The sequence below is a fragment of the Narcine bancroftii genome, chromosome 3 (assembly GCF_036971445.1).
Source record: "Narcine bancroftii isolate sNarBan1 chromosome 3, sNarBan1.hap1, whole genome shotgun sequence".
NCBI classification, from domain to species: domain Eukaryota; kingdom Metazoa; phylum Chordata; class Chondrichthyes; order Torpediniformes; family Narcinidae; genus Narcine; species Narcine bancroftii.
Window position 1 is genome coordinate 213,903,667 of NC_091471.1, and position 72,089 is coordinate 213,975,755.

Consider the following 72,089-nt stretch of genomic DNA (forward strand, 5'->3'; position numbering starts at 1 on the left):
CTCTCCACATTCTCAATCTCTCTGACTCCATCTCAGGATACAAGCCATCGACAGTCATTTTCTATAGACTCTACAACTCCCACAATTATCTCAACTACTCTTCATGCCCTGTTCCCTGTAAGGATTCCATTCCATTCTCTCAATTCCTCCATCTCTGTCGCATCTACACCCAAGACAAGGTCTTCTATGTAAGATCATCTGAGGTGTCCTCCTTCAAAAAATGTGGCTTCCCCTCTACCACCATCAACTTGGCTCTTACCCAGACCTCCTCTATTACCTGCACATCTGCCCGGGCCCCCTCGGCCCTTGTGCACAACAAGGACTGGATTCCCCTCGTCCTCACCATGAAACTCTGCATCCAACACATCCTCCATTGCCATTTCCACCACCTACTATGTGATCCCACCATTAGATACATATTCCCCTCTCCGCCTTCTGCAGGGATCGCTCCCACAGCGACTCTCTCATCCAGTCCTCCCTTGGTAACTATCCCTGTAACCGTAGGAGATGCTCCACTTGCACCCAAACCTCCTTCCTCACCACCGTTTGGGACCCTAAACAGTCCTTTCAAATGAAGCTACACTTCATTTGTGAATCTGCAGGGGTCATCTACTGCATCTGGTGATTCCGTTGTGGTCTCCTCTACATCAGAGAGACTGGTCACAGACTGGGAGATGGCTTTGTTCAGGACTTTAGCTCTGTCTGCTGCAATAGAAGGGATCTCCCAGAGGCTACAGATTTCAATTCCCCATCCCGTTCCCTTGCCAACATGTCTATCCATGGTCTCAGATTTCAGATTTATTGTCAGAGAACACATGTGACATCACATACAGCCTTGAGATTCCTTTTTCCAGCCTAAACTTACTACCCTCTCCACCTCTGATTCCCCCAATGATCACTGGTTTGTATTCACTGGCTTTCCTTTCCTGAAGTCAACAATCAGCTCCTTAGTTTTGGTGACATTGAATGCAAAGTTGTTGTTGGTGCACTATTCAGCCAAGTTTTCAATCTCCATCCTGTATGCTGAAACATCCCCTTCCTTTATACAACCCACTACCATGGTATCGTCAGCAAATTTGTAGATGGTGTTATTGTCATACCGAGCTACATGGTCATAGGTGTAAAGTGAGTAGAGCAGGTGGCTAAGAACACAGCCCTATGGTGTACCGGTATTGATGGAGATTGTCGAGATGATGTTCTTACCAATCCTCACTGATTATGGTGTGGAGGTGAGGAAATCCATGATCCAATTATACAGTGGGGTGTTAATTCTCAGGACTTGGAGTTTGCTGATCAGTTTTGAGGGGATGATGGTGTTAAATGCTGAACTGTAGTTGATAAAGAGCATCCTGATGTATGCATCTTTGGTTTCCAGGTGTTCCAGGGCTTTGTGTAGAGCTATTGCGATGGCATCCATTGTTGATTTGTTTCTTTGATAGGTGAACTGGAATGGATCCATCTCACCGCTCAGACAGGACCTGATCTGCTTCATCACCAGCCTTTCAAAACAGTTCATCACTGTTGATGCAAGTGCTACTGGTCAATAGTCGTTAAGGCAGGTTACTGCACTCTTCTTAGGCACTGGTATGATTGATATCTGTTTGAAACAGGTGGGCACCATGCCTTGCTAGAGTGAGATATTGAAGGTATTGGTGAATACCCTGATAAGTTGACCAGCACAGATCTTTAACAATTGGCCAGATACTCCATCCGGGCCAGATGCTTTCTTTGGATTTACTCTTCTGAAGGCAGAATGCATGTTGTCCTCTGATATGGACAGGATGGGATCATCAGGGGATGTGGGGGTGGTTCTTGACTGTTACTGTCATCAAATTGGGCATAGAGAGTTGAGTTCCTCTGGGAGAGAAACTTTTCTGTCAGCTACTTTACCAGATTTGGTTTTGTAACAGGCTAAGGCATTTAGGCCCTGCTACAGCTGTTAGGTGACCTTTGTTGTTTCCATTTTCATCCGGCATCTCCACTTTGCCTGGGAGATAGCTTTCCACAGGTCATACCTGCTCCTTCGGTGCTATCTGGATCTCCAGACGTAAATGACTGTGATCTGGCTCTCAGCAGGTTCCAGATTTCATTATTCATCCAGGGCTTCTGGTTGGGGAAAACCCTTAATGATTTGGTGGGGATGCACTCATCCACAGCTGTTTTGATAAAGTCTGTGACAGCCTCGGTGTACTCGTTCAGATTCTCAGCAAAATTCTTGAACACCGCTTAATCCGCTGACTCCTGTAACCATTCTTCAGCTTCCTGCCACCATTTTCTAACTGTCCTGACCTCCAGAATCTCTGGCACAGTCTCATGCACTGCTAGACTGTCCTCCACAAATTGGAGGAACAAATACCTCTTATTCCTTCTGGCCACTCTCCAACCAGATGGCATTAACATCGACTTCTCCAGTTTCTGTTAGCGACCTCCCCACCCTGCTCCTCTCTCCCCTTCCCCATCTCTATTTCTCCTTTCCTCCAGCTCTCTCTCTCTCTCCCTCTCTCTCTTTCCCATTTCCCTCTGTCTCCTTTCCTCCAGCTCTCAATTCACAGAGTGCTGCCCTTATTCAATCAATTCTCACCTTTCCTCTCCAGCTCTCCTATCCATATCCAAACATTACCTTTTGGCTCTTGGCCTGTGCTTCTCCCCTGCCCTTTCTTCCCTTCTTCCCTGCCTTTTTTGTCAAACCTTGAAGAAGAGCTCAGGCCTGAAACTTTGGTTATATATCTTTACCTCTTCTGGATGCTGTGAGACCTGCTGTGTTCCTCCAGCATTTTTGTGTTTTTACTGCAATCTGCAGACTTTGATATTTCACAACCCCAGATTTGAGGTCTGGAACTCTTGGTTCTCGACTCCCTCATCCACGGATGGCAGGACTGGAATGGTAGGACTGATGTATGAATAAAGACTGGATAGACTAAGGTTAAACATTGGAACTGAGAAGAATGAAGAGACATTTGACATTCTGGCAGAACTGAATAGGCTAGATGCAAGAAGTCTAGAACACAGCCTAAGGATAAGACTGTGAATATGGGTTGTGAACATGTGAGACGAGTTGAGACCAGTTCATTAGATATATTTAATGGAGCATTGAATGAGGCCCAATTGTTTGAGGGGATTGAGGGATGTGGTGATATGTAATTACATCACTAGGTCACCAGGGGTCATCCTGGTGACCTTGTCTATAAAGCAGTCCAGAGCTACAGTCTAGCCTTCCAGGTTCATCTTGCAGAGACAAGACCTCTTAGTGTACATACTAGTTTATTAAAGCTGTCTTATACTCACACTGCTGGTGTGGTTATTGTCAGTACAAGGGGAATGGAGAAAATGTAGGAATAGGGAACCAAAGTCACATGATCAGCCATGGTGGAACAAGCTCGAAGGCTGAATGCACCCGTTTTCTATGTCTATGATTCTCTGTTCTATTTGAGGTCCTTGAAGTTGATGTTGGAGGTTTTGAAGTCATTGTATTCCACTAGTTTAAGGAATTGTTCACCACAAAATTTCACAGGTGATCTTCCTCTGGGATATGCTAATAGATAAGGCCCTAATTTGGCTATTCATGAGCATGGGCTGAAGCACAACCACCACTCAGCTGAGTGTCGAACCCAACATCTGCATCACCTGTGGATGTCAGATAGAGTCCAATCATACAACTCCAGCTTATGGTGGAAAATTGCCCACTGCGTCTGTCCCAGAATAACCTGGTGCTAGATACAGAGGTCCTATGAATGTGAATATAACCATATAACCATATAACCGTTTAGGGCGTGGAAACAAGCCATGTCAGCCCTTCGAGTCCACACCGGTTCACTTGAACAACTCCACTAGCTCAACCCTCCTGCTCTTCTCCCATAACCCTCCAACCCCCTCACCTCCATGTACACATGCAACCTTCTCTTAAATAACAGAAGGGACCCTGCCGCAACTATCTCTTTTGGAAGATTATTCCATTCTGCCACCACTCGCTGAGTGAAAAAGCATCCTCTAATATATTTCTCCTAAAGTTTTGCCCCCTTATCCTTAACTCATGCCCTCTTGTTCCAACCTCCCCTGCCCTCAGGGGAGACTATTTATTCCTTTCACAATTTTAAATACCTCTATCAAGTCCCCTCTCAGTTGTCCACGTTCCAATGAATAAAGTCCCAGTCTCCTTAATCTCTCGCTGTAATCCAGATGCTGTAAGCCAGGCAACATCCTTGAAAACCTTCTCTGCACCCTATCTATATCCTTTCTATAATTTGGAGACCAGAACTGAGCACAGTACTCCAAACAAGGCCTCACCAATGCCTTAAACAGCTGCAGGATCACTTCCCAGCTCCTATATTCTATACTATGATTTATGAAGGCCAGCATACCATATGCCAGGGGTGTCAAACTCAAATTCACGGAGGGCCAAAATTAAAAACTTGGACTAAGTCAAGGGCCGAACTAAATATTTATTGAAAATTTTCAACAACATCTGCAAGTTTTCTCTTCTTTCAACATATGTAATGTTAAACTTTTTCTTATTAAAATAAATGTTTAATAATAGTTTTGGATAAACTCTTTCCAGAAGCATTAACAAATGAGAAATAAAATATTCAATAAATAATATTTCTCTATAGAGGATTTGTCAAATGTTGCTAGTGTGCTGTCGAATAGCAAAATCTGAGGGCTATTGAGAATGTGGGAGAATAATATGATTCCTGAAACAATCAAATGGATGACTGATTGTGGGCATGAACTCTAGCAGGGTTATTTGCCATGCCCTTTTTCCATTGGTACAGATATCCTTTGATTTACACACTTTTCAAGTTTTATGCCTAATGAGCTTGTATCCAGGTGCAGGACCATTTTTAACCAGGAATATATTTATCACTGTGACATGAAACTATTGGAAGATCGTTTTATCCTGAGATTAAAGTTCATAATACTTACTCAGGCCTGTGTGCGGGAGGGCGGGGTTTGCGGGCGATCGGGTTGGACAACGACAGTGCGGGGGCATCGGCTCTCGCTGCAGGGCGGCATCTTGGGGGATCAGCGGCCCCGTCACCGTGAGTCGTGGGTTGGCCTGCGGCAGGGAGGGGGAGTGGGCAACGGTCCTGGCGAGGTCAGGCCCGAGGCCTCCAGTTCCGGGTGCTGGAAGCGGTCTTGGCTTCCCCTGACACTGGCCAGGCCGCGCTGTGGTGGGGGGGGGTGGACGGGGGGACACGACAGTGTGGGGGCATCGGCTCTCGCTGCAGGGCGGCATCTCGGGGGATCAGCGGCCCTGTCACCGTGAGTTGCGGGTCGGCCTGCGGCAGGGAGGGGGAGTGGGCAACGGTCCTGGCGAGGTCAAGCCCGAGGCCTCCGGTTCCAGGCGCTGGGAAGCGGCCTTGGCTTCCCCTGACACTGGCCAGGCCCCAAAACCAGAGTCCACGGTGAGACTCTGCAAAGTAAACAGAGGAGGTGGGGGCGATTAGCGGGCTGACGCCAATGCATTCTGGGATTTGTTGTATTACTGTGCATGCGCTATACTGGCGTGGCGGCCAGCGGGCCACCTCTAATACATTTTTGAAATGATCTTGCGGGCCATATATAATTATATCGGCCCGCGGGCCAGAGTTTGACATGTGTGCCATATGCCTTCTTAACCACCCTGTCTACATGGGAATCCACCTTCAGTGAACTCTGTACCCTCACCCCCATGTCCCTCTGCTCCTTTGCATGCCTCAGTGCCCTTCCTTAACTGCACATGTCCTTTTCTGGTTATTTTTACCAAAATGCAGCACCTCACCCAGCTACGGACTCTCGCCTAGACCCTTGACACCTGCTCTCCTGTGCATCTGATCTCCGAAAGCTCCAAACTTGGACTTACCACCATGTTCCGGCCAGTTCCGATGCCTCCGATGTGGACTTACCACCCGTTCCCAGCCGTCCACCCACCCTTCCACGCTCCTGATGCCCCAAACAACGCAGGTACTAATGCGATCAAATGGAATATGTGTGTATTAGTCGAAATCCCATACTTTACCCTAAAAATTGGTCCACAAAATTTGACTATTACGTGTGTATATATGGCAGAAATCACTTTAAAAATTATGCATTTTGGTAATTGGTTCCAGCTGTATTGTAAATGGATAGAATAAACAGCACTCAAAAGGAGACGAACAAGCTGCCTCTGATGTGGAAAAACACAGACAAATTGTCCTTAGTGTTTTTCAGATAATTGTTTGCTGTTTGATATTTTTTCAATTTGTTCAACGTACACACGGATTTTCCATTTTCAAAAAGACATAATGAACTGTATTTCCTCACCCCTGTTTCAGACTTTGTGGTGCACATCCCAGTGGGGGCTTTCTCAGGCAGAACTCTTGTTCATATTCATCTGAATACTTTTTTCCCAGAAACTCTTGCACCATTTTAAGAAGTTATATAAAAGTTTTAAAAAATGTGTAAGAAGGGAACATGCTGAATAAAAATTTTGGTTTCCCATCAAAGAGTTTATTTCAAGAAAAAAATATTGCAAATGTTTGCTGTTCGCTGCTCCCGAAGAAAATATTTTTCACACACAGGAATTTTTGGGAGGTATCAATTTGCAAAAATCTATCCAAAAACCTGGCAATGCTGGGCTGGTTATAATTATTCAATTAAAGAAAAGGAAACCACAAACGTTTTATATTATTCAAACTGTATCACGCTGATTTCATTCTAACATAAGTCACAGATTTACAAACCCACAGGGGATTACAATTTCATAGTTTTATTTCAGAATTGCAATTACATTTGATTGTATGTATTTCTAAAGGGAAACCAAAAATGGAATGAGAGTCACTGCATCTAGTCATGGAGCAAGATGGATTTTGATAATAATTTCTATTAGTTTAAGTGAAAAATCCAAATTCAGTGTATATATGAGGCGTATTCTTTGTCAGAAATCTCAAGATTTCCATTAATGATTTAAAAATGCCTAAGAATAAATGTCAAATTGATTAAAAAGCAGAAAGATGAATAATATAATTGACAAGAAAGGAGAATCACTTCCAGATATGACTTTATCTCATACATTATCTTGAAGGGTCAAATATTATTTTAGTTCAACTAAATTTTGTCATTTCTCAAACCATTAGTTAAAAACAGGTATGGAGGAATTAAAGAATTAAAAAAAAAAATTTCTTTGATTAACAGGAATGAAGCTACAATCGAATTGCTCCCTTTCCCTCTCTGTTATCTGTGATTTTAATAATGTATGTCTTGAAAGCCACAGAACCAGAAACATCCTCCTTAATAAATGCAAGGTGTGGTTCCATTACTGGTAATTATCTATCAGATGGGATTTTAATCCACGACTGAGCTGCCGACCAAGTCCCTCTATTTGAATGTCGCCATGGACTGGTGAGCAAATTTTAAGAGTGGCAGATGCTTGAGTAGCAGAGCTCACTAAAGTCTGGGCTGGTGACCCCCTGTCCAATGCAGTCATTGAACATCGAACAATGCAGCATAGTACAGGCCCTTCAGCCCTCGATGTTGTGCCAACCCATATATTCCTTCCTAAAACACACAGTACCCTCCCTACCCCATAACACTCTATTTTTCTTTCATCCATGTGTCTGAGGAATCTCAGTAATTGCCCTCCATATTTCAGCCTCCATGAGTCTGGGCTGGTAACCTCCTGTCCATTGCAATCATGAATCTGGCCTGGTGGCCCCCTGTCCATTGCAGTCATGAGTCTGGGTTGGCAACCCCCTATCCATGGCAGTTATTAGTCTGTGCTGGTGACCCCTGTTTATGGCAGTCATTAGTCTGTGCTGGTGATCCCTGTTTATGGCAGTCATTAGTCTGTGCTGGTGACACCCTGTCCATTGCAGTCATGAGTCTGGGTTGGCGACTCCCTGTCCATTGGCAGTTATTAGTCCATGCTGGTGACCCTCTGTTCATTGCAGTCATGAGTCTGGTCTGGTGACTCCCTGGCCATTGTAGTCATGAGTCTGGTCTGGTGAACCCTGTCCATTGCAGTCATTAGTCTGTGCTTGTGACACCCTGTCCGTTGCAATCATGAGTCTGGGTTGGCGACCCCCTGTCCATTGGCAGTTATTAGTCTATGGTGGTAACCCCTGTCCATGGCAGTCATTAGTCTGTGCTGGTGACACCCTGTCCGTTGCAATCATGAGTCTGGGTTGGCGACCCCCTGTCCATTGGCAGTTATTAGTCTATGCTGGTGACCCCCTGTTCATTGCAGTCATGAGTCTGGTCTGGTGACTCCCTGGCCATTGTAGTCATGATTCTGGTCTGGTGACCCCTGTCCATGGCAGTCATTAGTCTGTGCTGGTGACCCTCTATCTAATACAGTCATAAATCTGGTCTGGTGACTCCCTAGCCATTGCAGTCATGAATCTGGGCTGGTGATCCCCCTGGCTATTTCAGTCAATCTTTTGCTGATTCAAGAGGGTGACCTGCTGTCACCTTGGTTTCATCCTTCCCCATTGTCCAGTCAATGCTTTTCACCAGAAATGGCCAAGTAGGTGACTGAGTTAATTGAGATCAGGCCTACTGTTACACACTCTCACCATGGAGTGTCAACTGCTCCCTCATCCGCAACATAACACTCATCCTGGAAACATTCAGAGCCAGAGAAAAATAAATTGTTTCTGGATTTTATTTATTTCCTGAACATATTGTAATTATGTCATTTGCGGTTGAACTGAAATTTTATCCAACTGTTAATATGAGGACTGTTTGCTCCTCAATATGAACCAAATACGAACAAAAATATTGTTTTAACCATCCCTGAGAAGAAAGGGATATCCTGGATTTCAGCTGAAATGTAACTAGACATTCTTTAAAAAATGAATGCACACTTGCAGCTTTAAAGATACATTATTTAACAAGCTTTTCTGCACCGTTTTAATGTGTTTGGTGAGCTGTGCTGAGGGAGTTCCAGCCCTTTCCCTCGTCAGCTTTCATTCATTTTCTATTGTTGGTATTACAAAGGATCTGGACAGGCAAAAATGCCCACTTCGATTATACATTCATTTGTAATTGAGCAATCACAAGTCACAACATCAGCTCCATTTTAAAGTGTAACGTGCCATCATGGCACTTGCTAAACATTCTCCCCATTTTTATAAATTAAAATACTTAAAGTAAATGCTAAGCCCAAACAGGTTTTTTGAAGCGCAGCTTTGTGTTGCAGATACTACAGGGTCTTTCTTCTGCATCACTGATAATTATATTACTTTCCTCTCCATCCTCATTCTCCCAAGGGACCCATGCCCCACCATTAAGTGTTGGGTTGCTCCTGGGATCTTTCGGCGGGTACTTTACGGGAACTGCAGTTTTGTTGTACTGAGCAAGTCTCAAGAGTAGCCTCTTGACAACTTGAGGGTACTGTTGAGAAAGGTCAACTCGTTCATACGGATCAGCAGTGATGTTAAAGAGCCACACAGATTTTCCTTTAGGCCATAGAACTCTTTCCAGATTCCACCACTTCCCACCAAAATTTGGGAAAGTTTGGGGTGGGATCCAGTCACTGAAACCTGGATTCCCTGTCAATAATTTCCAATCTTTAACTCGGATTGCTGCTTGGATTGCTGTGTCCCAAATTCCAAATCCATCATGAAGTGATCTGGTTTTAACACGAGTGTAAAGGGGATCTATGTTATGCAGGATGTCAGTCCGTGGAGAAGGTTTGCCTTCACTGATTGTCTCCCAAACATCATATCCGTCGAGATTCAAATTCTCCTCTAATTCTCCTTCTGCCAGTGTCACGAGGGTCGGGTACCAGTCTGTGATGTGCATCAGTCCCCGACTCACGCTCCCTTTGTTTTTAATCAGTGGACTATGCACAAAGCCAATGCCACGAATACCTCCTTCCCAGTAAGTTCCTTTCCGCCCTCGAAGCGGCCAGTTGCTTCCCCCTGCTAATGGTTGCCCTCCATTGTCTGAGGAGTAAATAATGATACTATTGTCATAGTAACCATATTTTTTTAATGCCCTTGTAAGATTATTTACTGCTTCGTCCAAACACGTTACCATAGCAGCATATCTCCGCCGACCTATATTGTCAATTGACATATACTGACCCAGGTACTTCTTTGGTACTTGCAGAGGTGTGTGAACGGCTTGGAAAGCCATGAAGAGAAAGAGTGGTTTCTGCGGGTTGTGGGACGCTAAAATGTCCACTGCTTTTTGAGTGTACAGGAAAGTAGAATAAGAGTGAGCTCTGTACTCCCAAGCCACGTTTTCATCCTTATGCAAGTCATAGCCACAGGTTTTTGGTCCATCGCAGATTTCATGGGTGTAATAATCACCACTGCCTGTAAGCGACCCAAAAAATGTATCAAATCCTTTACGTGTGGGCAGGCATTCTTTTTTATAGAATCCTAGATGCCATTTTCCAATCATATGTGTTGAATAGCCAGCTTCTTGAAGTTTCTGAGGTAGTGTTACATTGGTTAAGGGTATACAGTTAGGTTGGCCAGCTCTTATGATAGAATGCTGAAGGCCTGTGTGTATCTGATACCTAAAAAAAAAATCAAAATTCAGTATCAACCACTTGCACAATTTGGTAACTTCAGTTTGCCTGCAGACTTTATACTCTTATAAAGAATGAATCACTCTGCAAGGTGCTGTCACTTGACCACTTGGGACAGTCTGAAAAGGACAAGCAATTGTTTACCGTAACCATATAACCATATAACAATTACATTAAGGAAACAGGCAATCTTGGCCCCTCTCGTCAGTACCAATTTAAGTGATCTCCTCTAGTCCCACTTACCTGCACCCTGACCATAACCCTGCAATCCCCTCACATCCATGCACTTACAAACTTTTTCTTAAATGACAAAATTGACATGTATAATTAATCAGTCTGAAGAATTTGAACCAGCAGGAGCCATTGTGAAAGTGGTATAGAATTACTAGAGCACTCCACGGTTAGTGTAGTGGTTACAGCACCAGTGACCCTGATTCAAATCAGGTACAAAGGCATTAAAAAAATATGGTTACTATGACAATAGTATCATTATTTACTCCTCAGACAATGGAGGGCAACCATTAGCAGGGGGAAGCAACTGGCCGCTTCGTGGGCGGAAAGGAACTTACTGGGAAGGAGGTATTCGTGGCATTGGCTGTCTGTAAGGAGTTTGTAAGGTCTCCCTGTGACCTGCGTGGATTTTACCCAGGTGCTCCGGTTTCCTCCCACCCTTCAAAATGTACAGGGGTTCCAGGTTAATTGGTGTATTTTGGGGTCATGGGGTCATGGACCTGTTACCGTGCTGTATGTCTAAGTATAAATGTCAAGAGAGGAAATGCTTTTAAAATCTCCAACAATAAATGGTGGAAGCCTGAGAGTGCACATTTGAATAAATTCATTTTTAGTGCCAGAGAAGTTCCTTAACTTCTGTTTAAGTGGCACTGGAAATGGAATAAACAAGCTATAACCTATAACTTATTGTGGATCTGTACATAAAAGTAGGAACTAAGATAACAAAGGTTGGAGAACAATAATTGTCTTAGTCAGCATGCACAAGTTGACCCAAAGGGCCTGATTCTGTTCTGTTAAACTCTAGGACTCTATCATGAGGTAAGATAAGGACTGGTTTATCTCTGATAAATCTGACAAAATAACAAGGTCAAGTCATATTAAGGCAAATCTTGCCATGCTACAGAGATCCGAATAGGTGACAGAGATCTATAGAATAAGACAAAATAAGTACAATGGAAGAGCAATAGCACCTTAGAGTTGGACTGTTTTGCTGAGAATCACTATTGTGATATATTAATACAGTGGAACCCTGATTAAATACAACCGATTTAATGCGAACCTGGATGTAACATAATCAGCCAATGGACCCTTTTTTACCCTCTTTCCGTAATTGAAATTGTTTTCAAATCAAATTGGAACCCACTGTTAGAAGGCAAAAATCTTTTTCAGCGAAAGTTAAGCTTCACGCACTTGACGTGATCAAGAATAACAGCATACCTGAATCAACACTTGGTGGCTGGAAATCTCAGGAAGATAAGTTACGCACGTCACTTGGGAAAGTTGAGGAGAGTTGAGACTAAAGGCCAAATGCATGAAGAGAGCCAAAGATGTCAGCCTCGATGACTCCCTGTACGAATGGTTCATTGAAGAGTGCTCAGAAGGCCTTCCAATTTCTGGCCCTATTCTCAAAGCTCAAGCCAAGAAATTTGACCAGTTGATCAGCGGAGAAACCTCACAGTTCAAAGCTAGCAAAGGATGGCTAGACCGGTTTAAATGCCGTCACGGGATTTCTCAAGTGTTAGTGTCTGGAGAAATTAGCTCAGCTGACGGTACTGCGAATACCCAGCAGAACTAAAAACTCTTTTAGAAGAAGGTGGCTACATCGAAGAACAAGTGTACAACTGTGATAAAACAGGCCTATGTGACAAGATGATCCCAGACTGCATGCTGTCTAGCAAAGATGACATCCATCGACGTGAGGGGTTCAAACAACTCAAAGCCCACATGACATTGTTGTTTTGTGTTAACAAGACTGGAACACGTAAGTTAAAATGACTCCTGATTTGCAAATTTTTCTCGCCCCACTGTTTCCACTATGTCAACATGAAGTCAATACCATTCAAGTACACATATAGCAGCAATGCTTGGATGACCAGCGTCATCTTTGAGGATTGGATTTACATAACTTTTGTCCCTGTTGTCCACGCTTATTTTCGTAACCAAAAGCTAGAACCCAAAGTTCTTCTTTTGATTAACAACTGTCCCGCCCTCCCGCCAGCTGCCAACCTATTAAGCCATGACGGAAAGATCCAAGTTTCTTACCTCCCAAAGGACACTACATCTAAGATCCAGGGGATCATCCCCGTGTTCAAGCAGAATTACATTTGAATTAATTTGTAGAATTGTAGATGAATCAACAACACTGGAAGACTATCTGAAAAGCATAAACATTAAAGAAGTTTTCCACTTAGGAGGGGAGGGCTGGGCAGCAGTCAGCTCATCGTGTTTGGAAAAATGCTGGGAGAAAGGTCTGGGTCCAGCCCTTTCATCACAAAAATCCACCAAAGAAGATGAAGATGATGATGAGCAAGAATCCTACAGCTTCACAGGTGAAGAGATGTGTGAGGCACAGAGGCTGTTTCAAATAGGCAAAGAGGATTTTCACCAGTGGTTCTCTGCCGGTGACGAATGCCCGACATAGGAGCATCATCCGTAACGTTACTGTAGCACTGGTTCCCGAACCATAGGAGGATGACAATGAGGAGCCTCTACCCCTACTCTGAAAGTGCCTGAAGCCATTGATACCTCGAGGCTAGTCTACGTTAGCTGGAGACAACATAAAAATCCTCTAGCTCAGAAGCATTTTGGATTTTGCTTGTTGCCAGCGACACGCTGCGTTCAAGCAACGCACACTTGATTTCTTTTTTAAGAAATAAAATGATGATTGTAAGAAATAAAATTGATGATTTGAAATACAGGTATTGTACATGCGTTCTTTATTTTATTTTAAATACTCTTTTTGTGACCCTGATTTAGCATGACCTCACTTTTTTCAGGATCTGATTCTTAATAACCCAGTGGTAAATTCTGCACATTCGTAACATGCAAGTATTACGAGCTCCTGTTTTAGGAAAATGGGATTATCACTGCAAGGGATAGTATAGACAGGAGGGACTGAATGGTCACAGTTAACATTTTACACAAGAACAATGCAAGTCACAGCCCAGCAACAATTCCATTCAATGAAAGAACTGAGGGAAGGCTTGTTCCCTCAGAATTCTGGAAGTCTGTTCCAGAATTCGATACATTTGCAAAGACACTGTGATTTTGCAAGGGAGAACCATTATGGCTGCTGGAGAAAAAACCGCTTTTGAAAGCACCTCTTGTGGTCAGCTATTTTTGTGAAATTCAGAGCAAACCATGCTCTGTGAATGACTGGGCCTTCTCAGTGGATTGACCTGTGCCAGAAGGATCTTTTGGGAAGCAAAGTGCTTAATTTTGATTGTAAATAAACAGTGGCGGTCACTTGGAGAGACTCCTTCATTTTAAGTGTGACGAGCAGTGAAGTTACTTGAAGAGACCGGTGCCAGGTGGAAGTTTCGTGGAGGCCGCCCAATTCGAGTCTTGCCTGCAAAAGAACCAGGAGTGTGATGACCTCAGCTCGTGGGATGGATGCTTCTTCAAAGGCAACGCAAGAAGAATTCATGAGCAGCTACAACTCCAGTTTTCCCATCAGTTCATCATTTATTCTGGACATCAAATTTCAAAGGCCTACACTTCATCATTGAATTTGAAAGGCTGAACTTTGAAGTAACTTGATTTTGGCCTGGATTATTACAGCGCCAACCACATGGGTTAGAATCCGGCTCTGTCTGAAAGGAGTTTGTACATTCTCCCCGTGTCTGTGTGGGGTTTCCCGCAGATTCCGGTTTCCTCCCACCCTTCAAAACGTACTGGGGGTGTAGGTTAATTGGATGTAAATTGGGCAGCATGGACTTGTGAGCTGGACTGGCTGTGTCTCTAAAAATGACTCAAAAGTAATTTGGGAAAAACAGAACGTTAAAGTCAATTAAATTTCTGCCCCACCTCATTTTCTAATCACATTTTACTACAGGCTCTTAATCCATTTGTATAGGCACAACGTCCCCGGAAAAGGAATAGGGTAGGGGTTCATAGCCTCACCTGCTGTTTTTATTTGCATTGCCTGTATGATCATACTAATAATAAGCAATATTTTATTGTCATATTTATAACAGTCATATTACATGAAATTGCTTTTGCCTTTTCTAGAAGGCAAACAAATCCACCATTGGCAGAAATTACCTGAAGCGCCTCTTACAGTCAGAGAAAGAGAAGCAAAAGAGAGTCGTCGTCCCCCGCACCCCCCCCCCCCCCCCAATACATTTGCCTCCAGCTCTTCTGCAGAGCTCCAGATCTGAACCTCTGACACGTCAGGAACCCCTCAGCGCCTTAGGCACCCCTTTGGATCGCAGTTTCGTTACCCGCTACTCCTTCCTCCAGTTTCCAGCCAGTCTCCAGCAGCCTGGCGCACGTCTCCCGACAGCAGTCTCCAGCAGCCGACAGCCTTCGTGGGTTCCTCACCTCCAGTCGCCAGCCCGCCGCATGCGTGGGTCTTTCAGCCGCAGAGCCCCCTCGCTGTGATCACTCTCCCATCGGTCGTCTCCTCTGCTTCTCCTTCTCGGGCAGTGGCGGGAATCTCCCCGTTTTCTGGTGCCCTGCGCCAGTCCTCCGCTCCCCTGGAGTCTGCAGCCCCTCGGAGCTGTGGCGCCGTCATCTTGGGCGCAGATCCCGCTGTCGGCTCCTTTAACGGGCCGATCAAAGCCCTGGGCGGTTGGACCCCGCGGAAGCACCGTGTCCCCGCTCCCCGCGGGTCCATAACTTTTGACTCCTTGACCAAGCTTAACAAGGTTAACGATAAGACCGCTGAAAGCAGCGGTGCTTCCCATAAGAGCACGCAGAATCATTCGGCTTGTGGACAGTGAATCATACAATGATGAAGTAGCTCAGAAGGTGAAACAGTGGCCTTTCTCTTGCAAAGGGAGAGATGCCCACATAACTGACGTTTCGGGCTTGTTTCAAGATGAAGGAGCTCAAGCCCAAAAGGCCGGTTATGCCTCTTGATCTTTGCGATATAACGGAGACTGTTTGACCCGCTGACTTTCTCCTTCGACCAGAGTTCCCTGTTGAACAGGTTGGTGCCTGCTCTCTTCTGGGCTGTGGGTGAAGAGAAACGTCTTCACGACTTACCGGCCCGTGATGAGTTGGCTCCTGGACGGGGAACAGATGGGCTGGATGTAGTAGTTCTCCAGTTTCACCCCATGAGCAGCGAGTCGGTCCATGGTCGGGGTGCGGATCTCGGAGCCGTGATAACCCACATCGTGGAAGCCCTGATCGTCGGCGAGGATGAAGATCATGTGAGGTTTAGCCGGGGTTGAGTGGCCTCTCAGCGGATCGACTGCGCCTGGGTTTTCGGCACCAGGCTCCAGCCCGTCCCAGGATAAGTAACCAAACGTCAGTAAACTCGCCACTGAAAAGCCGGCCAAAGCACCAAACATGACGAGGCGGCCACTTGTCCTTCGCTTTGAAACGTTAAAGGGCCAGTTTCCCAGGGCTGCAGACGGCGCGGTGGCTGAAGCGTGACTTTCTTTCCCAAAGAGGGCAGTCACAGTCAGATCGGACCGTGCGGGCTGGCGGAGCTGTCGCCACCATCCTGGGCTCTATCAGCGTCTGGGGGGGGCGGGTGTCAGGTGTCCTCTTGTCCGCCGCTCTCCAGCGGCTCAGCGGGGACCTCGGTCCGCGGCGAGTCTGGCGCGCAGGCTCGCCTCCACGGCAGCTCCGCACCGCCTCCAGCACATCAGCGGACGGAGAGGGCCAACCCTGCTGCAGGACGACAGCCAGGCGTGGGAACGTGCTCATCTCTCGATCAAACTAACACGAGCACACAGCCCGCTGAATGAGGGACAGGGCGAAGGTTTGCACACGTCGAAGGTGTGGGAACCCTCGACCAAGGTCTTCTGATAGAAGCGGGCTGGAAGAGTCAGGGACAGATCGTCAGCGACTTCTAGCACTCAGGAGCAGAACCACATCTTCCTTGCGTCAATGGTAGAGAGGATTCTGAAAGGACCCAGAGTCTTCTCAGGCTCAGTGAGGGGCAGGTCGTGGAAATTGGCTGATGGGGTGGACCTGAATTTTGGTAAGGCGTTTGACAAAGTTCCCCACGATAGTCTCATTCAGAAAGTCATGAGGCATGCGATCCAAGGAGCCTTGGCTGCTTTGATGCGGAACTGGCTTGCCTGCAGGGTGAGACAAAACACATTCTGCCCCCAGGTCAGTGGCTAGTGGAGTTCTGCAGGGATCGGCTCTGCGACCCCTGCGCTTCGTGACCTGGGCGAAGAAGTAGAGGGATGGGTCAGTAAGTTTGCAGACGACACGAAGGTTGGAGGTGTTGTGAATGGCGTAGAACAGGGTTTACAGCTCCCCAATGTTATGAATTGCTATAAAGCAACCCAGTTGTGATTTATTAGTGATTTTGATAAAATTCCAGCCTGGATGAATATGGAACTTAGTAAAATAGGAAAAGCAAAGCCACAAGCCTTTGTTTATAAATAGAATTCAAGATTGTTAATAACGAATGGATAAACTCCAAAACTGAAACATTTAATTGAACTTTGGAATAAGGTTGATAAAGAGTTTGGAGGAGGAGGCTTAATGTCTAGAAAAACACCCTTATTTCAAAATAGATTTATTTCATTTTCTATGGGGAATCAATTTTAAAAGATGTGGAAACATCAAGGGATGAAGAGGATTGAAGATTGTTTTGAATATGGAATTTTATTACTTTAGGTAGAATAAAAGGAAAGTATCTGAAAATACAAGGTTTTGTTATCAAGTTATGAACTTTTTGAATGAAAATTTTGGTCAAAATCATTAATGCTAGAGAAAGAGGTGGAGTTATTGCATAACAGAGATACAAAGAAATTTATTTCATGAATGTATAAGTTGTTACAAAAGAAATAGGGGTACATAAATCAAGACAAAGATGGGAAGAAGATTTGAATAAAAATAAATGAACATGATTGGATGGAATTATGTAGAGAAAGTATGAAAAGCACCATAAATGTGAGTTACATGTTAGTACAATATAATTTTATTTTTCACTTATATTTGACACCATAGACAGTAAATAACTAGACTTTTTCGGATTTATGTTTTTAGATGTGGACACGAAGTTGCTACCTTTTTGCATTCTACTTGGCAGTGTCCTAAGGTTAAATCTTTTGGTTGGAAATTGGTAATTTATTAGAAAAAATAATTGGAGTTAAAGTCCCCCAGGATCCAGTGTTGTTTTTAATGGGTAATATTATTGGGTAATATAATAATATTGGGTAATAATCTGTTTCAGTTTTGTAACACTCTGGTTAGATTATTGCATTCAGTTCTGGTTGCCTCATGTGCAAGGGTGTTGGAAGCTTTGGAGAAGGTGCAGAGAAATTTATCAGGACGTTGCCTGGATTGAAGAACATGGTTGACAGATCTAAGGCTTTTCTCTTTGGAACGATGAAGGAAGAGAACTGGCTGAATAGAGATACAGTAAAACCCCAGAATCCAGCACCTATGGAGATTAGAAGATGCTGGATAAGTGACTTTGCCGGTTGCTAGAGATTGTGCATTATGTGGATTGGTGAACTGACCACTAGGGACATCAATTTTAAACATTTGTATTTTTTACCTATTTATTTTATTCAATTTTTTTTTACTGGGTGCTTGAGGCTGCCGGTTGCTTGAATTCTGGAAAACGGGGATTTTACTGTATATAAGGTTATTAGTGCCTCCAAAACTTAGGATAACTGTGGTGCACTGTTAGCCAGAATCAGACACCCACAAAGATAAAGACTGTACAACAGGCTTTAATCCACAAAGACTTCCACAGAGCCAGGCTGGCTGTGGCTGCAGCAACTCTGAGTGAGGCCTCGGGAGGCCGGCGCAGGCTTATATCCCGGAGGGTGATTGACACCCGACTGGGTGGGGCTTGATCCCTTCAGGCCGACTGATTGACAGCCAGCCAGGTTTAGTCCTGTCCCCTTACACTCATGCAGGTACAGAGGTTGCCCTCTGCAGTAGGCCGGTGGTGTACCACCGGGTGTAAAGAAGGGTGTACCCTTCTTTAAAATTGTCCCGGGGGGGGCAGTAACAAGGAATCGCACCCACTATGTGCATACAATATTTACAGGTGGAGACGATCCAGTGGCCGCTGGGGTCTCTGTGACCATCATAGGACTGGCTCCTGGTCACTGGCCTGAGGGGAAGTGGGTGGGGGGGGGGGCTGGCGGCAGGGTTGTGTGTAGCTGGTGTGGTGCTGCGCGGAGGGGTGGCTGGCGGGGGGGGGGGGGCCAGGGTCGACGTATGCGGGTCGTATTGGATGGGTGGGGGGGGTGGGTTCATCTCCTAAGGCTGAAGAAGGTCCCTGGTGGTCAAGGAGGCCCTGCATGCCCCATAGCTGCCTGGGGACGGGGATGAATGCCCGGTTAGCGTCGTCCTGGGTTGGAGGGTGGCGTGGTGTGGTGGGTGCTCCTGCTGGTGCCAGGTCCCTGGTTGAGACGGTGTCCTCCCTGCCACTGCCGAACCTAATATAAGCGTAGTTATGGTTTGCATGAAGGAGGTAAACCTGCTCTACCCGGGCTTTGGCCTTGTGTGTCCGTACATGCTTATGCAGAAGTACCAGTCCCGAGGACGTGAGCCATGCTGGGAGTGACATTCCTGTCGACGACCTCCTGGGGAAAGAGAACAGACGTTCGTGAGGGGTCTCGTTGGTAGCCGTGCACAGCAGTGACCGAATGGCATGGAGCGCCTCGAGCAGGGCGTCCTGCCAGTACTCAACGGTCCACCCTTTTGACTTGAGAGCCAGGAGGACTGACTTCCAGACCACCCCATTCTCACGTTCCACTTGCCCGTTGCCTCTTGGGTTATAGCTTGTCATGTGACTGGTCGCGATGCCCCTCGTCGTAAAAGACCCCCCGCGGTCGCTGTGGATGAAGGCGGGGTAGCCAAACATGGTGAAAATCTGGCCCAAGGCCCTGATGACAGTGGCCATGGAAGTGTCCGGACAAGGGATGGCGAAAGGGAAGCATGAAATACTCATCCACTACCGTGAGGAAGTAGACGTTTCAGTTCGTGGAAGACAGGGCCCTTTGAAGTCCATGCTGAGACGCTCGAAAGGCCGAGTAGCCTTTACAATGTGGGCCTGTGGGGGGGACAGAAGAAGCGAGTTTTACACTCTGAACAAACCCGACAGGCCTCGGTCATGTCCCTGACATTCCTGATGTGTACGGCAGATTTCAGGACTTAGCAAAATGGTACAACTGGGTGACGCCCGGATGGCAGAGGGACTCATGCAATGCTTGCAACCTGTCGTCATGCATAGACCCGCAGGTGCGAGAGAGGGCATCGGGGGAGTCATTAAACTTCCTGGGGCGGTACTGGATGTTGTAGCTGTAGGTTGCCAGCTCGACTCTCCAGCGCAATCTTGTCATTCTTGATCTAGCTCTTGTGGGTAGTGTTAAACATGAACACCACAGCCTGTTGGTCTGTGAAGAGTGTGAATCTCCTGCCAGCCAGGTAGTGGTGCCAGTGGCGGACCGCTTCCACAATTGCCTGGGCCTCCTTTCCAATGGTAGAGTGCCCTAGCTCAGAGCTGTGGAGGGTCCTGGAGAAGAATGCGATGGGGCGCCCCCCCCCTTTGTTGAGGGTAGCAGCGAGGGCCACCTCGGAGGCATTGCATTCCACCTGGAAGGGGGAGTCCTCATCCACAGCCTGCATCATGGTGTCTGCGATGTCTTGCTTGATGCAGGTGAAGGCTGCCTGCACCTTAGGTGGGAGGGAAAAAGTTGTGGCCAGTGGGTGAACTTTGTCCGAGAAGCAGGGGACCAACTGCGAGTAATAAGAGAACAGGCCCAGGCACCTGCAGAGGGCTTTTAAAGTGGGGTGGGAGGTGTAACTCCATCAATAGGCGCATCCTTTCCGGATCTGGGCTGATGACTCCATGGGCCATGATGTACCACAGGATGGCGAGGTGGGTGGTGCTGAACACACACTTGTCCTTGTTGTAAGTGAGGTTCAGCTCTGCGGCCGTCTGGAGAAATTTTTTCAGGTTAGCATCGTGGTCCTGCTGGTCACGGCCGCAGATAGTGACGTTATCCAGATATGGGAACGTCGCCTTCAGCTTGTGCCAGTCTACCATGGGATCCATCACCCGCTGGAAGATGGAGACCCTGTTCGTGACCCCAAAAGGAACCCGGCGGAACTGGTACAGGTCCCCGTCTTCCTCAAAGGCGGTGTAGGGCTTGTCCTTCGGGTGGATAGGGATTTGGTAATATGCCAACTTCAGGTCAGTCGTGGAGGAAACCCCGTAGCGGGCTATCTCATTGACCATGTCAGTGATCCTTGGCAAGGGGTTGGCATCCAGCTGGGTGTACCAATTAATGGTCTGGCTGTAATCCGTGACCATCCTCAGCTTACTTCCCCCTTTGACCACCAGGACTTGGGCTCTCCAAGGGCTGTTACTGGGCCCTATAACGCCTTCCGCCAGGAGTCACCGCACCTCCACATTGATGAAGTCCCTGTCTGTGGTACAATAGCGCCTACTTCTGGCAGTGATTGGCTTGGAGCCTAGCGCAAAATGTGGAAAGAGCACTGGTGGGGTGATGCGCAGTGTGGAGAGGCTGCAGGTTGGTCGGGGCTGGTAGGTTGCCGTGATGTGCAATGTGAGTGGAGGTTGGGGCCCCCCGAAGGCAAAGGTGACCCTCTGCAAGTGGCACTGGAAATCCAGGCCCAGGAGGAGTGATGCGCAGAGTTTGGGCATGACCAGGAGCGTGGATCCTGTGTGTCTCCCTTCCCACCATTATATCGACTGAGCGGCGCCCGAGGTTACCAACAGTCTTATCCTTGGCGACGAGGGCGATCAAGCAAGTGATGGGGTGGACCTTTAAACTTAGGGAGTGGGCCACGCTTGTGTGAATGAAGCTCTCAGTGCTGCCACTGTCGAACAGGTACTTTGTTACCTCCCTGTTGACTCGCACGTCCATCATCGAGCGCCCGAGGTCGTGTGGGATATCCCTGGTCAGCATGGTGGCAGACAGGACCGTCTCGGAATCGGAGTCGTCACTATCCAGAGGGATGGGGAGCGTCGATAGAGTGGCCTAGTCATCATCCGTGTTGCCCACATTACCATCGGTCTTGAGGTGGAGTGTGCGGTTGCCGATGGCACCCGGAGGCATGGGGAGTGTCAGTAGGGCGGCCTGGTCATCCCCCATGTTGACCACGCCGTCTCAACATCGTCAGGGGCCCACCGTCTCAGGCACTGCCTGGCCCAAGATGGCGATGGCATGTGGGGAGCCGCTGCGTGGCTGGCCTCCTTCCCCAGCCGTCTCCGCTGCACTGGGTGAAGTCACGTTATCACGGCTGGTGGCAGTGACGCCGTTACATCAGCCAGAGATGATGTCATGGCGTGAGCTGGAAGTGACGTCGCTGTAGTTCTCAGTGAATGGTGCCAGCGAGGGCGGGGGCTGATGTAGATGCTCGGGGCAAACACTGTGACGGTTGATAGTGGGTCCGGATGTTGCGCGGTCGAAGTTGGAGAAAGGGGAAGTAATCGCGGGGACAATGACGCCACTCAGCATGTGCATGTGGGGGGGTCTGTGGGGGAGGTCATAGAGGGCCACTGAGCTGTCGGCAGGTTTAGAGAGGCACACTTTTGCAAAGTTGCCTTTTTTGCAGCATCGGGAACAATACTGGTTCTTAGCTGGTCAGTTTTGGCGCGATCGTCAATCTGACCCACACCAGGACCCACAGTACTTACAGGGGTGCCGGGCAACTGCCGCAGCGACGTTCTCACCCCCAGCTCAGCCTGGGGCTGCATCTGCAGTGTGAGAGGGCCATGAGGGAGCCAGGGGGAACCTGAAATTGAAGGCTTCGACATGCAGGGCTGCTGCTTCCAGGGTTTGGACCACTTCCACAGTCCTGGTTAGGGCATAGATGTTGTCTTCCAGCAGCTTCTGCTGGATGGCCCTCGAACATAGTCCTCGGACGAAGGCATCCCGGATCAGCCTCTCGACCTCCTCTGCACCTACCCTTGGTTCAAGCCAGACATGGTCGGGCCAACTCTCGCAAGTGTCCCAGGTAAGACTCAGTCGTCTCCCCGGGTTGCTGGGCTCAGGTGTTGAGGAGGTACCTTGCACAGACTGCATTCATGGGGGGCTTGTACAAGTTCTCGAGAGTGTCCAATGTGCTCTTGTACGTGGAGCAGACTTTGGTTACCTGGAAGGCGTGGGGACCCAGCTTTGACCGAAGTAGGACCAATCTCTTCTGATCGGAGTCCAGGATGTCGCCCTCGTGTCCCTTGATGATTGCCTCGACTGCGTGTTGCCAGATCTCAAAGGCTTCCGGGTGGTCTGGGTCGACCTTGAGGCTCCCTGGGCACAGGAGTTTTTCTATAGCCGCCGTTGGAAAATTTTGTGGATTAAATTGTGGTGCGCTGTTAGCCAGAATCAGACACACACAAAGATAAAGACTGTACAACAGGCTTTAATCCACAAAGACTTCCACAGGGCCAGGCTGGGTGTGGCTGCAGCAACTCTGAGTAAGGCCTCGGGAGGCCAGCGCATTCTTATATGCAGGAGGGTGATTGAGACCCGACCGGGTGGGTCTTGATCCATTCAGGCCAACTGATTGACAGCTGGCCAGGTGTTGTCCTGTCCCCTTAAACTCCTGCAGGTGCAGTGGTTGCCCCCTGCAATAGGCCGGTGGTGTTTCTCTTTTTCTTCTTCTCTTTGGCTTGGCTTCGCGGACGAAGATTTATGGAGGGGGTAAAAAGTCCACGTCAGCTGCAGGCTCGTTTGTGGCTGACCAGTCCGATGCGGGACAGGCAGACACGATTGCAGCGGTTGCAAGGGAAAATTGGTTGGTTGGGGTTGGGTGTTGGGTTTTTCCTCCTTTGCCTTTTGTCAGTGAGGTGGGCTCTGCGGTCTTCTTCAAAGGAGGCTGCTGCCCGCCAAACTGTGAGGCGCCAAGATGCACGGTTTGAGGCGTTATCAGCCCACTGGCGGTGGTCAATGTGGCAGGCACCAAGAGATTTCTTTAGGCAGTCCTTGTACCTTTTCTTTGGTGCACCTCTGTCACGGTGGCCAGTGGAGAGCTCGCCATATAATACGATCTTGGGAAGGCGATGGTCCTCCATTCTGGAGACGTGACCCATCCAGCGCAGCTGGATCTTCAGCAGCGTGGACTCGATGCTGTCGACCTCTGCCATCTCGAGTACCTCGACGTTAGGGGTGTGAGCGCTCCAATGGATGTTGAGGATGGAGCGGAGACAACGCTGGTGGAAGCGTTCTAGGAGCCGTAGGTGGTGCCGGTAGAGGACCCATGATTCGGAGCTGAACAGGAGTGTGGGTATGACAACGGCTCTGTATACGCTTATCTTTGTGAGGTTTTTCAGTTGGTTGTTTTTCCAGACTCTTTTGTGTAGTCTTCCAAAGGCGCTATTTGCCTTGGCGAGTCTGTTGTCTATCTCATTGTCGATCCTTGCATCTGATGAAATGGTGCAGCCGAGATAGGTAAACTGGTTGACCGTTTTGAGTTTTGTGTGCCCGATGGAGATGTGGGGGGGCTGGTAGTCATGGTGGGGAGCTGGCTGATGGAGGACCTCAGTTTTCTTCAGGCTGACTTCCAGGCCAAACATTTTGGCAGTTTCCGCAAAGCAGGACGTCAAGCGCTGAAGAGCTGGCTCTGAATGGGCAACTAAAGCGGCATCATCTGCAAAGAGTAGTTCACGGACAAGTTTCTCTTGTGTCTTGGTGTGAGCTTGCAGGCGCCTCAGATTGAAGAGACTGCCATCCGTGCGGTACCGGATGTAAACAGCGTCTTCATTGTTGGGGTCTTTCATGGCTTGGTTCAGCATCATGCTGAAGAAGATTGAAAAGAGGGTTGGTGCCAGAACACAGCCTTGCTTCACGCCATTGTTAATGGAGAAGGGTTCAGAGAGCTCATTGCTGTATCTGACCCGACCTTGTTGGTTTTCGTGCAGTTGGATAATCATGTTGAGGAACTTTGGGGGACATCCGATGCGCTCTAGTATTTGCCAAAGCCCTTTCCTGCTCACGGTGTCGAAGGCTTTGGTGAGGTCAACAAAGGTGATGTAGAGTCCTTTGTTTTGTTCTCTGCACTTTTCTTGGAGCTGTCTGAGGGCAAAGACCATGTCAGTGGTTCCTCTGTTTGCGCGAAAGCCGCACTGTGATTCTGGGAGAATATTCTCAGCGACACTAGGTATTATTCTATTTAGTAGAATCCTAGCGAAGATTTTGCCTGCAATGGAGAGCAACGTGATTCCCCTGTAGTTTGAGCAGTCTGATTTCTCGCCTTTGTTTTTGTACAGGGTGATGATGGTGGCATCACGAAGATCCTGAGGCAGTTTACCTTGGTCCCAACAAAGCTTGAAAAACTCATGCAGTTTGGCATGCAGAGTTTTGCCGCCAGCCTTCCAGACTTCTGGGGGGATTCCATCCATACCTGCTGCTTTGCCACTTTTCAGTTGTTCGATTGCCTTATATGTCTCATCCAGGGTGGGAACCTCATCCAGCTCTAGCCTTAGGGGCTGTTGAGGGAGCTGGAGCAGGGCGGAATCTTGGACTGAGCGGTTGGTACTGAAAAGAGATTGGAAGTGTTCTGACCATCGGTTGAGGATGGAGATCTTGTCGCTGAGGAGGACTTTGCCGTCTGAGCTGCGCAGCGGGCTTTGGACTTGGGGTGAGGGGCCGTACACAGCCTTTAGAGCCTCGTAGAAACCCCACAATAACTAGCAGCGTTTCCCTGGGTCAGAATAGCAAATACCTGAGGAAAATGGTTTAAGGTGAGTGGAGGAAAATTTAAGGGAGATGTCAGAGGTAAGACCTTTACTCAGAAAGTAGTGGGATAGAGCATAGTACAGGCCTTTCGCCCCTTGATGTTGTGCCAACCCATATATTCCTTCCTAAAAACGGAACTATACCCACCCTATCCATAACTCTTTATTTTTTTTCATCTAAAAGTTTCTTAAATTTCCCTAATGTTTCAGCCTCAACCACCATCCCCAGCAAGGCATGCCAGACACCCACAACTCTCTGTGTGAAAAATCTTTCCCCTGATGTCTCCCCTAAACTTACATCCCTTAACTTTGCACATATATTCTCTGGTGTTTGCTGATCCTGCCCTGGGAAACAGGTGCTGAGGGTCCACCCTATCTATTCCTTTCATAATCTTGTAAACTTTTATCAAGTCTCCTCTCATCCTTCTACAATTCAAAGTGAAAAATCCCAGCTCTCCTAACCTTGCCTCATAAGTCTTGTTTCCCCTTCCCCTTCCCCTCTTCATAGCTTCCACATCCTTCCTATAATGAGGTGACCAGAACTGAACACAATTCTCTAAGTATGGTCTTACCAAAGGTTTGTAGAGTTGCAACATGACCTCTCTACTCCTGAATTCAATCTCCCATTGATGAATTCCAGCATCCCATAGGCCTTCTTAACTATCCTGTCAACCTGTGAGATGACCTTGAGGGATGTATGGATTTGCACCCTAAGGTCCCTCTGTTCATCCATACTCTTAAGTAACCAACTGTTAATTCTGTACTCAGCCTTCTGGTTTGTCCTTCCAAAATGCATCACCTTGCACTTATCCAGATTGAAATCCATCTGTCACTTTTCTGCCCAGCTCTGCACCCTGTCTCTATCTTCTTGTAACCTCCAACAACCTTAAGCTCCATCCACAACTCCTTCAACCTTCGTGTCATCCACAAACTTACTGATCCATCCTTCTGCCTCTTCATCCAGGTCACTTATTGATATGCCATAGACATGGACCAGACAAGTGTTATACTAATAACAGACTCTTAGCCACCACTATACTGGCCAGTGGGAAAGCATCTCCATCTGTTATACCAGTAGGTATACCTGTACCTGTAGCATCTCTACAGCCATAGCCAATAACAAGCAACTCCATTCATGAGAAGCAGTCAGTATAATACACCCCCCCATTACATCATCACATTCACCCCCCACAAAAATTGACCAATTTTAATAAAATGTAGCAAAGCAAAAGCTGGAAAGCAAGCAAATTAAAAATTTCGGAGGTAAAGGGATACAGCAGGATAATACAAAATCAGAAATAATTGGAACACATATCAGAAAACAGGCTACAGAGATAACAGTAAGTAGCCTTGGTAATTATGCCTACAACTAAAAATGGTCATAACACAGTCTCTGGGGAGGTTTAGAAATACAAGCAGATCTGCGCAAAGGCACTGGTGGGAATGGAGCTTTATCTCCTAATGAAGGACTTTTCACACCAGCTGTGAAGGGAGTGGAGAGCGGGAGGCAACTATTGTTCCTTGGGCAATGGATCAAGTAACTGATTTTATCGTGGTGGGGAGGGCAGTGAGGGTGTCAGAATAGTGGAAGGGCTAGCAGACTGCAGACCAGATGAATCGAGGTCTCTAAGGGACCTCTCTCCCATCAGGAAAGCAACATGAGCATTATGTGGGTTAGCATGAAGCAGTTGAACATGGTCTACAAGCCGGTCAGATTTTCTGAGTCTAACATGTTTTCTTAATAAGACTTATAACCAAGCCAAGTTGGCAAGGTCAATCCAATATTCTATTTTCTAGGGAAAGTAAAAATACATTGGTGAGGACTTTCATTGGTAACTGTACAAAGCAGTATACAAATAGAGTGTAATGCCCCTGGCAGCACGTCTTGCCAGTGGCTGGTGGGGAAACCTTTTGACTTCAATGCAAGAGTGTTAGCTTTGCAGATTGTACCATTATCACACTCCACCTGATCATTACCTCAAGGGTTATAGCTTGTTCTATGACTAGTAGCGATTCCCCTATCAAAAAGGTATTGCCTAAGTTCTGTACTCATGAAAGCTGACCCTCTGTCACTATGAATGAAGTTAGGATAACGGAAAAAACTGAAAATCATATTGAGACATTTAATAACAGTACAAGCAGAAACATCAGCACATGGTATAGCGAAGGGAAAATGAGAGAATTCATCAATGGTATTAAGGAAGAAGAGATTCTTATTGTTTGAGGGTAGCAGTCCTTTAAAATCCACTCTGAGGCGTTGGAAGGGTCCAGACACCTTAATCAGTGTAGAAATGGGAGGTTTGTAATAGCATGGTTTACACTCTGCACAGATTGGACACTCACTAGTCAATTTTTTGATGTCTTCTAGTGAGTACGGCAAATTGAGGGACTTAGCATAATGAAAAAATCTAGTGACCCCTGGGTGACATAATTCATCATGAAGGCCTTTCAAATGGTTCAGCATAGGTCATGTGGGAAAGAGCGTCTGTGGAGTTATTGAACTTTCCCAGGCGAAAAAATATTTTGTAATAATAAGTAGAAAGCGCAATTCACCACCGCATGATCTTATCATTTTTAATTTTGCTCTTCAGTTTAGTGTTGAAGTGTTTAGTGTTTAGTGTTGACAGATTTTTGATCAGTCAGTAATGTGAATTTCTTTCTGGCAAAGAAGTGTCTCCAATAGCGAATGGATTCTACAATGGCTCATGGTTCCTTTTCAATAGAGGATTGCCTGACCTCCGGCCCATGTAATGTCCAAGGGAAAAAGATGACAGATCTACCAGCTTGATTTAGTGTCGCTGCTAAATCCCAATTGGACACATCAGATTCCATTTGGAATGGTAAATCCTCATCAATAGCTGACATTGAGCCTTGGCTATATCCTGTTTGATGTGTTCAAAAGCACAGAGGGCTTTTCAGACAGGGGAAAACTAGTTGTTTTAAACAGTGGCTGTGCCTTATTTGCGTAATTCAGCACCCAATAAGCGTAATAGGAGAAAAAACCCAGGCAGCGCTTGAGGGACTTTTGTGTTGCAGGTGGGGGAAGCTCCATGAGTGGTCTCATTCTCTCTTGGCCAAGGCTACTTACAACGTAGCCTAGTATAGCCAGGCGTTTAGTGCGGTATACACATTTGTCATTGTGAAGGGTCAAGTTCGGATCCTTGATCACCTGGAGGAACTTCTCTAAGTTACGATCATGACTATTTAAGTCCTAGGCTAGGTGGCTTCCAAGTTGTGAGCGTCTACGAGCTTATCCATTTCTCTTTGGAAAACCGAAACAGCGTTGGTAACTCCAAAAGGGATCCTTTTAAATTGAAATAGTCTGCCTCAAAAGCAGAAAGCTGCCTTTCATCCTTGTGATGGGCACCCGATGGGAGGCTGATTTCAAATCAGTTATGGAGTATATTTTGTATTGTTCAATATGGTTTATCATGTCTGAGATACGAGGCAGGGGATAAGCATCCAGTTGCATAAACCTGTTTATAGGTTTGGCTGTAGTCCACGACCATTCTAGGTTTCATGCCATTTTTGACGATACTACTTGTGTGCGGCAAGGACTTGTACTGGGTTCGATGATATTTTCTCTTAATGAATGACTAACTTTATTCTTAATAAAGAGTTTGACCTCTTTGCTACAGCGCCTACTCTTGGTAGCTATAGGCTTACAATCTGGGGTTAGATTGGTAAAAAGATGTGGAGATTTAATCTTAAGGGTTGACAACCCACAAACAGCCTCTTGGGGTACTGTGATTGATGGAGTGGGCCTTTAAATGCCAGTACAATACTTTTCATTTGGCACTGGAAATCTAGCCCTAATATCATTGGAGCTCACAGACTGGGTAGCAGGTGTAATTTGAAATCTTCGTATTCATTTCCCTGCAGTTTCAGGATTATTCGGCACCAATTTGTAACGTCCTGTTTTAGTCCAGGACAAGCCATAGCAGATGGATACAGGTTAAGGTTCAGGGAGCTTGTGGTCGCAGGCTGTCGGTAGCTCACCTCATCACTGGCAGTTCCATTCACGATTTTGGAAGAAGAGGTGTTAGATGAATCGTTGGCTCTCCAAGTCAACACAGCGGTCTCACGGCAGCGCCCCTGCTTATTAGCAGTGCTTGTGCACTTCCTCTTCCCTCTCTTCAACTCATGGCGTGAGCTAAATGAGGACTCTCACGCCAGGCAGTCTCTGGCCCAGTGCCCACTATCCACAGTTGGCACAATCAGCTCATCGCGTGAGGCACTGTGAGTGTATATGTAGCACCAATCTGCAGAAGTAGTAACTTCTGTAGCGGCCTCTTTGCAGCGGCATAGTGGCGCTCAGCAGTGGATCATCGATGTGGGTGGGCTTCAGGGGTGCAGCTTCAGCACCTCTTTCCTTCTCAAGGGCTTTAGCGCTTTGTAGTGCAGCCCTAAGGGACTTTGATTGTTGTAGAGCGGCATTAAAGGTTAGGCCCGGGGTGGTCTCCAATAAGCATTGTCTGCTGAATGAGTCCAACATTAAGGATTCTCAGTGGGCTTCAGCCGTGACAGCAACGCAGGCACAGGCTCTGGATAGCCCTTTTAGTGCAAGCGCGAAAGCATCTTCGCTCTGACTGGCTTATTGCCTTCGAGTTTGAAGTTGATGTCTTGCAAACAAAGTATTTTGTGCTTATCATAATAGGTTCTGAGGAGATTCAGTGCATTCTGGTACATGACTGTCTCCCTAACCACGGAGCAGGTATTTCTCCGAGGAGAGCCACAAGATGGTCCGTCTTCACAGCATCTTGCACAACATTGTTCACTTGCATATATGCTTCAAAACACTGGAGTCAGTGGTGAAAAATTTCTTCAGCTTTGGTGGCATCTTGATCTATCTCGAGTCTTCCAGGATTCAGGGAAGTATCCATGATTGAGAGTCTGTTAATAAAATTGATATGCCATAGACTTAGACATGGACCAGACAAGTTATACTAATACAGGGCTTTTATTAACATACTCTTAGCCACCACTATACTGGCCATCTCCATCTGTTAAACCAATAGGATGGAGCATCTCTACAGCCATAGCCAATAGCAAACAACTCCATACATAAGAAGAAGTCAGTATAATACACCCCCCATTACATCATCACATTTATAAAAATTACATAGAGCAGGGATCCCAAAACAGATCCTTGCAGAACTCCACTAGTCACTGACCTCCAGGCTGAATACTTTTCTTCTACGACTACTCTTTCTACAAGCCAATTATTTTATCCACACAGCCATTGATCCTATGACTCATGACTTTCTGGATGAGTCTCTCATGGGAGCCCTTGTCAAATGCCTTGCTAAAATCCATGTAGACCTGCTTAGCAGGTGGTAAAGGCTGGCACAATAGGGGCATTTAAAAGATTTGGGCACATGGATGTAAGAAAAATAGAGGGTTATTGATGTGAGGTGGGGAAAAATGAGATTATTGTGGAATAGATTTACATAGGTCAGCATAATATTGTGGGCTGAAGGGCCTGTACTCTGCTGAATAGATTTACATAGGTCAGCATAATATTGTGGGCTGAAGGGCCTGTACTCTGCTGAATAGATTTACATAGGTCAGCATAATATTGTGGGCTGAAGGGCCTGTACTCTGCTGAATAGATTTACATAGGTCAGCATAATATTGTGGGCTGAAGGGCCTGCACTCTGCTGAATAGATTTATATAGGTCAGCATAATATTGTGGGCTGAAGGGCCTGCACTCTGCTGAATAGATTTAGATAGGTCAGCATAATATTGTGGGCTGAAGGGCCTGCACTCTGCTGAATAGATTTAGATAGGTCAGCATAATATTGTGGGCTGAAGGGCCTGTACTTTGCTGAAATGTTCTTTGTTCATGTTTAGAAAAATAGTCATAAGCCAGTTAAAAAGGCACATTTGAAAATCACGTTTTCAAGTCCTTTATCAATGCTTTAAAATCTGGAAGTCATTAATTTCAGTGGAGACTGTGGTCAAGAGGATTTTATAAATCGTTATTTTTGATATGTTTTCAATATGTTAATTTTTTTAAATTATCTTCTATGTTGTCATGTTTTGATTAAATAAAAATTGTGGAGCATTGCTGATAATGTAATTTTTAAAGTTTATTTAACTTTTGATCAGTTTTGGTAGAACCTGGCTTCTTTGACAGCTGATGAAGCTGGGACACAGCTTGCTCTCCTGTCAGGGTTTCCTTCGCGGCTTCACGGGCATTGCTTGCTCTGGACCGTATTATGATGTGCGAGGCCCTAGAAACATGTGGTGACTCATACAATAACTATGAACCCTCTCAACCAGCAAATTCATCCTCCTGTTCACAGTTACATTCCCATGATTCTCTTAGATAAATGCTGGATAACTTTGGGTCATTCTGCAACAACAAAAAAACTGCAGGAGGAACTGAGAGGTTGAGCAACATCTGCAGGAGAGAAAGATGTTTTGGGTCAAGACCCTGCTTCAGAATTATTGCGGATCAGTTCTCTACGGTGTCTCCTTCAGTGCTGTCTGTTTGTAGGTTCTCCCCGTGCAAGGATTTTCTCCCAGTGCTCCAGTTTCCTCCCACATACCAAAGGCTGCAGGCTGCTCAGTTAACAGGCCACAGTAAATTGCCATCAATGTCTAAGTGAATGGTGGAAGCCAGGGGGAGGGGATGGAGGGGAGGGGGAAGAAATTGATGAAAATGAAGGGAGCATAACAAAGGAATTCTTGTAGGATTAATGTAAATGACTGCTTGATTCTGTGAGCTGAAGGGCCCCTTTGTCTGTTGTATCCTCCTGTCACTCCTGATAATGGCAATTGCCATGAAGAACCTCACTTAGCAAAGTTCATGAATTTAGGTTTTCAATTTTATATCAGGGCGATAATGCTTCCCAACTCTGATTACATTTTTGGAGGGTAACGGAAAATTGATGAAGGCAGATTGATAAACAAGGCTTTCAACAAGGTCGCACAAGGTAGGCTGCTCAGGCAGTTTGCATTCATGGAACATTAGAGCACTGTATGGCCCATTGGCCCACAATGTTGTGCTGACCTATGTAAACCTATGCAAAAAACCAAACCTTCCCTTCCTCATAACCCTCTATTTTTCTTTCATCTCTGTGTCTGTCTAAGAATCTTTTAAATCCCCCTATTATACTAGCCTCCACCACCAGCCCCAACAGTGCATTCCCGGCACTCACTACTCTCTATGTTAAAAAAAATTACCCCTGAAGTCTCTCCTAAACTTTCTTCCCCTCACTTTGTACCGATGTCCTCTGGTGTTTGCTCCTCTCTCCCCAGAAAAAGGCACTGCTGGTCACCCTATCTACAGTATGTCTTTCATAATCTTGTAGACTTCTAATAAGTCACCTCTTATCCTCCTTCATTCCAAAGAGAAAAGCTCTAGCTCTGCTAATCTTGCCTCACAAGTCATATTTTCCAATTCAGGCAACATCCCGGTAAATCTCTGTAGTGTTCAAGAATAGATTCTTGAACACAATATAGATTTGATCCCACGACTCGACACATAATCCCCTCTCCTCTCCTCTTCACCTCCTGCAGGAACTACTCCTTCTGTGACTCCCTTGTCCACACCTTCCTCCTCCCTCCTGACCACAGAAGATACTCCATTCACGCCCACACCTCCTCCCTCAGTACCACTTGGAGCCCCAAACGGTCCTTCCAACTAAACAACATTTCACTTGTGAATCTGCAGGGTTCATCTACTGCATCCGGTGTTACCGCTCTGGTCTCCTCTACATCAGAGAGACTGGATGCAGACTGGGAGATTGCTTTGTTGAGCACCTCGGCTCTGTCCGCCGCGATAGCGTGAATCTCCCAGTGGCCACCTATTTCAATTCTGCATCCCATTCCCTTGCTGACATGTCTGTCCATGGTCTCATGTACTGCCAGACTGAGACCACCCATAAATTGGAGGAACAACACTTCATCTTCTGACTGAGCACCTTCCAACTGGATGGCATTTTGTTAGACCCCCCCCCCTTTCCCTTGTCATCTGTCCTTTCCCTGTCTCTTTGAGCAGAGACATGATAAATTTTACCTAGACCCTTATCACATCCAATGAACACCTTTTGTTGGTTTGGATTCCTCCCCCATTGTTTGAATTCTGAGTCTTTCTGATATATCCTCTTCTCCTTTATCTGATTTTTTTCTTGAAGAAGCGCTCAGGACTGAAATGTCGCCAATCTATCTTTGTTTTCTTTAGATGCTGAAAAGACCAGCTGAGTTCCTTCAGTATTTCAATGTGTTTACTACAATCACAATGCCTGCAGCCTATCATGTTTCACTTAAGAATAGGTTCAATGAGTTCAAAGACCATCAGGGCTAGACATGTGTTATCAACAAACAGTGGTCTTTATTTATGCACAGGGGAATTCACAAAAGGGCACACATTAACACAGACCAACCCGGAATAATACACATATCCGATCCACTACTAAACATTCTCAACACCAGATTGGGAATGCAAGGGTTAAACACACAATGTCCATCCACACACAGGCACAGCACGCCAATGAATAGTAAGTTAATTACAACTAACAAGAACATCAAATGAACCTGGTTTCCAACATCAACTGCGGTACAGGGCCCAATAATGTGACCTGCTTGGACCAATGGCGCATCAGCCTCACATGTGGGCAGATCTAAAAATTGATTGACACCTATAGGACCAATCACACGTCAGCTTCACAGATGGGCAGATCAAACCCTTGATAGGCAGGTGAGGCCACTTGCTGGAGATCCACAATCCACACTAAAATCTCCTCTGGACCCTCTCCATAGCTTCCAAATCCTTCCTGTTATGAGGAGACCAGAAGTGAACACAACATTCCAAGTGTAGTCTAACCAGCATTAATAGAGCTGCAACATTACCTCATGATTCTTGAACTCAAACCCCTGACAAATGAAGATCAGCATACTATAAGCCTTCTTAACTACCTGATCAACCTGTGCGGCAACCTTGAGAGATCTATGGATTTTGACCCCAAGGTCCATCTGTTCTTTCACACTGTTAAGAATCCGCCATTAACCATTTACTCTGCCTTGAAGTTTGATCTTCCAAAGTGCATCATTTCACATTTATCTAGATTGAACTCCATCTGTCACTTTTCTGCCCAACTCTGCGTCCTGTCTATATCCTGTTGTAACCTCCAACAATCTTCTGCATTATCCACAACACCTCAAACCTTGGTGTCATCTGCAAATTTACTGACCCATCCCTCCACTTCTTTTCCAGTTTAGGCACAAGGTTCTGAAGAGTGTAGGGAAAACTGGATCTGAAATTGACTTGGTGATCGGAGGCATAGGATAATGGTGGGCAGGTGTGTTTATCTGTCTGAAGTCTGTAGCCAGTGGTCTATGGAAACAAATCCGTAGCTCCATGAAAGTGCTGACACAGATGTATGAAGTAGTGAAAAAGGCATTTGGTACGTTTGTTTTCAATTGGCTGAAGAATTAAGTGTTAAGTGTTGCAACTCTATGAATCATTGGATAGACCACACTAGAAGTATTGTATACATTTCTGGTCACCACACTGCAATAGGAAGAGCACAGAAGTTATTTACTAGGAAGTTTCCCAGAATGTAAGGCTATACTTACAAGCTCAGATGGAGTGCTTGATTTATCCTCCTTCATGTGTACGCTATTAATGGGTGATCTCCTGGAGGTTTCTAGGGTGGCACAGTTAGCATGATGACCAGGTTTCAAATCCGGTGCTGTTTGTAAGGAGTTTGTACATTCTCCCTGTGTCTGCATGGGTTTTTCCTGGCAGCTTTTGGTTTCCTCCCACCCTAGAAAACATATAGGGTTGTAGGTTAATTGAGTGCAATTGGGCAGCATGGGTTTCAATGGCCTGAATCTTGTAAATATTAATTAAAACTTTAGAATATTATAAGGGGTACAGACAGAATTGATCGTCTGAATTTTTTTAACCACAGACAGTGTGACCATGACAAGTTTAAGGTGAGAGGGAGAAAGGAGTTTTGAGGCGTAAGTTTTTACACAGAGGGTGGCGGTTATCTGGAATGAGCTGTCAGTGGAGGTGGTAGAGGCAGAAACAATCACATCATTTAAAAAGCAGTTAAACAAGCATCGGGTAAGGAAAGAGTTATGAGCCTTTGCAGGCAAATGGGATTGGAGGCGATCAGCATTCTCAACCTCGTGTAGACTATGGTCCCCTTGGGACTCTGCTCAAAGTTTATGGGCCCCCTTCCGATGAAGCAATCAAGTTTAGTTTGTTTCTTCTGTGCTTCTACTGACTACATAAAAAAAAGCCATTAAAATATTTAATGATTCCAGTCCACAGAACCCCCCACCACCACCACACTTAAATGTGCTGTGCCACGGGTGGGGGGGGGGGGGCACCTGTATGCCCGTATTGAGAATGGCTGGTGTCAACTGGTATTAGAGACGGAATGGAAGCTGAAAGGACACCGTTCTGTGTTGTACAATTCTATGACTTTATGATTCTGTGATTAAATGCACAAGAAATAAAATCAAATATGTTTCAATGTGGGCAAGTGTTTGTCCATCTTAGACTAAAACATGGTACTTTCTCAATGGCGAACAGCTAAAAGTATTGCAAATCCAAAGAAACTTGAAACTCCGGAGACATAGTCCTTTAAAATACATGGGCAGCCTCAAAAAAATAATCAAAAAGGTAACTGGAATGTTGGTGTTTATATTTAGAGGATGAAATGGCATTGAAGTATGCCACAGTTGACAAAGCTGGTGTTATGTGAGCAGTTCTGGGCACCACATCACAGGTTTGGAGGGAGTCCAGTGTAGATTTATAAGAGTGTTACCTGCACTTGGTGTGTTATGTTACAAGGAGTGATTATACCAATTACAGTGGTATACTCAGGGAATTAGAAGGGCGAACTATTTAAACTGATTAATGTTTATGAAATGTGAGATGCTTGAAGAAAAGATTTTTTCACTGGAGTGTCAAGAATCAAGTTCAAATTCAAGTTTATCATCACCAAGTACAAACCGACTAAACAGTGTTTTCCAGCCTTTGATGCCACGCGTTGCAAGCACACAAGAAGACCATACAATATATATGCACTGCACTTATATACAAAGACATGTATTAAAATAAATCAATGAAACGCTGAAGTGGTTGGAGGATCGCACTAAAGGGTCATCAACTGATTTGATTTCCCCCCACCACTATCTCCGTTTCCCATTATGTAATGTGAGATCTTTTGTTTTTCTGATGTTCATTTTATTCAGCATTATAAATGTTGTAATGGGCTTGGGAATTGGGATAGAGGGTGAGAGTAGTGGGTTGCTCTGCAATTGGAATCCTGAAACAAGCGATGTTGAAACCATCATACATACTGATTGTTTGAAGATAATTATGAACATTGGTGATGATAGTGCAGAGGACAGGCTTAGATTAAAGAACAATATTGATCCGCAGCCCAATGGCCGATGCAACTTAAATGTATTTCGAGAGGTTGAAATAGGATAGGAAATCTACCATAGATGGTAGAGTTCTGGGAAGTATTGAGGGACAGGTCCATGATCTGGGCATTCATAGTGAAGGAATGCCAGCTCATAATGGTAAGCATGAAAAGGTGCACAAATGCCTTTGTTTTCTAAGAAGTCGGAGGAAATTATTCTCTCAAACTTCTATGGGTGTACTGATTGCATCCCCGCTTAATTTGGAAACTCAAGTACACAGGAGTACAGAAGGCTACAGATAGAGGCGACATCATAAAATAACCCTATCATCCCGGTCATAATCTGTTCTTGCTGCTACCTTCAGGCAGAGGTTCAGCATCTTTAGGTTCAAGAATTCTTTTTCCTAATCGTTATCAGATTCTTGAACCTCCTTGAATTACCCTAATCATAATCTACCCTAGGACTGCCCTATTGAAACACCACTTCTTTTACAGTAACTGCAACTGTGATTATTTATTTATCTCTCTCCTTTTATATTCCTTTTTCTCCTTTTCTGGCTAATGGTGCAATATGGTAATTTAATTTATATTAATTTTTAAAAATTTAGACATTCAGCACGGTAACAAGCCAATTTGGCCCTGTGAGTCCGTGCCAACCATTTTACACCCCATTAACCTACACCCAGGGACGGTTTTGAAGGGTGGGAGGAAACCGAAGCCCCAGAAGAAAACCCACCCAGGCACGGGGAGAACATACAGCCTCCTTATTGACAGCGCGGGATTTGAACCCCAGGTCCGATCCTGATTGCTGGAGCTGTGAAGGTATTGCACTAACCTCTACACCAGCCATGCCGCCTTACTTATTATAATTATCTTTGCTGTATAAAGTTCACTGTATGACCTCTGTGATTATTCAGCATTGTTTTTTAGACTACAATCACTGTATCTGCAGACTTTCGTGTTTCACTCTGTAATTTATATTATTATTGTTGATGTATCTTTCATATCTGTGTGGCTGAAGCAAGCAATAATTTTGATGTTCTTGTACATTATACTTATATACATACGTGACAATCAACATATCGTATCCTATCACGTCATAGCACTGGAGAAAAGGTGACAGCACAGGAGAAAAAGGTATTTTAGTTGCTGGCCTTTATTTTCCAGGTCATAGAAAAATGAGAACTTGGAGGTCATGATACAATTCTATAAAATTTTACTATGGCCATGGCTGGAGTATGCAATTCTGGTCACTGCTCTAAAGAAGGATATAAATGTACTGAAGAGATTTACTAGCACGTTGCCTGGAATGGGACATTTTCTGTGCTGGGTAAATCTGTGGGTCTATGACCTTCTGCTATTATGCTTTTGAATGAATGTGTATAAAATAGCTCCTGGTGTCTCACTTTCACCTCAGCGAGCATTTTGAGCATGTCATACATGAATTTGTTATGAATGTGGCAGGTATATTGTTTTACATTGTATTCACATCTGCAGAACATCGGAAACAAGCAACAGAAGGCCTCGTCAATGACTGTACAAGAACATCACTGGAAAATATAGACTGGGAGAGAAATGATACATAAATGTAAAATCTTTACACAAATTCATCTGGCAAAGAAGTTCAAAGGAGAATGCAAAACAAACGTCACAAATAAAACCAAAGATCAGAACAGATTTATATTTAAAACAGAAGTTGGTGGTACGCACATTACAGTACCAGCGTCCTGGGTTCGAATCCGGCACTGTCTGTAAGGAGTTTGTACGTTCTCCCCGTGTCTACGTGGGGTTTCCTCCAGGGGTCCAGTTTCCTCCCACCCTTCAAATCGTATGGGGTTGTAGGTTAATTTGGGTGCAATAGGGCAGCACAGATTTAAATGGCCAGAACCGGCTTCTACTTTGCTAAATTAAAATTTAATTTAATTTAAAATGTCCATAGGTTCATGGTAGATGTTTGAAATAAAAATTCAATAGTGTTTTTCATAGTTAAGAAAGAGGACAAAAAATATCAAGGTATTATTTCAAAGGAAGGAACTTCATAATACAAGGGGAAGAAGTAATAAAAAAATGGAATGTAGTTTGGTCCAAAATCTAGGACTGGATAAAAGGATACAAGTAAGGAAATTGGAAACGTGTTAGTCATGGTCCTGGATGAGCAGCCAGTCCCAGCTGCTCCCCTCACCCCAGGAATTTGCTGCTGGCTTGAGAGAAAAATGTGCCTTTACTTTGTGCAGATCTCAAGAAAGATTTGCTGCAGGATGGAGGCTCCAATGTCAGTACCGAGACCTTGTGTAATAACAGAAAGTTCTGCTGTAAAATCCTATCATATGGGAAACAAGAACAAGCCCTGCCCACAAAACTGCTGAAGGAAGTTAGGTCAGCTTGTTAAGCCACTGGTCTGGAGCTACACAGTTCTCAATACACAATAAATGTTTCTTTTAAATTAAATTAATTTTTACAACATTTTAATTTAAAAAAATACACATACAGCACGGAGAGAGAACATTACATGGTTGCTGATAAACGCAAGGAATTTTTGGGTACTTTTCTCAGGGATTGGGAAGAATTTGTCACCACATGGAGGAGGTGAGTAACACTAATCCGTGAATCAGAATTGGAATCAGGTTACTGTCACGAACATGTGTCATGAAATTTATTGCCTTGCGGCAGTGGTGTGGTGCAGAACAAGCGCAAAAATTACTATAAAAAAATAACAATTATGCAAATATGAGATTTAAAAAAAATAATCTTGCAAAAAAAGAGACAAAAGCGAGGTAGTGCCCAAGAATGGAGCAACTGGATAAATATAGGCTGTGGGGATAGAAAGAAGTTTCACTGATGTGGTAAATGAAAAGTTTTGTGGAGTATAAACACTGAGAAAGATCCATTAGAATGAATGGCCAATTCCTGGATAAAAACAGTTGGTGTAAAATTACTTATGTGGCTTTTCAAAGTGAGTTTAGTGAAGTTTCAAACAAGTGATTATTATTAGTGCAGGGAATGGGAGGCAGCCTTGAGACATGGATTGCAAATTATTTTGGAGAATGGAAATTGGAGAAAGAAATAAAACATTTATGTTTTGATTTTTGATTTAACAGGTCAGTGGGGCGAGGTGGAATTAAAATTTGCTAGAATGATTCCAGTGTTTCAAGAGTTAGATCATGGAGACAAATTATATAAATTTAGCTAATATTCCTTTGAAATCAATGGTTCAAGGGAGGAATTCACTGAGCTGTGGAAATAAAAGTAAATTCTACTTTAACTGTAACTGATACAGTTAAGGCTATTTGTTTTGGATGGGGGAAATCCAGAAAAATGGGGGATAATTTTAAAATTATGGTTAGACTATTTAAGAACAAAAATCAGGAAGAACTTCAAAATATAACATGCAGTGGAAAGGAAAGGTTTAGAGTTCTACAACATAGAAACAGGCCCTTCAGCCCAATTTACCCATGCTAACTATACTAGTCCTATTTGCTTGCATTTGGTCCATGTCTCTCTAAACTGTTACCAACCATGTATCTGATATAATGCCATTTCAATGTGACCATCAAGTTCGGTGGTTTCACAGAAAGACAAGTCTAGACGTGTTACAATCACATGTCACTTTAATTAACACACGGGATACAAACAGGGGAAAACATTAAACGGTATTCGATCATTATTTAACTTAAGCAACAATATGTTAACACAAAGTCAAATCTATGCTGTCAAAGGCCATTTTTAAAATGGATTTTAATGGTTCTTTAGTTGCATAAAAGTTACACAAAAGAGTCTGGAAAAACAACCAACTGAAAAACCTCACAAAGATAAGCGTATACAGAGCCGTTGTCATACCCACACTCCTGTTCGGCTCCGAATCATGGGTCCTCTACCGGCACCACCTACGGCTCCTAGAACGCTTCCACCAGCGTTGTCTCCGCTCCATCCTCAACATCCATTGGAGCGCTTACATCCCTAACGTCGAAGTACTCGAGATGGCAGAGGTCGACAGCATCGAGTCCACGCTGCTGAAGATCCAGCTGCGCTGGATGGGTCACGTCTCCAGAATGGAGGACCATCGCCTTCCCAAGATCGTGTTATATGGCGAGCTCTCCACTGGCCACCGTGACAGAGGTGCACCAAAGAAAAGGTACAAGGACTGCCTAAAGAAATCTCTTGGTGCCTGCCACATTGACCACCGCCAGTGGGCTGATAACGCCTCAAACCGTGCATCTTGGCGCCTCACAGTTTGGCGGGCAGCAACCTCCTTTGAAGAAGACCGCAGAGCCCACCTCACTGACAAAAGGCAAAGGAGGAAAAACCAAACACCCAACCCCAACCAACCAATTTTCCCCTGCAACCGCTGCAATCGTGTCTGCCTGTCCCGCATCGGACTTGTCAGCCACAAACGAGCCTGCAGCTGACGTGGACTTTTTACCCCCTCCATAAATCTTCGTCCGCGAAGCCAAGCCAAAGAAGAAGTTGCATAATAATAAACTCGAGGGCTGATCACTACAGACAGAATAATCTGCACTCTATGCATGCTTTAAAATGAGCTGCCTGAATTTTATCTTCACCTGTCTGTAAATTTGCTTTGAACATCATTGATTCATATAAATCTGGTCTCTTTTGATGCAATGTTTTGCTATTGTAATAATTTTTCTAAAGTTATGCATTTCTCATTTAAGGAACAGAGAGAAAAATTCTTCCTTTTATGGTGTTGTTAACACATGTAAACATGAGGATTTGTTCCTCAGATACACATTTACATTCAAATAATTCAAAATTTTGAATAGTTGTACAAATATAATGATTCCTTGAAATGCAGCACACTGCTTCCTGGAAGTCCAGACTATGATTTCAGCATGGATGGTAGGTTGCAGAAGTACATGGCTTTCCATTCTGGTTTCTCCCTTTACGAACCTTGAAATTGCAATGTTTATCTTGGAATCCTGAGATCCAAAATTTCTTACCCTCTCAATCAAGGTGACATCTGAATATACTGATCTCATTGCACCCTAAATGTATGATGGAAAGGTAATGGTAGGAGCAAATGGAAAAAAAATTAATTGTGCCTTCTATTTCCTTGTTTGATGTAGCAAAAGGGTTTTATTCATTTTGACGTCACTGTTACTCAAGTGACATTGGACCCAGTTAAGTTCTCAGCCTAATTGCAGAGGGTGGAATTAATCTGGCCTCATTCATTAAACAAGTCCGAATCAGAATCAAGTTTATTGTCTTGAACCTGGTGTCCCTAAATTTGTTGTTTTGTGTCAGCCGCATTTGTGCATTACAGGTGCAAAATTGTTCTTAATTCCAATTCCTAAATACAAGATTTAAAAAAAATTAGTACAAGAAAGAGAAAAAAAGACTGAGGTTGCGTCTAATTCAGAAATCTGACGGCGGATGGGATGAAGCTGTTTTTGTACCATTGGGTGTTCGTCTTCAGGTTCCTCTACCTCCTTCCTGATGGTAGCAGTGTGAAGAGGGCATGGCCTGGTGATGAGGGTCCTTGAGGATAGAGGTTGCTTTCTTGATGCACTGACTCTTGTAGATGACCTTAATGGAGTGAAGACTAAAGTCCATGATGGCTCTGGTTGAGTTTACAATGCTCTGTAGTCTGTTCCAGTCCTGTGCATTGGCACATCCATACCAAGCAGTGATTCATCCAGTCAGAATACACCTGTAAAAATTTGCAAGAGTCTTTGGTGACATACCAAATCTCTTTAAACTCCTCACGAAATATAGCCGCTGCTGAGTCTTCTTCATGTGATATAGATGTGACAGATTCTTGTTCCAGGTCTGAAATTTAGGTCCAACGGGCCTTGATATGTAGTTTCAGGGGGAACTTCTGGCTCTGAGCTCCTTGTGAGTCAGATTATCACTGGGTTCTGCACCTGCTCCTTGCACAACAAATGTCAGAGCTAAAACTGGAAGGTATATGTTGCCACATCTGCAGTCTCAGTGTGTGGTTGCACTCAACACTGAGTCCAGTGGCAGAAAAGGAGCTGAGCTGAGAGGTTGGGTACCACTGGTTAATGTCCATCATGGTGGTGATTGCTACTGTCATTTCAGGAAAAAGATGCTAGCTGTTGACCCTATCTAGTTCTCTCTGTAAAGCCACCTCCCATCCTTCTTCACTCCAATGAGAAAAGGCCTAGCTCTTGCCTCATAGATACACTTGCAATCCAGGCAACATCTGGGTAAATCTCCTCTGCACTCTCTCCCTAACTTCCACGCCCTTCCTTAATGAGGCATCCAGAACTGAACATAATATTCCAACTGTGGCCCAAGCAGAGTTTTATACAGTTGCAATATTAATTCACAGCTTTTGAACTCAATACCCTGACTCTTGAAGACCAGTATACTAAGAGCTTTCTTAACTACCCTATCAACTTGCACTGCAACCTTGAGAGATCTATGGACTTGGACCCCAAGGTCCCTCTGTTCTCTAGGCTGTTAAGGATCCGTCCATTAACAATGTCCTTTACCTTCATGTTCCACCTTCTAAAATGCATCGTTTCAGACTTATTTGGATTGGACATCAATCTGAATGATTTTAAGAAGATCCACACTTCCTCTTTCTTAATCTCAAATCCTCCTGACCTCACATTGAAAAAGGTTCCTCATTCTGGTGAACACTGAAGCAAAGTATTCGTTTATGACCTCCCCTACCTCCTCTGCCTCCAGGCACACATTTCCTCCAGCCATACCTTCACATACCATCATCTTTCTGTTCTTCATATTGTGGTGGTACATCACTGGCCTACTGCAGGGGGCAACCTCTGTACCTGCAGAAGAGCATGTGAACACCCGGTCGGCTGCCAATCACCCTCCGGGATATAAGCCAGAGCTAGCCCTTTGAAGACACTCTCACTGTTTACAGCAGCTCTCCTCACAGCTGGCTCTGTGGAAGATTAAGTCAAATAAAGCCTATTGTACAGTCTTTTGGTTTTGTGTGTTTGCTTCTGACCAACAGCGCACCACACACATATGAATATATTTCTTATGAATAGAGTTTATTTTAGAAATAAAGAACCTACTTTCCAAACCTATGGCATGAGAGTGGGTTAGAGCAGCCATTCTCAATGGGGGCCATATGGTGGGGGGGGGGTGTAATGGAGAATTTAGACTAGCTGATGCAAGAAGGGATGCAGTTGCATCAGAAGACATAATCTAAATTCCACCATGGGGCCCAGGGATGCAGTTAAATAGGAAGACATAATCTAAATTACACTATGAGGCCCAGGGATACATATGAATCAGTAGACATTATCCAACTTCCACCAAGAGGTCAAGAGATGCAGTTGTCTTTTGTTGGTCGCAGACTGTCAGGAGACCTTGAAGATAATTAAATAATTTGTTCAAAGAGATAAGATCTGAAGTAAACAACTTTTGGGTAATATAAGCCATGGTCCCACTGCTGAAGTTTGAGACTCTCCAAGAGGTGGCAACATCTCTCAGCAAGAAGAAGAACTTCAAGATTCCAAACCGACGTCCCGGTCCGGGGAGGTGGAGAAGCTGCTACCGGCGCCCAGAAAACCTACTACAAGTGTCGCCTCGCTTTGGCAGTTGGGACCAGTCCAGGCATTGATAAGTATAATTGGGAAGGGCTTGCATATTGTAATGTGAATTCAGCTTTAGATTTAGTAATAAAGACTTGTATAAACTGAACTGCTCTCGGTGTGTGTGTGTCTATTTTCTTTCGGTAGCTTGAACACTGTGACCAATCTAAAACAAACAAAGTGAGAGGTACAAGTTTACCCAAGACAGGGCAAAGCTTATTTAAGGGGATTTCATTTACGGACTCAAATCATAAAATATTTGTAATGTTGTTTTACATAGTCGGTGGGAAGGATGTTTGGGAGAAACCGACTAAATCTGACTGCTTCACTGAGTAAGGGGCCCAAAAGCCTTGAACAGAGTCCTAAAGTGGTGGGAAGGGGGGACATAGCTAAAAAAAACGTTGAGAATGGCTGGGTAAGAGCAAGGATACTGATAGGAAAAGGATTGGTTAAAAAAAGATGGGATATTTTTAAAAAAAAGAGCAATGGAAGGCTGTTTGTGTTCAACGAGACTTGTGCATGAATCCCTGACTGTAATATACAGGTTAAGCAAGCAACTACAAATGAAGACATTTTGTTGGCCGTTATTGCAAGAAGGTTGAAGTGCAGAAGTATATGAGGCCCCGAGGAACATATATTAATGCTACATTGCTGTTTATTTTCTTTCTTGATGTTTCCAGGATCTTGTTCAACGGATGAAATGCTCAGGTATATTGCAATGTAAATTGGGAGTCTGATGCATCATGGATTGTTGCACCACACCAGTGCTGGGTGCAGGGTCACCTGTTTTCCCTGCTCTGCATTGGATGGTGGCAGGTTCACCACCATTTCTTCTGAACCTTGATGGGACCACAGTAGGCATTGCCCATGCACTAGATAAATGCTGCAGAGCCTGCCTTGGCTATCCACTTTCTGGAGGGTGGACAATGATATGTTTCTCCTACAGCTCTGAGGGTTCTGAAGTGAACCACCGATTTTGCTATAGATGAGGCAGGAGGTGATTGAAGGACTGATGAACTCCCTTCTATCATTTTGCGGAGCTTCCACATGTTCCTGATAAAAATCTTCCAGATTCTCTGTTGCTTTCTCGATGTTCCTTGTCCATTTTGATTTATTGCGACTACCATGATTATAGACTTGCTGTGAGCTTTCAGGTGGGAATTGGCTAATTTCTGGAGGAGGGCATCTGAATAGCATTCAGAAAAGAGATGGGCTATTCATTTTAATGAAGCTTGCAGTCAAAGGTTTGTTCTGGAAAATGTTATTCATTTCCATTGGGGTATAAAATGATAGGACCCATCGTTTTGATTCCTTAATTCATTCAGTTTCAAAAAATTTTACTTCATCTTCCAAGAGGTTTATGGATGGTGATGGGTTGGGGACTCTGGGATCCTGCATTCTAGTTGTAACACAGAAATGCTAGAGGAACTCATCAGTATTTTGGGCCTGAGCACTTTCTCGAGGTATGAGAATGTGGTGCCACCACTGTATAGCTATTATGTATGTATTGTGTGGAGTGGTCCGCCCCCTCCACCTGTGACTCCTCCCTCCCGGAAATTCCTATAAAGGCTGTCACTCCCAAACTCCTCCCTCAGTACCTGCCTTGGAATCGGGCCAGCAACATATGAAATGTGTGATTAAAGCCTATTAATCACAGCTCTCAGACTAATGTCTACAATTTAATCATCTTAATTTTGGGCCATGGATAAGCTGGGCACTGACCCTAAAGATCCAGAGGCCTCAGTCAAATTCAATTAATGGCTGCACTACCTCAACGCTTTCATGAGATGCAACGGCATGCAGAGTGAGGAAGACAAATTAGATTTATTCTTCACTCAGGTTGGTCACTGAGTCTTCCAGATGATAAGAGACTGCACTATTTACTCAGCCGCAATGGAGCCCCTGCAGAAACAGTATCGGACCCCGATGAATGTCATCTATACCAGGTATCTTCTGGGCAGTCATAGACAAGCACCTGGGGAGTCAGTGGATGAGTACATGTGGGTCTTGTGGGAACTGGGGTGAGCCTGCGGTTGCAGAGATGCTGTCCTCTTAGAAGAATTGATATGCGATGCATGTGTGGCTGGATTCAAGTTTGATCACATCAGACAGGGACTCTTGGAAAAGGCCGATCGAAGCCTGCAAGAAGTAGTCAACCTGGCTAAAGCACTCTGAATGTGGAGGTCTTCTCCTTGGGAAATGTGGCTGCCATGTGGGGACCAAGGGCACTGCCATCTTGGGAGGCGGGGTCCCACGTCACCACCGCCGCAATCAAGCACCTGAAGCGCTACTTATGCAGACATGCGAAAAATCCCCAAAAGAGCTGCTCAGCCTGATATGCTACATGCTCCACCTGCGGGAAGAAGGGACATTATGGGAAGGCTTTTGACCTCTCTGCAAAGTGCTCACTCAAAGGTCATTGAGACAGTTTGGCCAAAAAGACAAACTCCTATTATTTGTTGGAGAAGGAGGGGTTTTGCAAGTGAGGGAGAGAAGGAAATGCTGCTGGCAGTTTGAATCTCAGTTAGAGAGAGAGACAGAAGGGAGTCTTTGACTGTATGTGACAGAAAGCTGTAACAAGCCAGGAAAAGCTTGTTGGAACTGAAACAGAAGCTCTAGAGTGGCGGATGGTTGGAAGTGCTTTCTGTCTGATGTTTCTCTTAGAATAAGTGGAACAGAAAGGAACTCTGTGACAGCCTGAAAGAAAGAGGTTATCATCTGGAGAACCCTGATGGGGCAAGTTTTATCAGCAAGACATTGAGGTGACTAATGGTGGTACCTCAGTTGTGGAAATCCTGGAACACAAATCTCTCTCTGCAAACCCTACAAGAACCTTCCTGAGTGGTAACCAATTGCCTTTCGAGCACCAAAGTCTGGTGAACTTTATACATGTTAAATTCTGTGCACAGTATAAGAATTGCCTGCAACCAGTGAACTTGGAAGAATGAGAAGTGAGATGGAACTGTGAACCAAAGAATTTTTCTTTAATTTACACACATAATTTACACACATGCGCTTAGAATTAGAAGGGGTTAAGCTGGGTTAGTTAATAGTGATAAGTTAAAGTTTGATTCTGTTTTCATGTTTAAAGATCATTAAAAACGACTTTTGTTCAAGTAACTACTTGCAGTAGTGAATATCTATTGCTGCTGGGTTTTGGGGTCCTTTGAGTTTGTAACAAGAAGTAGAAAGTTTTGATTTCTAATTTTATACTTACCATATTTACTTTTGTATCTGCAATAGTAATTATTATGTATTTGTCAGAATGGAATGATCTTCCAAATGAGATAGTTGCGGCAGGGTCCCTTCTATCATTTAAGAGAAGGTTGGATGTGTACATGGAAGTGAGGGGGTTGGAAGGCTATTGGCGGAGAGCAGGAGGTTTGAGCTAATGGAGTTGCTCTAGTGAACTGGTGTGGACTCGAAAGGCCTGTTTCCGCTCCGTAAATGGTTATTTGGTTATATAATAATTAGGGGCTGAAATGTAAAAGTTAAAACCTTGTGTGTTTATGATTTGTGATTATTTTATGACTTTCCCTTTCAGAAAGATTGTTTTTTTTGCAGTTACCATAGTTACTATGATGTCATATGTCATAATATCAGAACGGACGAGGAGCTCGCTCACTTCTTGGAATAACCACACAGTAAGCTCACTCGAAAAACTTTTCTTTGAATTCATTATTATTTATTATTTTAATTCATTTATATTTGTTTGAAGTTGAGTATCGGTATCATTAATATGTTTTGTTTTACTCATCATTATGAAGTGTGAGCTATGAAAATGCTTATTCGCTTTTATCAATGAAAAATTAAAGCTACAGCTGCAATTATGAAGTTTGATTTATTTGGATGAATATGATGCCATTCAGAATATCGTTGCTTACTTTCCTTGAAGATGACATTTTATTAAAGTGGGATATATTAGAAGGAGGGAAGTATCATTAATAATCCCCTCATGGAAACCCTGGCCGTCCAGCCCAACTAATTGCACCCAGCGCAGTGCCCCGACCCAAGACTGAGCAACCCCATGGTCTTATTAACCCTCCTCAGCCACCAGAGGCACAGCTTGTCACGCAAGACACCGCCTGGGAACCAGCTGCTGGACCTCAGCAAACCTTATGACGGTCAAAATGACAGACGAGACCACCAGACAGGCTGAACCTGTAATGAACATTGACTCACTTTACCCTGTCAAACTTTGTTTCAAAGAAGGGCTTCATGTGGTGCAACCAATGTATTGTTTGTATTGTATGTATTGTATGGGATGGCCCACCCCCTGAACCTGTGATTCCTCCCTCCCAGAAATCCCTACAAAGGCTGTCATGCCCAAACTCCTCCCTCAGTACCTGCCTTGGAACTGGGCCAGCAACACGTGAAATGTGTTCATGTCTTAAGGTGATAAAACCAATTAATCACAACTCTCAGTCTAATGTGGTTTTGATCGATAGCACTACAGAGCAAAAAGCAGGCAGGGGCCTGTATTAAAAAGGCTGGTGAAATGGGAAGGATGGGAGGTGAAGGAACAGACCAACAGACCAAAAGTATTAATTGGATAGGATAAGAGGACATCTTAATATGCCTTTTGCCTGCTTTTTGCTCATACCTTGGGGAAGAGTTCAGGCCTGAAATGTCGGTAATATTTTGTATATGTCAGCGTATAAGATGCTATTTGAATCTTAAAAAATGTCACCCCAAAACCAAAGGTCCTCTTATGCACCAAGTATAAAATCCAAAACTTAACAGCAAAATCCCAGTGCTCCACATGGGGTCCATCCACCCAGCCTGACTGCTGTTGGCTCTGTACAGTCTTCAAACAGCCTGTTAAAGGAGTTGACAGTGGTTTATTTTAAAATATGCTAATAAAATTTAAACCTTTATTTGGTCATTTGTTTTTAAAATATTGTGATAGCATCGTTGCACTAGTCAGTAGTAAGTGCCAAACTTTGAGTAGTCTTATACAGCAAGTATAGCTCAAAACCTACATTTTAAGTGGAAATTCTGGGGTCAACTTACACATGAGTCATCTTATACACTGATATACATGTGGTATAATTACCTCCTATGGACACTCCGAGCGCAGCTGAGTTCCTCCAGCATTTCTGTAATTTTACTACAATTACAGCGACTGTTTCATTCCTGGTTGCAACACAACTGATGGGGCAGCTAGTCCTTTTCTATCATATTTTTGGGTTTCTTTTTGTTCCTTCCAACTGGAAGGGAAGAAATCTGTTGTGGTCCAAAGAGCATCAAGCAGGCTTTTTTATGAAGATGAAATTCCATTTCACAACGATGTAGTTAAACCAAACTCTGTTCATGAAGTGCGTTGTGAGTGAGCGCAGCGAAGAGACTGAGACAACAGGCTGTGAGCTCTGGTATCACAACTGCTTTATTTTGAATACCATGCTGCAGGCTTTAAGCCTGTCCTCGGTCCTGCCCCTAACGTCCCAGCGCTTGCATCCCGATGACACAGATGCATATGTTGTCTTCCAGTCTGGACCAGAAGAGACAGTCTCGCGATGCCACCCTTGCCGCGGCTGCCTCACTGACCACACATGACAATTGGGGCTGGTTCACTGCTACAAACGTGCATTGCCACACTCACTCACATTATCACAATACATTGCTAAATGATAGGAATCTAATTCCACCTGCTTTCGTCTTGTCCACTCATGAGAAACAAATTGTGTGATTGTTGATGATGTTTCACAGATTCAGTTCAGTTATAGCCCGTTGCAGATTCTCCCAGGTGTCCTGTTCTCCTGTGGACAAATGCTAGATAGATTGACAGACATAATTAATGGCAGAGAGTCACTGACTCATGCATGCAAATTCTTAATATGTGGGCCGGAAGTTGAGGCCTCCTATTGGGAATGCAATTTTGCTAAATTACCCTTACAACATTAATTTGTGATGAGGAAAAAACTGCTGCTCAATGGGAAATTATCAATTTTCCCCAGAGTCAAGAAAGTGGTTCAGATTTCTGGAGATTTGACAGTCATTTCCCAGAAAGAGCAAAAGGCTGTTGGATTTCATTCTCATTACAGTTGAGAATATTTAGTACAAAGAGACCCATACTTTTTTTCATAAAAAGTGGAAAAAAAAGGCAAATTCTTCTATGCCGGTGTATAAAATGGTCCTTGAATATTAAAAAAATCAATGCAAAACCTGGGGTCATCTTATACACCAAGTATAAAATCACCACTCCAACTTGTGTGACTCATCTTTCTCCACCTGACCCCCATTGTTTTTCGCACCTCTCTCTCCTTTTATTCTGGCATTTGTCCATCATGTTTCACCTCTCCGTCATACACCAATACTACAAGTGCCCCTGCCCTCCTCCCATCCTGCCCTCTTTACACTGGGTATATTTTCGAGATTGATGAAGGGTATTGGAGCATTATACAACCCTCACTCACTGATGCTGCTCGACCTGCTGAATGCCTCAAGCAGATAGTGTTTAGCTTCTTGGTGTATCTATTATCTTTTCCTTCTAATTGTCTAGTATTTTTCCACATAGGTCAACTCAAAATCGCACAATATCAACCTTTAATCTTTCTTCAAATACATTTTGGGTTTTGTATTATAATTTCCTCATATTAAAAGCTGGTTCTCTCTTACTCGTTTATTTCATAGCCTCATACATTTGAGTTGCTCCCTTTGAAATCTTGTTAGCCTGAGCCTTGGAATCACTGGCTCCTCCACTTGTCCCTTTTAGTCTGATGTACCCTTACCACGGCACCCAAATCTTTGCATGCATGCAATAAAACGTCAAATGGTAAATACTAGGAAAATTATTTCCAGGGATAATTAATATAGAAACATAGAAGATAGGAGCAGGAGTAGGTCATTCGACCCTTCGAGCCTGCTCCGCCATTCAACGAGATCATGGCTGATCTTAAAGTTCAGTACCCCGTCCCTGCCTTCTCTCCGTAACCTTTAATACCCTTATACTGGAGAAATATATCTAATTCCCTCTTAAATATATTTAATGAACCTGCCTCTACTGCCCTCTGTGGCAATGAATTCCACAGATTCACCACCCTCTGGGTAAAGAAATTCCTCCTCATCTCGGTCCTAAATGGTTTGCCTATTATCCTCAAACCATGGCCCCGGGTTCTGGATTTTCCCATCATTGGGAACATCCCATCTGCATCCATTCTGTCCAGTCCTGCCAGAATTTTATATGTCTCTATGAGATCCCCTCTCAATCTTCTAAACTCCAGCGAGCACAATCCCAATTTGCCAAATCTTTCCTCATAAGTCATTCCTGCCATTCCAGGTATCAGCCTGGTGAATCGCCTCTGCACTCCCTCCATTGCAAGAACATCCTTCCTTAGATAAGGTGACCAAAACTGCACACAATACTCCAGGTGGGGTCTCACCAAGGCCCTGTACAGCTGCAGTAAGGTATCCTTGTTCCTATACTCAAACCCTCTTGATATGAAGGTCAACATACCATTTGCCTTTTTAACCGCCTGCTGTACCTGCATGCTCGCCTTCAGAGACTGGTGTACAAGTACCCCTAGGTCTCTCTGCACTTCCCCATCTCTTAATCTATTGCCATTCAAATAGTAATCTGTCCTCCGGTTTGTATTACCAAAGTGGATAACCTCACGTTTATTCACATTGTAGTGCATTTGCCATGTATCTGCCCAGTCCCTCAATTTATCCAAACCACACTGGAGCTTCCTGACCCCCTCTTCCGTGCACACAACCCCTCCTAACTTAGTGTCATCTGCAAATTTGGAGATATTACATCCAATCCCCTCATCCAGATCATTAATGTAAATTGTGAACAGCTGGGGTCCCAGTACAGATCCCTGTGGCACCCCACTGGTCACCACCTGCCACTCAGAAAACGAGCCATTTATCCCAACTCTCTGTCTTCTACCTGCCAGCCAGTTCTCAATCCACATCACTACTTTGTCCCCAATCCCATGAGCCTTGATTTTGGAAGCCAGTCGTTTATGCGGGACCTTATCGAAGGCCTTTTGGAAGTCCAGGTACACCACATCCACTGGCTATCCCCCATCTATTTTACCAGTCACCATCTCAAAGAATTCCAATAGATTTGTCAAGCACGATTTACCTTTTGTAAATCCATGTTGACTCCGTCCGATCCCTTCTCTGCTAGTCATATGCTCCGCTATTACATCCTTAATAATGGATTCCATCATTTTGCCCACTACTGATGTAAGGCTCACCGGCCTATAATTCCCCGCTTTTTCTCAACCCCCCTTTTTAAATAGTGGGGTAACATTAGCTACCCTCCAATCCATGGGTACTGATCCTGAGTCTATCGAGTTCTGGAAAATAATTCTTAAAGCATCTGCTATCTGAATGGCCACTTCCTTAAGTACCCTAGGATGTAGATTATCAGGCCCTTTGGATTTATCTGCCTTCAATCCCATCAATTTCCTCAAGACCAATTCTTGGGACAATTCTCAGGACAATAAACCTGAAATCAGGATCACTGGCTCCTCCATTTCTCCCCTTTAGTTTAATGCTTCCTTACCATGACATCCAAATCTTTGCGAGCATGAATAAAACATCAAATTGTTAATTCTAGGGAAATAGAGAACAGTGCATACCTCACAAGCATAAAACTTTTTATTCATAACCAACAGAGCTGCAAGTTGAAGAAATGGAGAAACTTGAGAATTTATGTGTCACTTAATGCCCATGGTACGTTTTGTGAAATTTGGCGTTATGTGACGTGGGCAGTGTGCGAACACCGTATAATATACTTAGCAAAGCTATATGGATACTGTAGTGTACCTGTATTGACTAAATAACCAAGATACTGTTCACATGCAGTGCTGTATTTCAACATGAAATTACACGTGTTGTGTGCAGAAAGCTGTTGTGTTCACTACTCCTGGTTACGTCCACTACTGCTCGTTCTCCGATTGGGATTGCTGAACTCTAATGTAACCTTATGGAACCACAGACGTTTATGCGATCGGACGTTGCCTGAAAGGATGTTACGTGGCGCATGACTGTTTATTAATTGTACTCTTCACTTATCCAAAACTGAGCTCTACTTTACAATCTGCTGAAAAAATTAATTGTTACAATTGAGACCAGTGTTTTGAGTAGCAAAGCATTTCCATCAATCCTTGGAGAAATCAGATTTCTGACCGTTAAGGACCAAAAGGAATGACTTACAAGAAAAGTAGGCACACCTTTTAATATTTCTACAATATTTCTAATTAGGATATCTCCTCCCATTTTCCAAAGATGTGTAGGTTGGTAGATTAATTGGTCACGTGGCTTTATTTGGCCAGCACATGCTGGAAGGGCTTTTTACTGTGTTGCATCTCTAAATTGGTTAATTAAAGACTGAGTGCTAAATTTGGACATCATGACATAAGATGTTGGTTAGAACACTTGGAAGACAGTGTACTGTTCTAATCACCCAGCTGTAAGAAGGACATGAATAAGTTGGAGAGGAGATTTACTGGATGCTGTTGGCACTGGAAGGCTTGAGTAACAGGGTCTTTATTCCCTAGAGTGTAGTAGGCTAAGGGCTTACCTTACAGAAGTTTATAAAGCATGAGGGACATGAATGAAGTAATACTCACAGTTTTTTTCCCTGAGTAGGTGGTTCTAGAATTGGACGGCACAAGTTTAAGGTAAGAGTGGAGAAGTTTATGAGTGATCTGAGGGGTAACTTTTTCACTCAGAGGGCAGCCTGTATCTAGAATGGGCTGCTGAAGCAAATGATAGAAATGAGTACAATTTTGATGTTCTAAAGATGTTTAGGCAGATATATGGAAAGCAAAGACTCAAAAAGAAATGAACCAAAGGCAGGTAAATGAGATGGAGATCAGAATACCAACTTGGTCAGTGCGGACTCTGTAACTGTGTATGTGGATATGAAAACTTGATTTTCCCCCAGCATACTGCATAGTTATAAGAAATCTTTGACAGTAGAGACTGGGTCAATTTGTACATGGGTTCAAATCAACTTTGTTTTAATAAAATAGTTCAGGCTTTTCATAATTACTGTATTTTGCAGGTAGTGATTTGGGTAAATTTTTGCTGTAGAATGCTCTTGTGGATTTATCATTTCATTTATTTACTTTGTGGCTGTGATTTTGGAATTCAGACTTACTTTTTTACAGCCTTTCACCTCTGCTAGATTAATGCTTGTGACATTTTGTAGTTCTTTCCCACAAATTGCATTCTCTTGTGTAATAATTGTGCTGCCTGTGAGGGTACAAAAATGCACAGCAGAACCACAAAATACAAGACAGATTTTATTCAATTCATGCCAGTGGGAATGGGTAGTAGGTAGACACTGTCAGGTAGACAGTGTCACCTGGCTAATACAAGAACCTCATTTAAAGTCTACAGTGGAAAGGTACAATATTTAAGGCATATTCTTGCATGTGGCAACGCACATAATTGCAGTGGCGAACCAGCCCCACTTGTTACGCAAAAGCGGCGGGGGAGCCGCGGCAAGGATGGCATCGCGGGACCGTCTCTTCCGGTACAGACCAGGAGGGCATGTATGCACTCACCTCATCAGGATGAGAACACAGGTGCGTAAGGGGCGGAACGGAGTCATGCTTAAAGGCTGCGTGCGAGATTCAATAAAAAGCAGTTGGTTGTGATACCAGGGCACACAGCCCACCACCTCAGTCTCTGAACTGTGCTCACTCAAAGCACGCTACATTGATGACCCTGACGAGCCTCCACGTCCTGAAGATTCGACACAATGGAACAAGCAGTTGTAGGCGCCGTTGCGTTAAAGGTGCCAACTTTCTGGACGAACAGGCCCCGCACTTGGTACGGCCAAGCGGAGGCCCAGTTCCAGATCAAATAGATAACCTTTGATTTGATGAGATACTTCTACATCATTAGCTTGCTCGACCAGGAAACCACCTCACGAGTAGATGACCTTATACAGGCGCAGCCAGAGGGAGGTAAACACATAGCTCTAAAAAAACTTCCTTGTTAACATGTACGGCCTCTCACGATGCGAACGAGCAGTCAGGCTTATGCACTTGGATGGCCTGGGTGACAAGACTCCCTCGGCCCTCATGCTCACACTGGCAGAAGGGCACAAGCCCTGCCTCATATTCAACACATGCAGATGTCCTCTACCACGTGAAACACGAGGCACTAGCCTCCATCAACCGTGTCTCATGGCCACCACCGAGGAAATGCCCAAGTCCAGTCAACCACGTGGGCAGGCCGCTTCCCGTCAGAAAGCAGAGAGGTCCGATCCCAAATGGTGTTTCTATCACCAACGTTAGGGGGCATCTGTCCGCAGATGCCGCCAGCCATGTTCATTCTCAGGAAACTATGTGGTCAGCCACCATTTGTGGCTGCAGTGACTAGGCGACAAAATAGCATTCTCCATGTTGGGAAAGCATTTCAGGCCGCAAGTTCCTCTTGTAACAAGCACATAGCCCCAGGACCCTGCCCTTCGAGCCACCAACAACACTGCCATTCGAACCTTAGGGCGGATTCCTGTACGTTTCAGTGACAACACTTTCAAATGGTCTTTCACACTTGCTTTGATTGGCAAACCCATGCTCGGCACAGATTTCTTACAGGAGCACTCTCTGCTCGTCAATCTCCAGAGCAAATGGCTAGTCCACGCGGGGACTTTCCACACGATGCCCCTCGGCAAGTCCAACGATTTGTCCATCCAGCTTGCTTCTGTGGAGACCAAACACAGCCAGAACAGCCACCTCCTGGTGGACTATCACACCATTCTGTGCCCACAGTTCACGGCGGCCATGTCCAATCATGGCGTCCAACATCACATTGCTACCACTGGCCCACCATTGCGTTCACATCCCCAATGCCTGGCACCAGACAAACTCACCCTCATTAAGGCAGAGTTTAGGTGTATGGAGGAGCTGGGTATCGTCCGTTGTTCCAATAGCCCATGGGCCTCACCCCTCCACTTGTTGCCCAAGCCCAATGCCACCTGGAGGCCCTGAGTTGATTGCAGATGTCTCAATGATGCAATGACACCGGACCGCTACCCAGTTCTCCATATCCAAGATTTCTCAGCAAATCTCCATGGCACAAAACTCTTCTCCAAAGTCGACCTGATCTGGAGATACCATCAGACCCCCATGCACTCAGATAATGTCGAGAAGACCGCGATCATCACCCCTTTTTGCATTTTAGAGCTCCTACGCATGCTGTTTGGGTTGATAAACACAGCGTCGACCTCTCAGTGCCTTGTGGACACGGTCGGAAGAGACTTGCTTATCCTGGTAGCCAGTAGCATGCCTGAGGAACACAAGAAGCATCTCCACCAGCTTTTCACTTGCCTCGCACACTTTGGCCTCACTGTCAACTCAGAGAAGTGCCAGTTTGGTCTCATGGAGATAGACTTTCTTGGCCACAAAATTAACCCAGCAGGAGTTACCCCTTTGCAAGCCAAATTCAAGGCCATCCGGCATTTCGCCAGACTGACAACACTGAAGGAACTTCAGGAATTTGTGGGCATGTTGAATTTTTATAACAGATTCCTCCCTGCAGCTGCCAAGATCATGTGCCCGCTTTTCACGTTGATGTCAGGTTCATCGAAGGAGCTTGAATGGACAGAGCAGTTTGACATCGCATTTGAGCAATCTAAGGAGTCCCTGGCCAACACAATGATGCTGGTACACCCACATATGGATGTTCCGACGGCCCTCACAGTGAACGCTTCCATCACTGCTGTAGGTGTTGTCCTGGAGCAGTCTGTGAATGACTTATGGCAGCCTCTCACTTTCTTCAGTAGACATCTGTGACCGCCCGAGTTGAAGTGCAGCACATTCGACAGGGAACTGCTCACTCTCTACCAGGCCGTCCACCACTTCCGTTACTTCCTGGAAGGGTGTCCGTTCACTGTCTATACCGATCACAAGCCATTAACTTTAGCCTTCTCGAAGTTCTCTGATCCGTGGACTGCCCGACAATAGAGACATTTATCTTACATCTCTGAATTTACCACTGCTATCTGACACTTGTCAGGAAAGCACAACTCTCCAGACTGGAGGTAATCACTTTGTCACAGGGCATAGACCACCATGGTCTGGCCCGTGCAGAGCTGGATGACCCAGGGGCACTCAGCTACAGAACGGCAATCATGGGCTTGAAGCTCCAAGACCTCCCGTGGGACGCCAATGGTGTAATGCTCCTCTGTGATATTCCCTTTGGCTAGCCCCACCCTCTTAACCCCTCCCAATGGAGGAGGACAGTTTTCGACATGATCCACAGGTTATTGCACCCTTCAATTTGCATAACGGTGTGACTGGTCTCAGCGAAATTCATTTGGCATAGCCTGCATAACCAGGTTACAGAATGGGCAAAGATCTGCCAGGTGGCCAAGGTCCAGCGACACACCAGACACCAGCTTCAAGACTTCAACAATTCTTCCCGCAGGTTCTAGCATGTACATATTGACATTGTTGGGCCCTTGCCAGTCTCCCAGGGATTACACTACCTGCTTACCATGGTGGAGAGGTACACTCTTTGGCCGGAGGCCATACCCATCCCAGACGCCACTACAGAGATGTGCGCAAGTATTCTACTGAGGCGACTCACATGATCACGCCAAGGGTGGTTGGGATGTGGAATAAGCTTCCGGCAGAGGTGATTGAAGCAAGAATGTTATTTACATTTAAGGAAAGACTGGATAATTACATGGAGGGGAGAGGATTGGAGGGGTATGGACCAGGTGCTGGTCAGTGGGACTAGGAGGGTGGGGATTTGTTCCAGCATGGACTAGTAGGGCTAAACTGGCCTGTTCTGTGCTGTATATGATTCTCAACATCCTTTGGAGCGCTTTCATCCCTAACGTCGAAGTACTCGAGATGGCAGAGGTCGACAGCATCGAGTCCACGCTGCTGAAGATCCAGCTGCGCTGGATGGGTCACGTCTCCAGAATGGAGGACCATCGCCTTCCCAAGATCGTGTTATATGGCGAGCTCTCCACTGGCCACCGTGACAGAGGTGCACCAAAGAAAAGTTACAAGGACTGCCTAAAGAAATCTCTTGGTGCCTGCCACATTGACCACCGCCAGTGGGCTGATAACGCCTCAAACCGTACATCTTGGTGCCTCACAGTTTGGCGGGCAGCAACCTCCTTTGAAGAAGACCGCAGAGCCCACCTCACTGACAAAAGGCAAAGGAGGAAAAACCCAACACCCAACCCCAACCAACCAATTATCCCCTGCAACCGCTGCAAACGTGTCTGCCTGTCCCGCATCGGACTTGACAGCCACAAATGAGCCTGCAGCTGACGTGGACTTTTTACCCCCTCCATAAATCTTCGTCCGCGAAGCCAAGCCAAAGAAATGATTATATGGTTATAACTGCAGTGGCGAACTTGCCCTGCTTGTTCGCACGGGCGGCTGGGCAGCCGCGGCAAGGATGGCGTCGGGGGACCGTCTATTCTTGTACAAACTGGAAGGGTGCGCACCGGTGTGTAAGGGGCAGAATGGGGTCGTGCTTAAAGGTTGTGTGTGAGGTTCAAATAAAAACCAGTTAGCAGTGGTACCTGAGCACACAGCCTGCTGCTTCAGTATCTGCGCGCTCACTCACAGCATGCTACATGCATACAAATTTGATAGGCATCTCTTTGAACTTGTTTGAGGTACATTGTTTCATGTCCTAGCTTAACATATCTCAGAGTGTACTTTTCTTCAGAAATGGAAATGATTGACTTCAAACAAGTATTCACATGAACAAGTCAACTCGAATAGATTTCATTTCTTACATACAAATGAGTTGCTGTCTGGGAGACTGTCCTAATCCACTTCAACATCCATGTTCTGTATGCTTTTAATTAACACATGTAAGTTATCAGTCCAACAGTAAAATCAAACTATTTAATATATATAAGGGGAAGGAAGCTTCAAGAATGAGTTATGATCAGAACAAAAGTTTGCCAGCGCCTAGATGTGTGAGCCCTATGGTTATTGACTGTCATTGTGCGGTTTGACAGAAACTGTAATCAGTTGCAGGGTGCACAGGAAATGATTGATGAATGGAAACCGCTCTCAGCGCGATATCTACTACTCGTTAACAATGCGTAACTGTGAATGGCCCTTCATGTTGTGCTGTTAAACCACTTTTGGGTAGAATCGGTGGGCCATTAAACCTTTATAAGCTGTTCAGAACAATGCACATTTTAGTGTGTTTCTGAATTGTCTGCAAAAAGTCAGTTTAATTTGGGGGTTTGGGTGATGGATTGAATAGTTAATTTAAATGCTAATTTAGCTTGTCTGGAAGGAATCCAGTGTCTGCTTTGAGTGAACATGAGGTTTTCCTAACACAGGTTTAAAAGCTAGGGAATCCTGTATTTAATAAAAAATAAAATCAGTGGTGCTTTTTCTCATAACTGTAATATCTGGACATCATAAAAAATGTAAACTTTAACACTTGTCCAGTGAAACCATGAAATGGACTTTATAAAAATATTGTTTTCTGTTGTAGATTTAAAATTGCAAATCTTTTTTGGGTTGAAAAATTTAAATGTTTATATTTTGGCATTGCATTAGTACATCGAATATGGAACATTACAGTACAGTACAGGCCCTTTGGCCCACGATGTTGCGCTGACCTATAGAAGCCTACTCAACAGACTTAAACCTTCCTACCTCTCATATCCGTAACCCTCTATTTTCCTTGCATCCACGTGCCTACCTAAAGACCATTCATGTCATGCCTCCGCCTGGAGGCTGGCTACAAGAACAGATCGAAAACTTAAAACTTACCTTTCAGACAGTAGCCCTAAAAGGCTGCTCTAGCATCCCATTCATATCCAGAGGTGCCCTGTAGCGCCCTCCAGAGCAGATGGAGGCTGGGCGACCCATCATAAATACGCGGAAGAGCAATGGCCATCTTCCCTACCCATAATCCCCCACGCAGCTGGAACCACTCTGTATTTCCCAGAACAGCTCCGGCTGAGTGGGCGATTATGGATATGGAAGTTAGCCATTGCTCTGCTATGTTTTGAGCCGCAGAGAGTGGTCCCGAAGGCCGAAGCGGCTTGGTGTGGCTGTCTCAGCCCACACCTGCCGCTCCTTGATGGCTCCCGCCGGCTCCCGCTGCTCTGCTGGCCCCTGCTGATAGCTCCCGCTGTCCCGTTGGCCCGTGCTGATGGCTCCCACTGACCTGAGGGCTCCCACTACTGCCTTGACGGTCCTCACTGCTGCGTCGGCTCCCGCTTTCCCACTGCCCCCCGCTGCTCCAATGGCTCCCACCTGCTGCCCCTGCCTTGGAGGGAGAGGGGTGAGTGGGGAATTGGTTTGCAGGCTGATGGCATCATCAGACTGCCCCTAACCAGCCACTTGCAGCAGCTGTACATTGAGGTCAGGTGGCGGAGTGCAACGCTCCGCCAATTAACCTTCTCAGAGAAGGGTTGGAATAGGCTCCTCGGAGCCAGACCCGGTGCATTCAGGAAGGTATGTCTTTAGCCATAAGGGCGAAGAACCTTGCCTTTACAGACGGGTGTTTTCCCTGCTTGAAAGTGCCTTAAGAGTCTTTTAAATATCTCTACTGTATCAACCTCCACCACTACCCTGCCAATGCATTTCAGGCACCCAGTAGTGTGTAAAAAAGCTTAGCCCTGACAGCTGTCCTAAATTTTTCTCCCCTCATTTGGTATTGGTGTTTGCTACTCTCGCCCTGAGGAAAAGGTGCTGGCTGTACACCCAATCTATCCCTCTCATAATAAGTTACCTCTAATCCTTCTTCTTTCCAAATAGAAAAGCCTTAGCTCTCATAAGACTCGTTCTCCAGTCCAGGCAACATCCTGATAAATCTCCTCTGCGCCCTTTTCATAACTTCCACAACCTTCCTGTAATGAGGTGGCCAGAACTAAACACAGACTTTAAGAGAGCAGCAACATCACCTCATGACTCCTGAATTTAACCCCATGACTAATGAAGACTGGCATATCTTAAGCCTTCTTAACTATCCTATCAACTTGTGTGGCATCCTGGTCAGATCTATGGATTTGGGCCCCAAAGTCCTGCTCTTCATCCACATTGATAATCCTGCCATTAACAATGTACATTTTTTTAAATGTTCAATTAATATGTAACAAAAATTACCAGCACTTTTTGTTTATGTTCCCTTTTTTCTGTTTCCTCTTCTTGCTTTCAAAGGAACATTAGAAAATAAAAATACCTTGTCCTTGAACATAAAATGCCTGTCAATGAGATAATGGCTCCTATGACTGTAATGGTGAACTGGCCAAGATAGACTGGGATATTTGATTAAATCATTTTTGTTTTCAGTAGATAAACAAAGGGAAGAATTAAAAAAGAATCCCAAATTTTCAACAAATGGAGAAATTAAAAAAAAAAGTCATGAAAGAAGTTCAGCATCTCCTGATTCAAGAACAGTTTTTATCTGTCAGCAATCAGGGTATTGAACCTCCTGTGCTACCCTAACTCTAACCATAACTCCCCAGGACCACCAAAAGATTTGTCTGCATGGCAGAGGCATCACCTTTTTTCCTTGCACTAACTGCAACTTGGAATATTCATTAATCTATCCTTTGATATTTACTATCTCAGATTTTCAGATTTCACATTTATTGTCAGCGTACATATATCACATACTCGAGATTCTTTATCCTGTACACAATGTAGACATGTGCATGTACACATCTCTTTTTCTGCCTTGGCATTTGAGGCAATTTAAATGTTTGTAGTTGGTATACCTCACGTCCCTATGTGGATGTAGCAAGTAAAAATTTTATTGGATTTGTACATTATACCTACACATATGTTTATTGTACTTACATTTCTTTCTCTTTGGCTTGGCTTCGCGGACAAAGATTTATGGAGGGGGTAAAAAGTCCACGTCAGCTGCAGGCTCGTTTGTGGCTGACAAGTCCGATGCGGGACAGGCAGACACGATTGCAGCGGTTGCAGGGGAAAATTGGTTGGTTGGGGTTGGGTGTTGGGTTTTTCCTCCTTTGCCTTTTGTCAGTGAGGTGGGCTCTGCGGTCTTCTTCAAAGGAGGTTGCTGCCCGCCAAACTGTGAGGCGCCAAGATGCACGGTTTGAGGCGTTATCAGCCCACTGGCGGTGGTCAATGTGGCAGGCACCAAGAGATTTCTTTAGGCAGTCCTTGTACCTTTTCTTTGGTGCACCTCTGTCACGGTGGCCAGTGGAGAGCTCGCCATATAACACGATCTTGGGAAGGCGATGGTCCTCCATTCTGGAGACGTGACCCATCCAGCGCAGCTGGATCTTCAGCAGCGTGGACTCGATGCTGTCGACCTCTGCCATCTCGAGTACTTCGACGTTAGGGATGTAAGCGCTCCAATGGATGTTGAGGATGGAGCGGAGACAACGCTGGTGGAAGCGTACTAGGAGCCGTAGGTGGTGCCGGTAGAGGACCCATGATTCGGAGCCGAAAAGGAGTGTGGGTATGACAACGGCTCTGTATACGCTTATCTTTGTGAGGTTTTTCAGTTGGTTGTTTTTCCAGACTCTTTTGTGTAGTCTTCCAAAGGCGCTATTTGCCTTGGCGAGTCTGTTGTCTATCTCATTGTCGATCCTTGCATCTGATGAAATGGTGCAGCCGAGATAGGTAAACTGGTTGACCGTTTTGAGTTTTGTGTGCCCGATGGAGATGTGGGGGGGCTGGTAATCATGGTGGGGAGCTGGCTGATGGAGGACCTCAGTTTTCTTCAGGCTGACTTCCAGGCCAAACATTTTGGCAGTTTCCGCAAAGCAGGACGTCAAGCGCTGAAGAGCTGGCTCTGAATGGGCAACTAAAGCGGCATCGTCTGCAAAGAGTAGTTCACGGACAAGTTTCTCTTGTGTCTTGGTGTGAGCTTGCAGGCGCCTCAGATTGAAGAGACTGCCATCCGTGCGGTACCGGATGTAAACAGCGTCTTCATTGTTGGGGTCTTTCATGGCTTGGTTCAGCATCATGCTGAAGAAGATTGAAAAGAGGGTTGGTGCCAGAACACAGCCTTGCTTCACGCCATTGTTAATGGAGAAGGGTTCAGAGAGCTCATTGCTGTATCTGACCCGACCTTGTTGGTTTTCGTGCAGTTGGATAATCATGTTGAGGAACTTTGGGGGACATCCGATGCGCTCTAGTATTTGCCAAAGCCCTTTCCTGCTCACGGTGTCGAAGGCTTTGGTGAGGTCAACAAAGGTGATGTAGAGTCCTTTGTTTTGTTCTCTGCATTTTTCTTGGAGCTGTCTGAGGGCAAAGACCATGTCAGTAGTTCCTCTGTTTGCGCGAAAGCCGCACTGTGATTCTGGGAGAATATTCTCGGCGACACTAGGTATTATTCTATTTAGTAGAATCCTAGCGAAGATTTTGCCTGCAATGGAGAGCAACGTGATTCCCCTGTAGTTTGAGCAGTCTGATTTCTCGCCTTTGTTTTTGTACAGGGTGATGATGGTGGCATCACGAAGATCCTGAGGCAGTTTACCTTGGTCCCAACAAAGCTTGAAAAACTCATGCAGTTTGGCATGCAGAGTTTTGCCGCCAGCCTTCCAGACTTCTGGGGGGATTCCATCCATACCTGCTGCTTTGCCACTTTTCAGTTGTTCGATTGCCTTATATGTCTCATCCAGGGTGGGAACCTCATCCAGCTCTAGCCTTAGGGGCTGTTGAGGGAGCTGGAGCAGGGCGGAATCTTGGACTGAGCGGTTGGCACTGAAAAGGGATTGGAAGTGTTCTGACCATCGGTTGAGGATGGAGATCTTGTCGCTGAGGAGGACTTTGCCGTCTGAGCTGCGCAGCGGGCTTTGGACTTGGGGTGAGGGGCCGTACACAGCCTTTAGAGCCTCGTAGAAACCCCTGAAGTCGCCAATGTCCGCGCTGAGCTGGGTTCGTTTGGCGAGGCTAGTCCACCACTCATTTTGGATCTCCCGGAGTTTGCGCTGAAGATGGCTGCATGCGCGACGGAAGGCTTGTTTCTTCTCTGGACAGGACGGCTTTGTAAGGTGAGCCTGGTGGGCAGCTCGCTTCTTTGCCAGCAGCTCCTGGATTTCCTGGCTGTTTTCGTCAAACCAGTCCTTGTTTTTCCTGGAGGAGAAGCCCAGTACCTCTTCAGTGGATTGCAGTATGGTAGTCTTCAACTGATCCCAGAGGGTTTCAGGGGACGGGTCCGTGAGGCGGGTTGCATCGTCGAGCTTTGCTTTGAGGTTTGCCTGGAAGTTTCCTCTCGCTTCGTCTGACTGCAGGTTTCCAACATTGAACCTCTTTCTGGGGGCTTTATTGTTCCTGGGCTTTGGTTTGAAGTGAAGGTTGAGCTTGCAGCGAACCAGCCGGTGGTCAGTGTGGCATTCCACGCTAGGCATGACCCTGGTGTGGAGCACATCTCGTTTGTCACTTTCTCGCACCAGGATGTAGTCCAGGAGGTGCCAGTGTTTGGATCGGGGATGCATCCAGGTGGTCTTAAGGCTGTCCCTCTGCTGAAAAAGGGTGTTAGTAATGACAAGCCGCTGTTCTGCGCAGAGCTCCAACAGGAGGCGCCCATTGTCGTTGCACTTGCCGACGCCATGCTTGTCCAGGATTCCTGGCCAGGTTTCTGAGTCTTTGCCGACACGAGCGTTGAAGTCGCCCAGGATGACAACCTTGTCGGCTGTAGGGGTGCGTTGGATGAGGTTGCGCAGGTCGGTGTAGAACTTGTCCTTTTCTGCTGGTTCCGCCTGGAGGGTTGGAGCATAGACACTGATGAGGGTGATGTGACGCTTGTTTTGAAGGGGGAGTTGCATGGACATGATTCGGTCCGAGAGGCCTGTCGGAAGGTTTTCGAGTTTGGAGGCAATGAAGCTCTTGACCATGAAGCCTACACCAGATAGGCGTCGTTCATCCGAAGGCTTGCCAGACCAGTAGAGTGTGTAGCCCGCGCCGCGTTCTTGGAGGCTGCCTACATCTGCCAGGCGGACTTCACTGAGAGCGGCTATGTCAATGTCAAGTCTGAGGAGTTCATGTGCAATGAGGGCAGACCGACGTTCAGGTCGGTGGCTGTCAGCCTTGTCTAGCATGGTTCTGATGTTCCAGCATGCTAGCTTGAGTTTGTGAGCATCTTTTGAGGGGGAGGACGTGGAGGGGGAGGACGTGGAGGGGGAGGACGTGGAGGGGGAGGACGTGGAGGGGGAGGACGTGGACCTGTCCTCGGGCCTGCGCAAAGGAGCTTTTAGGTGGAGTGCAGTGCGCGCAGTACTGGCCCCACCCTTTACACCCATGGTTCGTGTGCCGTGGCCAAGCAAGCTGGGACGTGGCAGCGAGGTCCTTGGGTCGTAGGTTTTATATCGGAGTGGCCTTCTCCTATGCAGGTTTCTTACCCGGGCTGGAGGGGCCTGCCTCCCCTCCTAGGTCGGTCCATACTGCCCGGACCGGGGCCGAGGCCGCCATAGCTCACCCTGTGCCTGGACTGGGGCCGCCGCCTCCAACTCTCTGCCCGGATCGGGGCCTCCGCCTACCTCACTCGACCGAGGCCGGGGCCGCCGTCTCCCCCTTGCTCCTGCCCGTATCGGGGCCGCCGCCGTCTACCCTTCGCCCGGACCGGGGCCGGGGCCGCTGCTGCTCTCCCTGTGCCCGGACTGGGGCCGCCACCTCCAACTCTCTGCCCGGATCGGGGCCTCCGCCTACCTCACTCGACCGAGGCCGGGGCCGCCGTCTCCCCCTTGCTCCTGCCCGTATCGGGGCCGCCGCCGTCTACCCTTCGCCCGGACCGGGGCCGGGGCCGCTGCTGCTCTCCCTGTGCCCGGACTGGGGCCGCCGCCTCCAACTCTCTGCCCGGATCGGGGCCTCCGCCTGCCTCACTCGACCGAGGCCGGGGCCGCCGTCTTCCCCTTGCTCCTGCCCGTATCGGGGCCGCCGCCGTCTACCCTTCGCCCGGACCGGGGCCGGGGCCGGGGCCGGGGCCGGGGCCGCTGCTGCTCTCCCTGTGCCTGGACTGGGGCCGCCATATATGTACTTACATATAGCACAATAAACTCACATTGAGCATGTGGCTACTAAAGGAGCTTAAAGTTTTAAATAAGTTATTAAGAAAACACCAAACAGAAGAATTCATAGAAAGCATGACCAAAAATTTATAAAGGATGAGAAGATAAATGGTGTAAGACAACATCATCATCATTCAGGTGCCTTGTCATTTGGTGTGGGTGATCATGTCTTTCCATCCATCACCATCTCTGATCCTCCGAATTGTGGTTGTTACCTCCCCTGTTCTCCTTTGATGAAGGCTTCATCTTTGAGCTGAGACCGTGGTCGATGATGAATTCATGATTTTACAAGGGAAAAATACTGAAGTGGTTTCCCGTTGCTGTCTTCAGTTGCTGTGTCCATACTGGATGGGTAACCCTGGCCATTGATCAGCAAATTCATCTGCCCAGTGCTTTTAGTTTTACAAACATAAATTCCAAATTGTAGAATCTGCTTGTAAAATCAATCCTGCATCTACAATCCATGATCCTGATTGGGAGACTAAAGAGGTGCTACACCTTGCCCAAGGGTGACCTGTCAGCTATCGGACGGAAGGAGCGCCTTATACCTCCTTGTGCAGCACCGACACCAAGTTAGCATGACCTAAAGAAAAGTTTATTTAAGCATGCAGAAAGGAAGAGAATAGAAAAAAACCAAATGTGGGACTGATTGAGGCAAATATAATGGGAAATAAAGAAATGGCTAAGGTGCCAGTTTTAATTATCTTCAGTGGAGAAAATACAAGGAATATAATGGAAATGGAAGTGAAACAATGATTGAATAATCCAAGATGAAGTCATTAAGGCAACAATTACTGGAGAAATTAAGGGCAGTGAAACCAGTAAAATCTCCTGGAGTTGATAGCTCACATCCTGCAGGGAATGTAGAATTTACTGATGGTTTGGGAGGCTTAGGGGCGATAGATTGGAGTTACAGTGGAGCAATCACATCCAGGAGGCAGAAGGAACATAGCTACATGACAGAAGAGGGAAAGGGAACAGGCAGGCAGGCAGTGCAGTGCACCCTTGTGGCCATACCCTCAAGAATACATATATTGTTTTGGATTCTGTTGAGGGGGATGACCTACCAGGGTCAAACCAGGGTCAAACCAGGGTGTTCAGGTCTCTGGCATGGAGTCTTGCCTTGTGGGTAATAAATGGAGGAAGGCGAAGAAGCGAGCTGTGGTGACAGGGGATTCAATAGTTGGAGATCTGTGGAAGAGATTGTATACCGAATGGTATGATGCCTCCCAAGTGCCAGGGCCCGGGATATTTCAGATCAATTTCACAGCATTCTCAAGAGGGAGGGTGACTGCCAGATGTTGTGCTTTATATGCAGACCAATGTCATGGGTAAGAAGGTTGATGATGTCCTACAAAGAGTATTCAGGGAGTTAGGTGCGAAGATGAAGAACAGGACCTCCAGGTATCAGGATTGCTACCCATGCCTCATGCTAGGAGGATAATACAGCTTAACACGTGCAGGTGGGAGGGCTACAAATTTCTGGATCATTGCCATCTCTTGCAGGGAAGTGGGACCTGTTGTGATGGGACAGTTTGCATCTGAACAGGTGGGGACTAATATCCTTGCTGGATGGTTTACTAGTGTTGCCCCTGGGGGATTAAACTAGATTTGTAAGGGGAAGGGAACCAGACTGCAGGAACAGATAATGGAGAGGAGGAGGGAAAATATGGTGTTAAAACTGCATATAAAGAGAGAAATCAAAGGGTTGTGCATTGTGGAAATAATGTTGTCAGGTGTATCTATTTAAATGCAAGGATTATTATAGGAAAGGCAGATGAGGTTAGAACATGGAACATGTTGATGGCACATGGAATTATGACATTTTGGCCATTAGTAAAACTTAGTTACAGGAGGGGTAGGACTGGCAGCTCAATGTTCCAGGCTTCTGTTGTTTCAGATGATAGAACAAGGGGGATGGGTGGTGGGATGAAAGGAGGAGGGGTGACATTGCTTGCCATGGAAAATATCACTGCTGTGCTCAGGCAGGACAGACCAGATGTCTTGTCTACTGTGGCTACATGGGTGGAGCTGACGAACAGGAAAGGTATGAGCACATTAATGAGGTTGTATTACAGACCACCCAATTGTCAGTGAGAACTGGAGGGGCAAATCTGCAGGGATATAGCAGACAGCTGCAGGAAACATAAGGTTGTGATACAGTAAAACCTCATTAGAACGTGGTAGTTGGGGTTCAAGATTTCATACCACGTTACAGCTGAGTCGTGGAACAGATGCATATAGGTCATGATTCAGGAAGCAGGAAAACAGAATACTGTGATTCAAACCCTATAATAAGACCTTTAAACTCTACATATTAACATACACATCTTGTAAATGAGTTATAAGAGCTCATTTTTGAGTTTATGGATGTTAGCCTGGAATTCTAAAATCAATGTTTGGGATCCACAGACACCTGCACTATAAGCAATTCCACGGATTAATGAATCACGTTCTAACGAAGTTTCAGTGTAGTAGGAAATTTTAACTTTCCACATTTTAACTGGGACTCCCATACTCTAAAAGGGCTGGATGGCTTTGAGTTTGTCAAATGTGATCAGGAAACTTTTCTAAATCAATACATTCGGGTACCAACTGGAGAGAGTGCAATTATGGATCTCCAATTAGTGAACGAGACAGGACAGGTGACAGAAATAAGTGTAGTGGAACATTTTTGTTTCAGTGATCATAATCACTGTTCCTTCTAAGCTGTGTGTGTATGCATGCGCACACATGGTTCACAACCAGCGCACAAAGGAAATTAATGCATGCTCCAAAGGTGAGTTACCTTAAATAATGTAGTAATTAATAATTATACTTATTGAAAATAATCTTAACTGAATATGTTACTTTGTAGAATGTAATCATAATTGTATTAAAACATGCCAATACAGTTTAATTAGCTATGAGAGATAGGCTGCGCCAAAACCCAAGTTTATATTTGCACAAGCATCCAGTGTGCACATACTTTTCTCACAGAAAAACAATTTGCACAACATATTTTTGGGCACACTGACTACGAAAAATTAGAGGGAACATTAATCAGAATGTCATTGGTTTCAAGTGTTACGAGCCCAGAGAACCCCAAATCCCAGCAGGAAAGTTCTTCGGTTCACAGTTCAATCTCACTTCTCATTCTTCCAAGTTAACTGGTTGCAGGCAATTCTTATACTGTGCACAGAATTTAACATGTATAAAGTTCACCAGGCTTTGGTGCTCGAAAGGTAAATGTTTACTGCTCAGGAAGGTTCTTGTAGGGTTTGCTGAGAGAGATGAGTTGTTCCAGGATTTCCATAACTGAGGTACTGAGGCACATCCTCATGGCGAACAGGCCCCGGTTGTATTGCCACGTGGCGGGGCAGCCATGGGGAAATGGCGTTGTCAGAAGTTTCTCTCTGACTCCAGCATCCCTTCCAGCGCGCACCCTGGGCAGTGATTATGATGTCACAAGGCACCAGGTGACTGAGCTCATGCTGCCCTTAAAGGGCCGTGCTGAATTTGAGTAAAAACTGTCGTTAATGACCATCAACGTGGTGGCTGTGTTTCTTCCACTACTCACACCGCCACAGTGGTGACCCCGACAAGCCTAAATGTTTTTCTGGACTCAAAACACCATGGATTCAGCAGAGGTTAACGCTGTCTCCATCAAGCTTCCCCCCTTTTGGACCCACCGACTGAAAACGTGGTTCAGGTAGGCGGAAGCACAATTTCAACTCCACAACATCTCCTCAGCCACCACGATATTATATCATGTCGTGAGCGCTCTGGACCAAGATAACGGCAGCGAGGGTGGACAACATCATCCACCACCCCCCCCTCCCCCCCCCCCCGCTGGCTACGGGCTAGTACACCACCCTCAAAGACCTGCTGCTTGGAACTTTCAGGTTAACTCCCCAGCAATGGGCTCCAGGCTCATTCACCTAGATGGGCTTGGGGACCATAGTATGTCGGCGCTGATGGATGAAATGCTGGCCCTGGCGGAAGACCACAAGCCTTGTTTTCTCTTTCGCCAGATATTCCTGGAACAGATGGCGGAGAACCTCAGCTGCTCCCCACAGATAAAGACTTCTCGAACCTGAGGAGAGCAGCAGCGAGTGCGAATGACCTCTGGCACATGAAGAGGTAGAAAGAGGCAGCCCTCAACCAGGTGGCATGACCAGGAGCCAGCCAACCGCAAGCCACCCCCAAGACCAAGCCAGAGGAGGGCCAGTCGACCTGGTGTTTCTACCATCAGCACTGGGGAGCACAACCCCATAAATGCTGCCAGCCCTGCGGGTTTCAGGGAAACAACCAGGCCAGTCGCCGTTGATGGCTGCGATGGCTGGCCACACAAACAACCTCCTTCATGTGACAGACAGATCCACCGGCCGCCGATTCCTGGTGGACACAGGGGCTGACCTCAGCATCCTTCCCCCCCCCACAGCATTAGAGACTCACACCCGATCTCAAGGTCCAACTCTGCGGGCGGCTAACGGCTCCACCATCAGGACCTACAGCACCTGCAGGCCACAGATCCAGATCGGGAAGAAGAAGTTCCACTGGAGGTTCGTCCTAGCCTCCGTGGGCACCGCGCTGTTAGGGGTCAACTTCTTCAGAGTTCATGGCCTACTGGTTGACATGAAGAGCAAAAAGCTGGTCAACGCCCGAACATTCCACTCCACCCAACTGGACGCAGCAGAAGCCCACAGGCCAGAAATCGCCACCATAGCCACCACCAGGGACGAGTTCGACGAGATCCTCCACGAATTCCCTGCCATCTTAGAGCTATGGTTCAACACCGCCCTGTCCCGGCAAGGAGTCTTCCACCACATTACCACACAGCACCCCCCACTGCATGATGGACCCAGACGGCTGCTGCCCGGGAAGCTCCAGCAGGCAAAGGAGGAGTTCTCCAGGCTCCAGGAACTGGGAATCATCTGGCTCTAGGACAACGCCTGGGCATCGCCGCTCCATATGGTCCCGAAATCGTCTGGGGGCTAGAGACTATGCGGGGACTACCGTCGGTTGAATGACGGAACCACCCCCGACAGGTACCCAGTGCCCCACATATAGGACTTCTCCACCAGCCTCCACAGCGCACGTGTCTTCTCCAAAGTGGACCTCGTGCGGGGATACCATCAGATCCCGGTGTATCCAGACGACGTGGGTAAGATGGCCATTATCACCCTTTTCGGCCTCTTTGAGTTCCTGCGTATGCCCTTTGGTCTAAGAACACGGCCCAAACATTCCACCGCCTCATGGACACAGTTGGAAAAGACCTGGACTTTGTGTTCATTAACCTGGACGATATTCTCATTGCCAGTCGCAACCACGACAAATACAAAGCCCACCTCCACACACTCTTTGCTTGGCTGCTGACTTTGGTCTCACGGTCAATGCAGCCAAATGCCAGTTCGGCAAGGAGTCCCTCCAGTTTCTGGGGCACACCATTTCGGCAGCTGGGGACATGCTGGCACCGGAAAAGATAGTAGCTATTCAACGATTCCCCAAACCCTCCACCTTGAAAGGGCTCCAAGAGTTTGCACAGATGATGAACGTTTACCATCATTTCATCCCTGGAGCCACGCGCACTATGCACCCATTGTTTGCACTCATGTCCATCAAAGAAAATACTTTATCATGGTCAGAGGAAGTGGACAGGGCTTTCATCACAACAAAGGAGGCTCTAGCCAGTGCCACGTTGCAGGTGCACCTGCAGCCAGTGGCGCACACGGCACTCTTCGTGGATGCCTCAGCTATCGCAATGGGGGGGGGGGGTGTTCTGGAACATTGGCTCGATGGACAATGGCGCCCGCTGACCTTTTTCAGCAAGCAGCTGTGCCCACCAGAGCT

The 72,089-nt window shown here is 45.8% G+C and overlaps 1 protein-coding gene across 1 annotated transcript; it reads right to left on the reverse strand.

Moving 5' to 3' along the window:
- Positions 1 to 8,666: 8,666 nt before the first annotated feature.
- LOC138758109 (arylsulfatase J-like) lies at positions 8,667 to 16,176 on the reverse strand. Its single transcript, XM_069926572.1, has 2 exons — positions 15,716 to 16,176; positions 8,667 to 10,483 (listed from the first exon to the last, which is right to left on the reverse strand). Exons 1-2 carry the CDS (start codon positions 16,021 to 16,023, stop codon positions 9,112 to 9,114), a joined length of 1,680 nt encoding a protein of 559 aa, XP_069782673.1. The 5' UTR covers positions 16,024 to 16,176; the 3' UTR covers positions 8,667 to 9,111.
- Positions 16,177 to 72,089: the final 55,913 nt, after the last annotated feature.

Coding starts and splice junctions, on each gene's coding strand:
- LOC138758109 (XM_069926572.1), bottom strand. CDS start 16,023: ATGTTTGGTGCTTTGGCCGGCTTTTCAGTGGCGAGTTTACTGACGTTT. Junction 10,484..15,715: donor AGCCAACTCATCACGGGCCG/GTAAGTCGTGAA, acceptor TTTTTTTTTTAG/GTATCAGATACACACAGGCC.